Source organism: Pyrus communis, chromosome 1, assembly GCF_963583255.1.
Source record: "Pyrus communis chromosome 1, drPyrComm1.1, whole genome shotgun sequence".
Classification (NCBI taxonomy): domain Eukaryota; kingdom Viridiplantae; phylum Streptophyta; class Magnoliopsida; order Rosales; family Rosaceae; genus Pyrus; species Pyrus communis.
Genome location: NC_084803.1, coordinates 21,503,039 through 21,575,127, shown reverse-complemented (window position 1 = coordinate 21,575,127; position 72,089 = coordinate 21,503,039). Strand labels below are relative to the sequence as shown.

The window sequence follows — 72,089 nt, the reverse complement described above, 5'->3', positions numbered from 1 at the left end:
ACTTTCTAATTGCTACATGTCAACGAGGGGTAGCAACATTTTATTCTTGTCACATGCCATCGAAATGGCTATTACTTGGACTTCGCATAATAAGATGAAGAAGGCTAATCTAAATTATGAATGAATTCGAAATTCATATTAAACAACACAAATTAAAGAGGCTGCTTACCCCCAATATCTTATTTTCTCATTTATATTATAAAGTTTTGTTCTCCTAAGGTCCTCAATTTTGAGCACAAGATTATATGGCTGTTACCTGGACTTCGCATACTAAGATGAAGAAGGCTAATCTAAATTATGAATTAATCCGAAATTTATATTAAACAACACAAATTAAGGAGGCTTCTCACCCTAATGTCTTATTTCCTATTTACGTATTTATAGAGTTTTGTTCTCCTAAGGTCTTAATTTTGAGCACATGTGAGGATTAAACGCATATTAGCCACAAAATTATATATATATATATATATCTAAAGGCTTAAAATATTTGATAGCTTAATAAAGCAAAACAAGAAAATAAGTTTTCTATTTGTTCATGAGTTTTAAGTTGGTTTTGCTTTATTAGACCATCTCCAATGGTTGGGCTAAAAGCCAAATTTTTTAGCCCGAAAAATTTAGCTTTTAGCCTAGAAACAGCTTTTCTGCTCCAACCGTTCTAACCTAAAATTTTAGCCCGGGATTATTAAAGAATGAACTTAAGCTATTTTTTTGTTAAATTAGATTTAAAAATAAATAAATAAATATGTAGACTATCGTAAATTAATTTTATGAACATTTTAATTTAAAAAAATTTAAATTTCGATAAATATTGGGTGGAGTCCACTCCGATTTCTGGGCTAAATTTTGGGGGGAATTTGGCATTGGTTTAGCATTTAGCATTTAGCATTTAGCCCAAAATTTCCCCTTGGGTTGGAGTGGGTTTGGGGGCAAATTTTAGGGGGTAATTTGGCTTTTAACCCACCATTGGAGTTGGTCTTGAGGTGTCAAATATTTTAATCCTTTGAATCTATACTAATATGATCTTGTGGATCCTTAGGAGAGCAAAACTATTACATTATGATCTCACCCACAATATAAAAAAAATTGAAATGCTATTTCCCACCCACTTTATTCCATAATAAACTCTAATATATATATATATATATATATATATATATTCTTTTGTAATATTTAGAAGAATAAATATTAGAGTGCTAATAAAGTCAGCTGAGCCTCCATTCACCAAGCTTCCATTCCCGATTTTTATTCCAGTTAGAATTCCAAAATCTGATCACTTCCTAGATCTTCAGCCAATTGCAACTCTCTTTCCCCTTCTCTCCGGACACCCCTCCACCAACGCAACCCTCTTCCAAAATCTTGCGTAGTGCTGACGATCCACAACAGTTCCAACCTTAGGTTCATTTTTCATTCTAGTACTCCTTTTCAGTTCAACATGCATTGTCATGCAAAAAGTCGTGACCCTCAATGGCTTTAAAATTATTAATGATTACTAAACCAAAAACTTTCACTTTTTTTTAGTAGAGCGATAGTGTTAATGAGTTAGATATTTATTTATTAGGGAGAGAAAAATCGGTGGAAGTTAAACACACACCAGAGTGCATAGATATGATTGCTTTCCGTCAATGCGGCAAACCATTTTATTTTTAGTTTGACAAAGAAAAAGTTATTTTATTTATAGGCATTTGATAAATGATGGGAAAACATTTTACCCTTTCAAATTTTGATACTATAAGAGCATATTTTGTACAAAATGACAAAAATAAACATTAATGAGACATATCTTGCATAGGCTAAAATAGCTCAAGGCTCTTCAAATGGTCAGTTTAGAGCATCTCCACCTATTGATGGAAGGCAAAGGCAACGACAAAGACAACAATGTTATTCTCAAGCCCAAAAACACTTCCACGTAATCCAATAAGGCAAAGGCAAGTGGCGCGCCAACCACTGCCCACCCAAAAGCCGAGCAGGAGAAGCCCAGCCTTATGCTGGAGGGCAAGCCGACGTCAATATGACGTCAAACCGATGCCAACGCATATTTTATTTTATTTTTCTTGCTAAGGGAGTGTGTTCTTAGAAGGAGAATGGCCCGGTAAAAATTGAAAAGGTGGACCCCGCTGCAAGGCAAGAAAGGCAAGACAGGAAGGTTAGGGTGATCATGTCTCGACACCTCAACAATGAGTTCAAAATGTTTTTGGAGAAGTAAAAAAAAATCGTGTCATGAGAAGAAGGCTTCCCGCGAAAGATAAGGAAGTTCCATACACCCGAAGGGAAGATGGACCAAGTCAGAATGACTTTATCCGCTAGGTTGAATGCTATTAAGAATATAATTGTTTCAATTCCGCAGTTGGTTAAATTATTAAGGGATTTTAATTTTTTTTTTTTTGGCCTTTTTTTTACATTAATTATATTTGTGTAATACTATGTTTTTGCCTTGTATTTGAAATAATTTAATATAATTAAACATTTTCAAAAAAAAAAAAATATTGAATAGTACTTGCCCTTGCCATTTCAAATGATTGTGTGGAGCCATGAGTTTTCAGGGCCAGAGTAAGGTTGATTTGCATACAGTTAGCTCATAACATTAGTGCAAAAAACACTTTGCGCGATGCAGGTCCTTCGTTGCGCAAAGTCAAAAAACGTCGCGCAAAACTTAGCACAACAAACCTTCGTCACGCGCCAACCGTCATGCCAAGGCAATGACAGTAAGGTTTGCGCAACGAAGAAGTAACCTACATCGCGCAAAGTGGTTTTGCGTGACGTAAGTTACTTCTTCGTAGCGCAAACCTTTTTTTTTGGTAAAAATATTTTTTATTTAATTTTTAATAAATATTGTAGTTAAATTATAAACAATAATTAGTAGACCAATGGAAATTGAGGCAAGAAATATATGTTTTTTGGTAAAATTTCCACTAAGCATTGTTTAATGAATATTTTGTATTATCATTAATAAAAACAAATGCATATAAGATCGATGTGGTAAAGTCAATACATTCATTACAAACCTAAGACATGTGTTTGAATATATTAACACATGTCCTCAAACTTCAAAAATACAAACTTGAATTCTCTCGAAGACGTGCAGATAAAAGCATATTCCCTTTGAAGCTCCTTCATCACTCCTTCATATAGCTCCTTCATGTATCTCACTACTTCATGCAGCTCGCTACAGTTTATATAGCTCCTTCATCACTCATCATATCTCACTACACCAAAACCACACAACCACAAGTTTAATTATGATACAAATATCACTACACCAAAACCACACACCCTCTTTGTTCTAAATATGAGCTGCCATGTGATAAAACGTAATAATTGAGCCATTTCTCACTTAGACTCCAATAGGTTGTAGAGAAGATATAGGAAACAAAGGCAATATACAGATTAAGGGAACAAAGGCAATACCAAAGTTCATTACATTTAATAGTTCTCAAAGCAAATTGAAAGCTTAAGTACATGGAAGATAAGGTTGGCTTGTAGCTACCATTTGAAATAAAAGTAGTAATTCAATGATTAAATTGATTGACATCATGACAATATCATCAAGTTCATAGCTAGCCAACTAAGGTAGAGAGAAAGTTCGAAAGGATAAAAGATTGTCATAGTTGGCAATATATTGGAAATCTGCCTTAATCCATTTATTAATCCTAAAAGTGTATCTTATGACATAGGTGCATTGCAAATATGAGACAAAACTCATCCTCTAATAACTCTCAAGCAAGCATGTATCTAAAGAAAGATAAACAGATAATGCATGCATCATGCAAACCCATAAACACATTTAAAACTCGAAACAAAATTAGATGATATGAAATATATCTAAAACAGAAATTAGAACAGCTTGCACAACCATTCAACTTCTACAAAGCCTTAACTGGTGTATTCGAGCCCTACATTGTGTCTGAATCCCACAAAGCAAAACAAATACATGTCAATACAAACAAGGATTTCATAATGCTAAGTCCTCATACAAGTGATTCAAGTAAAAAACTTACAGGAGTTTCGCCTTTTTGGACAGGTGGATTATACTTAGGATCTCCAGGCTTCGTAAACTTACAAATTGTGCTACCCCTTCATCCAAATCAACATCCCGTACAAATTACATCCAGAACTTCACGGTATTTACAAAATTCACTAATAAATGACTTGAAAAGTTCATGCACAGTAACCTAGTTAAATACGATGTTCAGAAAATAACTAAACCTGTTTAATTAGAGCAATGATATTTCAATACAAGATTAGTTAAAAAACCAATGGTTCAAGAAATTACAGAGAAAACATTGAATAGGGACAAAGAGAGGGAGAGAAATTGAGTACCTGAGTAAAAATAAGAGTGTAGAGACTAGATTTCCTTTTAGCTACCTTATGATACCCTGAAATTCGATTTGTCAATTGCAAGGCATATTGCTGTCCACCACATCACTAATGTGCAAAATTCCCACTATATCCAACACAGCAGTAAGTGTAATAAAATAGTGATCATTTTGAATAGCGGTGGGATGAACATAATTTATACTCTAATATCCACATCATTGTAAACCAATAAGACTTAAGAAAATGTAAAGTTCCTAATGATATTTTGAACTAAAAACAAATGACCAGAAGTTCAGAACTTACAAACTAGTAGAGAAAAAAAAAAGTAGCAGGACCCCAAGACATGAGTAGAGTATTAGTAGCTTGCACCGATGCAGATAAACAAGAAACAAGCATATTGCCAATGTAACCATCGGCCAGACAAATGAAAGAAGTGTTTGCCAGAGAGGCCTTCGTTTTACAAAAGTCCATGCAAAGAAAGCATCATTCTTAGAAAATACTTGGTGTTACAAATAACAATAAACCATTTACCAGATGTAGTGTGTGGTGGTTAGAAAATACATGAAGAGAAGAAAGCATACAGAAAGAAAATATTTAAACATAAGTAAACCTACTAAAGGGGCATTTCAAAACACTTTTGAGTAAGTTCACCCATTTCCTCCATAGTTTTCAATGTTCTATAAATATAAAATCAAAACATTGCAATCTAAAGTAAAAAGTTCAAAAGGGTATGATAATATCACCACATGTAAACAGTACACAAATACAAAGTAAACATAAAAAGCGTAGTATGATCATAAAGAGTAGGAGTACATAGGCAATGCAGATATGCTGAAACAAAAAAGCCGGATTTAGTCACCTTAAGTGGTTCCCAAGATGAAACGAAAAAACTAAAAGGCAGAGCCTGCAATTGCAAGGGCAGCAAGCTACTTGTACAAGAACAATTAAGAGGTTAGCTCCCCTGAAATATTCCACGCGTGTCTCCTGTAGAACAGCCCACCAAGACACCAAATCCTTATTGTCTCTCACCTTCTCAGCAAACAACTGGAACACACCTTTCTGGGTAGCTTGTTTCTGAATGGAAATCATGTGGCAATCAGCACACAATGAAAATATAGGCAGGCTATAGCAATGGAAACCAATTGGCCAAAACCTATCTTTCCTTGAAAAAAAAATTCCAAAATTAAAATTGGACAAATATAATAATCAAGCCGAGGAGCTATATCCAAAAGAAACAATAACTTTCTCGTCACTGAGTACTAATTACCTAAGGTTGAGATAATCAAGCGATAAAGAGAAGGACATTATAAGCAGTCGTGCACACTAACAAATTAAATTCATTTTAAGTATCACCATGTAGGCAACACCATCTAATTGTACAATGCAGAATATTCCAAAATCTCAGTATCTGAGCTATGTATGGATTTGTTTTGGAATTGGTGTGAGGCTGCCAACTCCGGAATTGAAGTTTTGCATGCTACAGAGAAGACTAAAATCATGCAAGAAAACTTAAATTCAGAACAGAACATAATAGAATCACAAAGTTATCATCTGGTTGGAGGAATTTAGTACTATCACAGATTTACAGTCTCCAATATTTACAGTATCGGAGAAAATATAAGGAATCCCAAAGTCCAAAAATTTGTTATCCTCGACTTAAAATACAATCCAATGATAAGACATAGTCCGCCCACCACCCTAAAATTCGATTTAACACTAAAACCCTAAAATTCGGTTTAACACTAAAACCCCCAATTTCTAATTTAATTTTTCAAATTGAATCTAATTACAATACCAAAATCTTGAAATTAAGGCATTAAAACTTGATTTTGACCTTAGAAAGAAGAAAAAAAAAATTAAGAAAAATAAAGAATTAAGCTTGATTCTGACCTGGGTCTATAACTGATGGCTACAAGAAAAGAATTAAGCTTGATTCTCACCTAGTGCAGTCGGGAGAGGATGAGGAGGAAGGCGATACAAGCGAGAGGGAAGAGAGAGACCGAGTGAGAGAGAGGGCGATGTGAGAGCGAGAGGGAATAGAGAGACCGAGTGAGAGACCAAGGGAAGAGAGTTTGGGTATCAGTAGTGAAAATTTGAAAAAAAGCGCCTATTTTTAACAACTGCACCGCCAAAATTATGCGCAACGCAGGTATACATTTTGACGTCGCGCAAAGTGGTTTTACGCAACGATTAAAATAAGACGTCGCGCAAGGTTTTTTTTTTTTTTTTTTAATTATTATAAAAATTACTAAAAATGTGACTTTCCTGCTTTCAAATTCAATTTTTTTTTACATAAACCCCACAATAATATATTTTTCTAACAAAAACCCACAATATTTTTTTTTACACATATATCATTCAATTTCTTAAGTGTTATAAGTACAAAATAAATAAATTAAAATCTACTTAGTAAATATATATACCATTGAACTTGATGGGAAAGGCATTGTACTAAACTAGTTTCAAAGATCCAACTGTCAAACTTGTTTGTATATGCTTCGAGATCGCATACGCCAAAAATCGCAAAAAAAAACATTCAGAGATCAAGTAATGGGATAAAACTTTTCGACCGTTATAAACGGAAAAACACGATTTAACGGTAGTTTTAACTCCGATTTTGATGATTTTTTACAGCTACACTCTTGGATCCTATATGAATACAATGAACTAATTCGATCGTCAATTTAAAATATTTACACAAGTGGATACCACAAAATCTTATGTTATACCTAATGAAAGTATAAATAAACTCTTAAATATTAGTGAATCTATCATTTTGATGGGAAACGCATTGTACGAAACTAGTTTCAACGATTCAACTGTCAAACTTGTTTGTATATGCTTCGAGATCGCATATGCCAAAAATCGAAAAAAACAAACATTCAAAAATCAAGTAACGGGACAAAACTTTTCGACGATTATAAACGAAAAATCACGCTGTAACGGTTATTTTAACTCTGATTTTGATGGTTTTTTTACAGCTACACTCCTTGATCCTATATGAATACAATGAACTAATTCGATCATCAATTTAAAATATTTACGCTAGTGGATATCACAAAATCTTATGTTATACTTAATGAAAGTATAAATAAACTCTAAGTATTAGTGAATCTATTATTTTGATGGGATATGCATTGTACAAAGCTAGTTTCAACGATCCAACCGTCAAACTTGTTTGTATATGCTTCGAGATCGCATATGCCAAAAATTGCAAAAAATAAACATTCAAGTATCAAGTAATGGGACAAACCTTTTCAACGGTTATAAACAAAAAATTATGATTTAACGGTTATTTTAACTCCGATTTTAATGATTTTTTTACAGCTACATTATTTAACCCTATATGAATACAATAAACTAATTTGATCGTCAATTTAAAACATTTACACAAGTGGATACCACAAAAGAAAAAGGCAATGCAAGAACCCCAAAAGAAAAGCAAAAGGGCAAAAAAAAAAAACTTTGCGCGACGTAGGTACACTTGCGTCGTGCAAATTTTTTTTTTCCCTTTTTGCTTATGAGTACAAAATAAATAAATTAAAATCTATGGTTAATCTCTGTTTACTACCCTGAAGTTTCGTGGTTTTCAACATTGGTACATAAAGTTTTTTTCATCCCAGAGTCATACCTCAAGTCTTAATTTTGGGACAGTTTCAAACATCCGTTAAGTTTTCCGTTACAACTTCTGTTAACTGATGATGTGGTGCCCAAATGAACAATAACTGAACACCATGTGTCAATATGGACCCACTTTAATATTAAAAAATACAAAAAAAAAAAAAAAAAAAATTTCTAGGCCTTAACCCCTAACTTCATCCTTCCATTCTCTCCAAGGCCAGATCTTCACCTCCACCACAACCATGAACACCACCACCACCAAGTTTCTGGGCCTAAACCCTCCTTCCTCATCTCAGTCCCTCTTATCGTTGCTTGGCGTCTCCATTTTCTTCTCTGTCTCTTATATTTATTGTCTTTCAACAAGCTTCAGAAAACCCTAGAGAGAGAGAATAGGAATATTTGAGCCGTTCAGAGCAATTGGCTACACAACCAGCTCCGAATCCACGCTTCAGCCCTCCGCCTCCTCTATTGCTGGCCTCCCTGCCTTCGTAGTCCCCAAGTCCCAACCCCAATCCTCTTCCTCCGACCCTCTCTGGTCCGCAATCTACAAGATCTGATTCGAATCCCCCATCTGGCAACTCTTTATCTAACCTCGGCTCCGTCTACTTGGCCGAGTTGAAGTCCCTTGGTGGGGTGCAGGGGTGCTTATTTGCAGCGAAGGTGATAAACAAGAAGGAATTCATTAGCCGGAGAAAGGAAGGGCGGGAAAGGATAGGGTGTGCAGAAGAGAGGGGGGAGGGATGGGGTCGGGGATTACGGGGGTTGTCGATGACTGAAACGATGGTGTAAAAGATGGAAGGGAAGAGATTGGGTGCGGGTTGTAGAGGGGGTTGGGTACGGGTTGCAGGGGGTTGGGGGAGGTTGAAGATGGGTGAGACTTTAAGGCCCATAAACTTTTTATTTTTTTATTTTTATATTAATTTTTTTATATTTTTTAATATTAAGTGGGCCCATATTGACACGTGGCGCTCAGTTATTGTCCACGTGGGTGCCACATCATCAGTTAACAAAATTTTTAATGGAAAACTTAACAGATGTATGAAATTGTCCCAAAATTAAGACTTGAGGTATGACTTTGGGATGAAAAAAACTTCATGTATCAAATGTTGAAAACCACGAAACTTCAGGATAGTAAACAGAGATTAACCCTAAAATCTACTTAGTAAATATATATGTCATTGAACTTGATGGGAAACGCATTGTACAAAATTAGTTTCAACGATCCAACCGTCAAACTTGTTTGTTTATATTTTGAGATCGCATACGCCAAAATCCCAAAAAAAAAAACATTCAGAGATCAAGTAACGGGACAAAACTTTTCGATGGTTATAAACGAATAATCATGATTTAATGGTGATTTTAACTCCGATTTTGATGATTTTTTACAGCTACATTCCTTGGCCCTATTTGAATACAACGAACTGATTCAATCGTCAATTTAAAATATTTACACAATACTTGATGAAAGTATAAATAAACTCTAGGTTTTAAGGAATCTATCGTTTTGATGGGATACGAATTGTACAAATTTTTTCACAACTAAAATTCTCCAAAGTTTTTCACATTTTTTGAATCATGAATAACCCTCCAACTCACATTAAGAAATTGAAACACTTGACAAGCCCCAATTTTCATAAAACAAAGAATGAACACATCTATCACTACATTAATCATGGATTTAATTTCTGCATATTTTGATCCCAACAGATAATTAGTCATTCACAAACAAACAAAAAAAATCAAAATTTTCAATAGTGGGTAATATTAACCAAAATTTCAATACAATCATATATAAAAAATGGAAGAATACCAAAATTTCAAAACAGTTTTGTGTGACGCAGGGTTCACCTACATCGCGCAAAACAGCTTTGCGTGACGCACCAAACGTCGCGCAAACGTACTTTGCACGACGACACTTTGCACAATGAGGATTGGCGTCGCGTAAAACTGCTTTGCGCGACGTAGGTGCACCTTCGTCGTGCAAAACTGTTTTGTACGACGCTAGTCTTTGTCATGCAAAGTGTCGTCGTGCAAAGTATGTTTGCGTGATGTTTGGTGTTTAGCGTCGTGCAAACATACTTTGCACGACGAAATTTGCTGCGTCGAGCAAGTTGCCGTCGCACAAACATGTTTTTGTACTAATGGAAGTCCAGTCATAGACTCACCAGTTCTGGGTAAAGTTGTATCAGACAGAGTAGCGATGCTACCATCAATCGACTTCGGGGCACTAGGCGGAGTCCTAGCGACTTTGCTGGATGACCATTCTTGATCCACAAGACACGCGATCTGAGCAGAATATGGACACAATAAAATTCTATAAGTCTTGGAGTTCTTACAATTTAGGGATTGGCGTGCGTCACAAGTAATGACAACTCCGAAGAGGATGTAATATCAACTTTTAGATATCCTCAAGGATTCTCCCGGCTTAGAAATAGGATTCTATCCTAAAAAGTATCTTTCTCCATAGAATAAATACACCCACCTAGGGTTCATCTATGGTAACGCAATCTAAAAACTTGAATTCTCTTGCCCACTGCTTGAGTCTAAAATCATTCACTAATTTGACCGTTGGAGAGCATTTGGCTGGAACATGCCCTCCCCCGGGCTCTTGGCTTGCTCACTGTTGTTTCACTGTTTTGCAGGTTGCTCCGATTTGTGCTCAACCACTGCTCATGGAGGTGCACGAATTTGGTTCCAACAGTTAGAGTTGCCCAAAGGCAAATACTATTAAGTATAAATAGCAAGGGCAACTTATGTGCCTCTACCCTTGCTTTGCCCTTGTCTTCAACTAATAGGTGGAGATCCTCTTAGCCCCTGTTCTAGCCCAAAACTTCTCAAGGGAACAATTTATGAAAAACTGGTAGCCAATGAAAACCAGTCTAGCTTTCTCGTCCAAATTAACACTAGAAAAGGACAATACTAAATCCTGCTTAGGAGTAGTTCGAGATGATCCAAGATAGTCCTAGGAGTCTAGCCCCGTGAGAATACCATTAATATGTGCTTTTTCTCGTGGGGATGTGCATTTTCTCATGGCGATGCAAGTACTCTATATATACAACCCATTCCTATAATGGTTCCTAACTCCGCTTTTGATCGAAAAGCATTTTAGCATATTTCACTCAAACTACAACAAGTGAATTTGTTTTTATTAATATAGCCTACAAATGGGATATGCAAACATGTCACTTGCGTATATTATAATACGTGAAAGGTACATCATCACCTATCAAGTCTTCGAATACACATAAGTTTATGTTCTTAACCGCATATGCATTAGCTAGAACCTCATCTCAAAAGAAGGAAAGTTATTTGAAACCCTAGCACAATATTTGGCTCTTTTCTCACAGTGTGGCCTCCAACGCACAAAAATACTTTGATTGAAGCAGATCGTAAGCTTAAATATATTAAAATTTGACTTTCCTACACACGGTTTCAAAAATGTATAGGGCATTCAAGCATTAGTGGAGATCTGCCGGCCAACGTCGGCAGCGTATATATGACATGATCATATGAGTCGGTCACCTTCTCAAGCCGCAAACTACGGTGGCGCCATTAAGTATGCTATATGGCAATTGGCAAGGACTATATGATTATGGGAGTTCACGCTATAATAGAATATACAAGATACTAATCACACTGTATAGAATTAATAATGCATCATAATCACAATGGAGTAATTTTTGTCTTCGAAGACATAAAGGAAAATTGGTGTCACACAATCACCGAAACTAGTTTTACAAATGAAGCTAAAGCCACTTCACATCCCCAAACACGGACCGAGTGCACTTCTCTACATTCGGAGAAAAAAAATAACTAAAACGAAAATAAAAATTCAACCAATTAACTTTTTGGCAGAAAAAAATGTTTGGTCTAAAATGTAATTTTACTTAGCGGTTTCTTGTGCTCAGACCAGGCTACCTTTCATCTACCGTGAATAGAACAGCGGTCATCGAAGGATAGCCGGGAAACCCACTTCGTGAGCGACTGTCCTCTCGAGTGGCTTAAATGGCTGCTTTGGCTGCGGCCATTGACCTCAGGGACGTTGTAATATTCCCCTACAAATGCCTTCAGTCTCTGCATTGCCAAGTCCAGAGTTCTCTCGGGCAAGTTGGCAAAGCAGACACGGAACCAACCAGGTTCCGTGCAATGACAAGATGATCCAGGAGAGATATTGAGGTGAACTTCGTATACAATCTTTTTCCAGAGCTCCATTTCGGCTTCAAAGGTGTTTGACCTAAGCAAGTGCCTCATATCCACCCAACAGAACAAGCCAGCATTGCCGTTGAGGCAGCTAATGCCAGCTTTCTGAAGGCCGGAGACGAGATTTTTCTGACGTTGTTTGAGTCTTTTGTGGTTCTCGGCTATGTAGTTCTTAGTGAGTTTCTTGTCGGATAGCATGGCTGAGAGAAGGTGCTGAGTTTGAGAAGAAACAAGACCAAAGCTTGACATTTTTGTAGCGGCGGCCACAACCATGTCGTCGTTGGAGTAAATGGCGCCAACCCGAAAACCCGGAAGGCCAAGATCCTTAGAGAGGCTATAGACAACGTGAACTCGCTGCCAAACTTCGGAATTCTTATCACAGTTTCTGTCTTTGAGAACTTCCATGACGCTTATAAAGGATGGGGAGCTAAAAGCCGTGCCGGAGTAAATTTCATCGCTAATGAGGTGGATGCCTTTGTCTTCAACGAAGGAAAGGAGGAGGTAGAGTTCGTTTCTGGTCATTGTGGTGCCCAATGGATTTGATGGGTTCGTGACCAAGACTCCTTTGACTCTGAGATTGCGTTTTTCGGCTTCTTGGTAGGCTTCTTCCAGAGTGGTTTCAGTAATTTGGAAGCCATTGGAGCTTGTGCAGTGAATGGGTACAATCTCGACTCCAGTTCGCCACTTGAGGTCTCTATCAAATCTGTAAGACACGTAAGAAAATACTCGGCTATTAGGGATGAAATTACTGTTTAGTTATTTCTTATCCTGAAATGGAGTTCATGCCGCACGTCAGAATACTAAAAAAGTAGTAGGTCCTACATTTCAAATTGTTTGTAAAAAACAAAGAAAAAAAATGAAGTGAAGATTAAGACACGTACCCTGGGTAGTATGGGGTAGGAATAAGAACGGCTTCGCCGGGGTCAGCAAGGCAGAAAATAAAGGTCTCATTGGCTGAAGTTGCACCGGCGGTGAGCACTAAGTGGTTGGGATCAAGGGTCACTTTGTTCCCTCGGATTTCCGCCATGAAATCTACCATTGCCTGTAAGAAAAATAATCAAGAGCTGAGTTAGACATGCAACTGGCTTCTAGTAGTAGCTTTTAATTACATTAACGAAAAGTGTGCTTATACTATAAATTATTATAATTTATACGTTTACCTTTTTGAATGCGGGAAGGCCATGATAATCTTGGAAGAGAGCAAGCTCTGCAAATATGGATTCTCCATTTTTTTTAAATGCAGCTGCTTCTGGGTTCTTAGCCAGCCATGACTCGAGAAGATCAAAGCAGAGCTGGAAAAAAAAAATTTGAAAAGCGCACCAAGTTTATATACTGAATATAACTACATATAGTAACATATATGCATGGTAGTAATAAAAAATTAAGCTCGTAAATTATAATAATTAATTACCTGATTTTCTGCGAGACCCATCTGAATAATCCCGTTTGTGTTGTGGACCTCATGGTAGGGGTTCTTCTCATACTCTTGCCAACCTAAGAAGTAGGAGGAGTCTTGGCCGTGAGAGTTGAACGTAGCGTTTCTGGATAACATGCGCATTTTGGTTAATTTTCTTCTGTATGGATACAAGCTGTAAGACAGAAGTGTGGAAAGGAAGAGAAAGCAATAGAGAGAGAGTTCGAGGTTTTGGTTTTGGATTACAAGTTTGAAATGGGATATTGGATGTTGTTGGACTGGAGGGGTCTATATATAGCAAAAAAGTAATCATATAAATTTAAATATACAGAAATTATTTGTCCAACAAAGGAATGCCACGTCACATTGAGTAGTTATATTTTTGAGAAATGATAAGAATATTATCTCAAAATGACATTTTTTATGACTTCTCTGTTATCTTACATTGTAACGTTAATTTATGCGTTTACATTATAAATATTGTATCAAAAATATGATAAATAAATTATGAAGAATCTCATTTTAAAAAAGGTCTCTTTAGCATTTCTCTGGTTCTTTTTCTTAACATTATGATCCCGGTATTTTGATTCAATAAAAATCCAAAAACAACATGATAATTGTACGCGCTTTTGCTCCACCGTCCAAAGCGAAGACATTGATCAAGAAGGACCTTCACACATTCCCAAATCCCAAAGCAATGAAGTTTTAGTGTTTACTAATCAACATTAAATAATTAATTAAGGGTAATACTAGAGAGATTAAATTTGTAAACAAAGTTTTGGAAACTAAATCATATGGAAGTTGATGATTGATTTATTACTTAAAGGTTGATAAACGTGCTAATTCCTATTGATAACATATCATTTAGTTTGCAAATTTTATCTCTAAATTTAATTTCTCTCACATTATCCATTAATTTATTTTCTCACTATTTGCTTGGACTGGGAAGTGGGTAGGGCGTTCACCATTACCTGGCATTACCTACAAACTTGCGTGGGGTAAGGTATCATTTGATATGCAGACAGGACGGGACGGAATAGAACGAAGCGGGAGGAAAGATGCCCTCGGATGGAAATAAGGAGGAAGAAGAAGGAGACAGAGAAGTTATAATTTTGTGTTCCACGGATGTGGAACGAGTCGTTCCAGGGGAGTGAGGTGGAACGAAAATTCACCCAAAACTCATCCCGTGGAACAGCTCGTTCCACCCATTTTAGGCGCACCAAACGTGGGACAGAACGTTTTATCCCACTCTGTTCCGTCCCGTTCCACATACCAAACGGTACCTAAGTGTACATAGAAGCATTAATCGGCTTGTAATTGGAAAAAAAAACAAAGAAACAAGAATTAATACTCGGGTCTAGTTTTGTTTACAAAACCTTACCGACAACAAGTATCATAGAAAATGCCTAAGGGACCCACCCTGGTTCATATGCTTCTTGACTCTAGTAGCCACAACTAATTTTGTCGGGTATATTTCTCACTTTTTTTTTTTTTATGAAAAATTAATGAAAAAGGTTTGAAAATTTTGAATTTTAAACAAAATGAAGAGTAAAATAAATAATATTAGGATTAACTTTTTAGTGTACAAATATAATTTTTTATTAAAATAAACAGTATTAAAAATTTTTCGTTAAAATTCTTTTTTTTTTAACCTTTAAGTTTGTACAGGTTTTTGTGTATGCTCGGTACTCCAATTACCAAACAATGTTTTGATTTGAGTCGACCTCGAAAATCCGGTACGAACAAAAATGGCCTCTCTCTTTTTTCTTCATTTAACATCATCACTCTATCTCCTTCATAATTAGGTATACAAAACAAGGAAAACACTAGAATCATTTATTATAATAAAATCATTTTTGTTAAGGAAAACTAATAAAAATGGCTTAAAATTTTTGAGTTTTAACGATAAAGACAAAATAAAGAATAAAATGAATAGTATCAGGATTGACTTTTTAGTGTAAAAATATAATTTTTTGTTAAAATGAACAATACCAGAAGTTTTTCGTTAAAATTTTATTTTTGTTAATTGTTCATTTAGAGGAGAATTTGGATTTTCCATGAGATAAATAATTAAAAAAAAGTTAAGATTCCACTAAAAATTAATTGGTAATATAAGAATAGCCTAAATTACTTATAAGTCGATGGAAGTGTTAGAAAAAGAGTTGTAAACACGAAATTCTTGCAATAAATAACCCAAGAATACATGTACAAAGTAATAATTGGTATTAATGAATTTAGGGTTACAATCTCTGCTACAACTTTGAATCCTGTGATTCGATCTTCTGGGTGAAAAAAGTGTGTGTTGTTGATCGGAAAATCACGATGACTTGATCTCGAATGAATGAATGCCTCAGGGTTTTGGCTTATGGCGACGAAGGAACCAACACGTGTAAATGTGCTTGGTGGTTCTTCACAAGTATGACAAAGAATGCAGAGAGTTTTCTGTATCTTCTAAGTGTTTGGGAGTTTGAGCGTCTGGGTGTTTTGATGAATTTCTGACCCATTTCTTTGTCTTGGAGCCTCGTATTTATAGGCTCTCCTAGTCTTGCCTACAGTTGGATTTGACCTTGATTGTGGACTTTATTCATCGATGAAAGAACCAGAACTTGATTCGAAACTTGGTTTGCGATTTGACTCCATCAATTAATCAATCACATTTTAAATTTAAATCAATTAATTAATTTGATTTAAGTTAAAATTAATCAAAGAATTAATAAGGATAAATTCTTAATTAATTTTTGCCAAGTGTCGACACGTGTCACTCTTGATGACTCTTCCAGTTTTGATGAGCCACGTGCTATATGTACGATTTGTGAAACTCATGATGCATGCCACGTAAGTCCTGGCACATCAAGATTTTATTGTGTCAGTGAACATTTACTTCACTAAAATTTCGATGTCTACAAAAGACCCAATTTCAAGGCATGGTGTATACATGTGCCTGTCACGTGTAGAATGTGCGTTTTGAAGTCCCTCTGTATAGTGAATGTACTTTGATCACTGTGCTTTGAAGTCTTTCAACATAGATGTCGATGCAAGACCGTTGAGGCTTGATCTTTAATTGGGCTGAAAAGTTTCTTCAAGGGCCATTGAGGCTTGTCTTGTATGAAACGGGACCACGAAAGAGTTTCACATGGTGGTGGACGAATTGGTACGTGTTTTTTTTTTTTTTTTTGTGCTTGTTGAATCTCCACGAGCTTGATGAAGAACAAGAATGTTTTCTTTGGGCAGAGAGCTTTCTGGATTCCTCCAAAGGTTTGGATTTACTTCATTCCTTTGGAGCGAATTTTATTCAAGGGTGCTGTGCTCTAGATCTTGAATCAGACTTAAAATTTCTTCAGGGGTCATCGAGGCTTGATCTTGAATGAATGGGACCACCAGGAGTTTCATGTGGCAGGTAATCTTCAACTTTAATGTGGATGAACCAACACATGTATTTGTTGTGCCTGGTAATTCTCTACGAACTTGATGAAGAACATGAGTGTGAGCTATGAAACATGGTTCACAAACTTATGGTTTAAAGCCTCTCAAAGTGAATGATTTCGTGCTTATTTAGGCTACCACCGTTAATATGAAATGAATTGAGAGGCATATGAGAACCCTATGAGACGGACTTGTAATTTAATTTGAAGCCTCTCCTCTTCTTCTAGACTTGTGATTTGAAGCTTTCTATTTTCCTTTGGCTGAGATGCACACTTACTTTACCTATTTAGCTTCATAAAGCTTTAATAGACTTAGTTCTTCCCTCGGGAATGTGGTGAATTATAAAGTGTAATGACTCAAAACTACTCCGCGAACATAGGGGGGCCCTAGGGAAGGTAATGAAAGTGAATCGGACAAAAATGAAAAGTTTGTAAATTTTCTAAAATGCAGTTTTGGGGGACTAAGGCCATCTTCAACTAAAGCGTCTAGAGGGCTAAAGGGCCGAAAATAGCCCAAAAACCGTCTCCAACCGAGGGCTAGGCCAAAGGGCTCGTGAGCCCTACTGGACAAAAAAGGGCCAACTGGTTGGCCCAACCTAGCCAGCCAGCCAGCCCCGGGCCAGGCCACATGCTGACATCATATTTGATTTTTATTTTTTTTTTACAAATTTTTTTTTAAATTTAAAAATTCTATTTTTTTTCCTATAATTTCCTAAGTCATTAAACAACATTAAATAACATTAAGTAACATGAAATAACATTAAACAATATTAAACAACATTAAATAACATTTGTTTGTACCATACTTGACCAATCCCGAAACTACTAAGTACCGGTCAATAGCATACCATCAAGGACCCACAAGACTTTTCCTCCAACCAGGAGGCCAATCACAACACGACACATGTCGGTATCAGAAGCCAATCACAGCGCGACACGTGTCGATATCAGAGGCCAATCACAACACGACACGTGTCAATGTCAGAACAAAGCTAGAAACTCTCTTCTATAAAAGGGGATCATTCTCCCACAATAATCCCTAATGTCATTTGTACTAAACTATTCACTAGAACTCACTAAAAGAGAGCTTGAACCTATGTATTTGTGTAAACCCTTCACAACTAATGAGAACTCCTCTACTCTGTGGACGTAGCCAATCTGGGTGAACCACGTACATCTTGTGTTGTTTGCTTCCCTGTCTCTATTCATTTACATAATTATCCACACTAATGACCAGAGCAACCTAGCGAAGGTCACAAACTTGACACTTTCTGTTGTACCAAAATCCTCGCCGATTTTGTGCATCAACAACATTAGACAACATAAAAAACAAAATTTAACAACATGAAACTTAAACAACATTTTTAAAAACATTCAATAACATGAAAATTATTGGCAATCCATAACATAAAATTATTGAGGTAATTTAATTTAAGTAACCATAGTAATTCAATTAAAATAATAAATTATGTTTGGCCCTATGACTCTTTAGCCCTCGATTGGATATGATTTTTTTTCCATAGGGCTATGTTTGGCCTATGGCCCTCTGGCCCCTCAATTGGATACGGTAAGAAATATAGCCCTGCACTATTTAGTAAAATATTAATTTCTTGGAGGGCCAAAGGGCTAAAACGAGCCCTCTAGCCCTCATTCGGTTGGATATGGCCTAAATGACCTCGGATGGCCGAAATCCATCTTATGTCACGTTAATGTTCACATTGCTTGTTGCCTCACTCGCTAATGTTCGCACTGCCAGTTGCGTTTCTGCCACTGTTGTACATTGCACTACTCATTGTTGCGCCGCTGCTGCCTTGCTGCACTACGAATTGCACTACTTTCTACGCATTGCGCTGTCATGGCTACTTCTTCGTGCTGCATTGCCATGGCATTGACTGCTGCACATTGCTACCGGCTACAAGGGTTGCTATTGGTTGTGAGGACTGTTGCACGGTGTTGTTCACTGTTGCACACGGGACAACTTGCTATGATATCATGAAAAATTTGAGGATCCACCATAAAATCAATCAATAATATGGGGAATAACCCAACTTATAATTTGATGCCAGTTCGATTCTCCCGTCAATGTATTCATTCTAAATACTTCTGTTAATTATGATTCCATGAAATTATATACACTATATTCATTCAAAGGATTTAACATTAGATTATTTATAAATTAATCAAAAAGGTACTATAAATTGCCTTCTATTATGAGTTCGTTTGGAAGTATTTTTAAAATGTCTGAAAGTGCTTTTAGTGAAAATGTTTTTGAAACCAATATTCAATAAAAATTCAAGTGCTTCATGGAAAAGCACTTAAAGTGCTTTCTGCAAAAAGTACAGAAGCACATACCTAATGCTTCTTCTAAAAAGCACGCTTTTGGAACCAAAATCAATTTCACCAAAAGCGCTTTCAGTCATTTTAAAAGTACTTCCAACCAAGCATTGTGACAAACTATTATCAGATAAATTAAAAAGAAGACTTTCAAAAGATGATTCAATTATATCATCAACTTACCCATTGCAACTAAAATACTAGTTTCATATCTTCAAAACTAGAATATGCATGCAACTACAAAGTTTTCAAGCAATTAGCAGTTTAGCATTATAAAGAAAGCACACAAACTAGTTAGTAAAATCTAGAGATACTAATTACAAATAAATTTTTGAAAAAATAAAATTACATTTAACAAAAATAAATGAAGAATAATTATATACAAATTAAACAACTAATCTCCATACACTGAAAACCAAATAACTAATATCTATCACCGAACTAATAATTATGTTGAAAATATAATAACAAAAAGAAAGAGATATTATATCTAGAATCCAAATACTTTATTTAGGGGGTCCTTTATTTTTTAGAAATCAAATATTTTATTTAACGAGCTCAATGTATAATGAGTATATGGTATATAGACGCAATTCAAAATCAAAATGGTGTGGTTGTTTATAAATGATTTTATTACCAAATACCTTAAATCTGGTTTTCTTTTCTGTTATTCCAACTAACTTAGTATTATTGTTTGCATAAAAAAAAGGGATAACTAGCTATAGATTCAATTTTGTGAGCCACTAGTAGAATTAGTCCACTTCGTTGAAATAGGTCCAATAATTAAGATTCCATGTATACTTATTTGTGGTTTGTACCATATTTACCCATTAGGCTTATGAATTGTTATATATACACAAAATTCCTTAATTATGAGATTATTTGTCGTTTAACTAAGTCCTTAATTGTAGGATTAGTTATAGCCATATAATCACCTCAACCCCTAGTCCGTTTCATCCCACCTTTTTTCCTTCTTCCAAACAATTCCCTCTATCAATCCTCCTCTTTTTTGTCTCTTCCTTTCATGGGTGATATTTTTATGTTCTTCCCTCCAAATTCGTTCCATTAATGGAGGTATATTATATAATATTTATATTTTTATGTTCCGCCATGTAGGTTCCTAGCATTTTTCTTCCAATACAATAGGTAGTTTATTTTTGTTTTGCAGGTAGATTATATTTGCTTTGTAGGTATAAAGCATTTTTCTTCCTATACAATAGGTAGGTAGTTACTAGATTATATCGGTTTTGTTTTCTTCATAAATAGCAGGTAGTTACTAGATAATATTTTAGTTTGAGTATTTAAATATTCAAAATTTAAAAACTGAATAAATGATAAAAAAATTAAAGAATTTAAATATTTTTATCTGAAGGGGCACAATTGATATCAAAATATGTAATTGGATAACTGGACTCAGTCCCAAAAACTACCTATGTTTTTGGACCTAGATCCAAAAGCCCCTAAAAAAAAACTATATTATTGCCAAAATCTAAACCATCTTTCAAATCGTTTATTAATATTTTATTTTCTTTCCTAATACGGTGCCCATTGGTTGGACTTTCAAAAATTGAGCTGCAAATCGTGATTGAACAACCGAAAATTGATCAATTTTTATAATTCATGAGTGGGGCATCCTAATTGGACTACCAAACTTGAGCACCAAATCTTTGGTAGTCGTATTTTCATGATAATGTCTTGCCTCTTGGACGGCGGTGATCGGGTTTGCTTTTCAAACTTTGAAATGCATTGTTAAAGCTATAACATAAAAATAAAAAATAAATAAAAATACTTAATTAGGTTGAAAATATAAAGTGATGGTTGGATTACGATTTTATAAAAGCAAACAACAATTATTATTCTAAACAACTTCTAACCCATAGTCCGCCCTTTGTTTCTGCTACCTGATTTCTCAGCTTTACTTCACATTGTAATTCGCATAGATTAAAAGTCTTAATAGTTGTCGCGACAGGAAGTAATAAAGTTCAAAACCCACTTAACAAATAAATTTCTTTGGTTAATTAAAGTGATTAAGAGAGACAGTTGATCTCTTTTTTAATTTGTATTTGATTGAAGCAATTAATTAGTACGTAACAAGGCTGAGTAAGTAGGCGATGGTGATGGGCCGCTTCATTCACTGGCTCCCAGATTTGAATCAAGAGAAGTTAGTGACACCTCACTGTGGCATATAGCTGCACCGATCCTCTCTGGGGTTGATGTCTTCCTATTGGAAGCCTAGGTGGGTCGGTCAATATCAAAGAAACAACAGTATTTTACGGGGTAATTTTCGTTGTATTACTTCATTGAAATATATACATATACAATCCTTGTTTCCATAAGGAAACAAATAAAGGACACAAACAATATCCTACCTAATAAGGATTCCTAATATTTACAATATTTTACATTCCCTTTTTTCCCTAAATACCGACTTACGTTTAAACTTCCCCTCAAGTTGGTACATAGATATCACACATGCCCAACTTAACTAGTGAGTCATCAAACTTCCGACTACACACCGCATGAGTAGGAATATCTACAAGTTGCTCCTCCGAGTTCACAAACGGTATTGACACAATCTTCTTCTCGAGCTTCTCTTTAATAAAATGTCGATCAACCTCTACATGTTTTGTCCTATCATGCTGCACTGTATTATCAGCTATATCTCTTGCGGACTTGTTATCACATAGTCTCATTTGGCTTAAACCCAAGACCCCAAAGAAGTTTCCGAAGCCAAAGAATCTCACAAATGTTGTGAGCCATGCCCCTTTTGTTTCTTACTTCGCCATGTAACTAGATTTCCTCTTACAAAGGTAAAATACCCAGAAGTAGACTGCTTATCACCTGTCCAATCAGCATCTATGAGCCCCTCAATCTTCAAATGCTCGTGTTTCTCATACAAAACTCCTTTCCTTGGTGCAAACTTCAAATATGCTAGGATACGCATAACAGCAGCCATATGATCTACGCTCGGTGAATGCATAAACTGACTCACTACACTCACAGCATAGGCGATATTCAGACGTGTATGATCTAAATAAATTAGTCTTCCTACAAGTCTCTGATATCTACCCTTACCAAATGATTTCTGAATCAGATCTAAACATAAATGATTCTTTTCAACAATTGGAGTGTCTACCGGCTTACACCCTAGCATACCAGTTTCTTTTAATAAATCCAAAACATATTTATGCTGAGACAAGAAGATACCTTTAGAAGAGCGAGCAACTTCAACCCCAAGAAAGTTCTTCAAATCTCCTAGGTTCTTCATTTCAAACTTGACTGCAAGATTTTCCTGCAACTTTGAAATTTCATCAAAATCATCCTTGGTTATAATCATGTCATCTATATAGATGATTAAGGCTATTACCTTATTTTGTCTCCATTTCACAAACAATGTGTGATTAAAATGACTCTGACAATGCCCATTCTTTTTCATAACCTAAGTAAACCTATCAAACCACGCACGAGGCAATTGCTTAAGTCCATAAAGAGATTTACGCAATAGACATACTCTGGTATTCCCATTAGCATTATACCCAGGAGGAAAATCCATATATACTTCTTCCTCCAAATTCCCATGAAGAAAAGCATTCTTTACATCGAACTATTTTAATGGCCAATCCATATTGGCAGCTAAAGAAATCAGAACACGTACTGTATTCATCTTGGTAACTGGAGAGAACGTTTCCTGGTAATCTACACCATATGTCTGGGTGTATCCTTTAGTTACCAACCTTGCTTTGTACCTGTCAATTGATCCATCAACTTTGTATTTAACTGTAAACACCCACAGGCATCCAACCATCTTTTTTTCTTTGGGTAACACGGTCACCTCCCATGTATTATTTTTCTGCAGCGCCAACATTTCCTCATCTATTGCCTTTTCCCACTTTGGATTCTTTAAAGTTTCCTCCACATGAGTTGGTACTCGAATTGACTCCATATTGTCCACCAAAGTTCGGCGCTCCGGTTCAAGACCATTGCATGAGACATAGTTGGCTATTGGATACTTCACCTTCCCTTCCGGAGAAAACCTGTCAAGTGGCACACCTCAATTGTGTCTCGGTGGCAACTGATATGCACTTACATCATTATTTGGATTAGTTACATAATCATCCACAACACTTACCTCAGGTATATTTAGAGAAGACATATTGGGCGACACTAGGGAACTAGAGAGAGGTTATATCCATGGTGAGATACATATGTCGGGTCTCATGGTGATAACATTTATATCCTTTTAGTTGAGGCCAAAAACCCACAAACACACACATCGTAGGGCACACAGATCCAACTTAGTGCGATGAATTTTCTGAATGTGCACATAAGCCACACACCCAAATACTCGAGGAGTGAGAGTATTAGTAGACAACACTAGAGCATTCTGAGTAAGGACTTGGATAGGTGTTCGAAATTCGAGAACCCGAGATGACATACAGTTAATCACAAATATTGCATAAGTGATAGCTTCAGGCCAAAACACCTTAGGAACAGAGGCTCCAAGAAGTAGAGCACATGTCATTTCTAAGATATAGCGGTTTTTCCTCTCAGCAACCCCATTTTGTTGTGAGGTATGGGGACATGTCGTTTCATGGAGAATGCCTTAATCACGAAGAAACTTTGACAATGACAAATTAATATACTCACCACCATTATCTGAGCATAAAACTTTAATCATAGACGAATATTGTGTCTAAATCATCTGAGAGAAAGATCTAAATACCATACCAACATCACTTTTATTTTTTAACACATATAGCCAGGTCATACAGTGCAATCATCAACAAACAACAAACCATTAAATGCTAGAAGAAGTAACAACTGGAGAAGGCCCCCAAACATCCGAGTGTACAAGTTCAAATGGCAAAGACCTTTTATGTAAACTAGGAGGAAACGAAGCATAATGGCTTTTAGCCAGAAAACATACTTCACAATGTAAGTCTGATTCATTTATTCCACTAAATAGACTAGGCAAAATATGTCGTAAATACCCAAAAGATGCATGCCCTAACCGACGATGCAATAACCATACTTCTTGTAAATTACTCGCACGAAACACTCGAACCACATTAGCTCTATTAGGAACGACGTCATCCACATAGTACAACCCTTCTCTCTTAGTGCCACGCCCAATTATCTCCTTGGTCTGAATATCCTGAAGTAGACAAAAGGACATTTACATGAGAACAACACAATCTAATTGTTCAGTAACTTGTGGTATTGATAATAAATGATGGGATAAAGAGGGAACAAGCAAGCAACAATGCAAAAGGAGAGATGAAGTGAGATGCACGGTGCTAGCACCACACATAGGTGCAAGGGTACCATTGGCAGTTGCTATGATTTTCCTATGAGCTGTGGTCATATATTGAAACATATTTTTATCATATGTTATGCGATATGTTGCACCAGAATCCAACTTCTATGTTGCTCAGTTTCAAAGGCTAAAAGAACATGTCTCGTAGTACTTGTGTTGGAAGACAAGTCACGCTAAGTAGTACGAGTCAACAAAGTTTGACTAGGATCACTAGAACTAGGCTCAGCCCCTTTGGCTGTCGATGTAGCAGCGGCAAGAGAGGCACGACCTTCACTGGTTCCTGCTGTTCCATGTTCCTTAACACGCAACTTCTTCTTAGATTCTGGAAACCACTCAGGCACCCTATGCTTGGTGAAACATGTTTATTCAATTTGACGAGTTTGACCATAGAAGGTACACTTTAAATCATCTTTATTTTCTCAGGAAAAATGATGAGAATTTAAAGATTGATTAGAAGCATTAGTAGGATGGATGGGTGCAGGTGGCCGAGAGACCATGGCCACGGATGGCAGTCCTCCTTGGTTGTTACTCCCACCCATCATAGTGGCATGTCGTTGTGCTTCACGCCTAACAACAGAAAACACCTCCTCGAAAGATGGTAAAGGTTGAGTACGTAAAATATCACTACATACTTTATCAAATATTTCATCCAAACCCGCCAAAAAAGCATACACACGATCGATTTGAAACTCTTCCTGAAGTGTCTTAAAATCTGTAGCACATTCCATCTTAATTGGTCTCCTTTGATCTAACTCTTGCCATACGGACTTGAGGTCAGCGTAATACACACCAACTGGTCGGCCCTCTTGACGAAGTTTGAATGATTTGACCTTTAATTCTTAAATTTGAGAAATATCTGAACCATCATAATAGGTCAAAGCCACCTCTTCCCAAACTTCTTTAACTATACGTAGGTGAATAAAAAAATCCCATGATAACAGGTTCCATGAAATTGATCAGCCAGCCTTTCATTATTGTATTCCCTGTCTCCCATGTCTCATATTTAACAATATCCTTAGCAAGTTCCTTGGTGCTCCCTGTCACAAAGCCCTTTCTACCACGTCCAGCAATGTGTATCTCCAATACCTTGGACAAAGAGGATAATTTGATCCATTCAACTTCGCGGTGCCTGGTACGGCCGATGCATCGTTCTGAATCACAATGGGACTCATTACCGGGTCGTTGGTTGGTATGTGGGAACCACCTTCCAACTTCAAGGTTAAGTCATCTCCTATATTTGTCATCACGACTTACATAGAAGAAGGAAAGAATCACAACACCTAAGTTGTGCAATAAAACCTTCACGGCAGCAGCAAGACACTGCGCTACAATAATAAGATACACAGCCTGATCAATTTTTGCAACAACAACGCAGGAACCAAGTCGACCGAACACAGCAGCGAAAGAAAAATATTGTTTTACAGTTTCTAGGATTACGGCAGCTTGGCTTTGATGCCAAATAGAATTTTACGGGGTACTTTTCATTTTATTACTTCATTGAAATATATACATATACAATCCTTGTTCCATAAGGAAACAAATAAAGGACACAAACAATATCCTACCTAATAAAGACACCTAATATTGACAATATTTTACATTCCTTTTTTTTCCCTAAATACCGACTCACGTTTACAGAAACAACTATGAAGTAACCCTAATATTGGCTATTATATATGAAGGTTTAGCACCCTTATAAGCATTTATGGTCTTGGTTGTATATAGGTATGTATAGTATATACAAATTTCCTTTCTGCTGGAAAATTTTTCAGTAAGCAAGTTTAAATGATGTAAATTAACCATCTAGATTGGAAGATGTAAAAAAATGTAAAGCTTATAAATTTAAATTTATATCTATCAGTTAGACCCAAAATTACATCATTTCCTGAAAATAAACAGAATAATGTCTTTTTTAGTTTTCAAATTTGCAATTTTCATTAAGATCTTCCCAACGGGTGAAGACCTAGTTGGACAAATATGTTGTAATGGTTCCACTACATTTCACCATAAAAGAAAACAAAAAGTCCATTTCAATCGCATGAAGAACTGTAGACTTTGATTCTTTTATACGTATAAATATATTGTGGGATCAATTTCAGATTTTATTTTAATAAACCCAACTGTGTACATATATATATATATATATATATATAGTTATATTGTTAATCTTTATTTAAAGATCATTCTTACAAAAAAAAAGAAGAAGAAGAAAACAAATTAAAACTATTAAACCATTTAGTTATAGCCAAAAAAAAAAAGAAAGAAAAGACAAACATGGAATATCTAAAAAAAAGAGAAAACTTGATGTGAGTCCAACTTTTTAAGGCATAATTAAGAATAATCTACTTCATTTAAATAAGTCCATTCTCTTAAGTTTTAGATTATTTCTTTAATGATAAGAATTATAATATCCCTAACGAGACTTGGGATGAGCAGGATAGGGAGGCTCGGGAGGAACTTGGAGTCAGGGAGCTCTCGAAGCAGGAGGTGTTTCAGGATGGAGGTGGCGAGGGGGATAATGCAGGGTCCCGAATGTTGTTGGGTGGTGTTTTTCCACTGGAGGATCCCATTCCGATGGTTTCGGCCTTTCTCAAATGATGTGAGGGTTGTGCATTACTTGGGGAAGTTCTAACCCCAGAGGGCTCGTTACCTTGGAGTTAGGAGAATGGTTGGTAGCGGGCAATAAAAGGTGCAGAGATAGGGATTCTCATTCTAGAGACGAGGTTCCTATTGGTTCTAAGAAGAGGCGCTCTAGTTCATCGGTGGGGTTTGTCGGTTAACAACCCCACCGTTCACAGTGAATTGCCTAAGTTGGAACTGCTAGGGGTTGGGGGGACTTTTGTGCAGTTCAAGCGTTGTTGGAAATTATCCAGCGAGAACATCCCGTTTTGGTCTTCCTTTGTGAAACCAAATGCAGTTCTCAAGCTATGGAGATTAAAAGAAGTGGATTGGGGTTCTAAAATTCAGTTACAATGGCTAGTAACGGAAGGTCAGAGAGTCTTTGCTTGCTTTGGAAGGAGGAAGTCGAGTTAGTGGTTCGGTATTTATCCCCAAATCATATTGATGCTGAATGTAGGTTTGGAGGGGCCTTGGGTTAGTGGCGGTTCACGGGGTTCTACGAGTATCTGAACACTGCTAATCGCCATCTATCCTGGGTGTTATTAGCTACATTAAGTCAACAATACTCACTTCTATGGTTGTGTGTGGGAGATTTTAATGAGGTGTTTAGTGGTTCGGAGCAGCTTGGAGGGGCAGGATGGAGGAAGAGTCAAATGCATGGTTTTCCTAAAATGGTGCACGAGTGCCAATTGGTGGATCTAGGGTTTGTTGGTAGTGATTACACGTGGATGGTTAATAGAGAGGATGAGGTGCATTGTCGTCTAGATCGTGAGCTTGCCACAAAATCTTGGATCAGTTTGTTTCCGTGCTTTCGGGTTTGTCACCTTAATCTATCCAAATCAGATCATTTACCTATTGTGGTGGAGATTTGAGACTCGGTGGGTGGTGTTTCTCGGAAGCCTCGTCAATTCCACTTTAAGGAGATGTGGTTGCTTCAAGCTAGTTGTGAAGAAACTATAGCGACTGTGTGGAATGTGCAATGAAGGGGAGACATACTTAGTGCGAGTTTGTGACAAGATTAGAGCCACTGGGGTGGCTTTGCTCGAATGTCAGCGCTCTATTTTTAGGAATACTAAATTGAAGATTGCGAAGGTAAGGGACAAACTGGGCGTGCTATTCAAACATCTCCCATCGCTGGACCTTATTGAACATCGAGGAGTGTTAATGCATGAGCTTGATACTTTGCTTGGCTGAGAAGAAATGTATTGGAGACAGAAGGCGCAGACCAGTGGCTCAAGGAAGGGGATTGAAATACGAAGTTTTTCCATACTCGTGCTTCGAATAGACAGAGGAAGAATACAATAAAGAGGTTACAAGGGGAGGATGAGGTGTGGTATGATTCACAAGAAGGGATAAAGGACATGGTGGTGAGCTACTTTTAGAGGATTTTTAAGACACAATGAGTTCTTAATAATGTGTTACAGGAGGTACTGGGGGCAGTTTCACGTCGTGTTACCCCAGAGATGAATAATTTATTGTTACAGCCGTATTCCGCTGAGGAGATTAAAATGGTTGTCTTCCAAAGGCACCCATCCAAATCTGCAGGGCCAGATGGTATGTCCCCATTCTGTTATCAACAATTTTGGCATGTGGTTGGGTCGGATGTTGTCGAGGCGGTTCGATATTTCTTGCAGTGTGGGTATTTTGGCAAGGAAATGTGTTTTACCCATGTGGTGTTGGTCCCTAAAGTTAATGAGCCATATGATATGTCTTAGCTACGCCCTATTAGTTTGTGTAACGTGCTTTATAAAATTGGACTAAAGTGACTGCAAATCGCCTTAAGGGTATAATGGTAATGATTATCTCGCCAAATTAGAGTGCTTTTGTGCCAAGGAGGCTTATCTCTGGTAATTCTTGGTGATGGCGGAAATTGGGCATTTTTTTTCAAAATAAGAGAAGTGGTCATGATGCCTTCTTTGCTCTTAAACTTGATCTTAGTAAAACATATGATCGGGTTGAATGGAGATTCCTGGAGGTTATGATGGAGAAGTTGAGATTTGTTGGCGAATGGATTAAGATGGTGATGGCTTGTGTTACATCCCTGTCGTACTCCTTCTTGGCCAATGGTCAGCCATGTGGTTATATATTGCCGACCCAGGGACTCCGGCAAGGAAATCCATTGTCATCATATTTATTCCTATTGTGTGTTAAAATTTTATCGGCGTTTACTGCGAAAGAGAAGCAAGAGGGGGCTTTGAGTGGCATTTGATTGTGTGGTGATGCTCTTACAATTCATAACCTTCTGTTTGCGGATGATAGTTTCTTTTTTGGAAAAGCAAATGTGGATGAATGTGTGGTGATTCAACGGATCCTTGATATCTGTTAGTGCAAATGTGGATGAATGTGTGGTGATGCTCTTACAATTTTATCTCTTAGGAATCGCTGCAATTGGTAAAATTTGGCAAGAGTAGTGTTCCTTTTAGTGCACATGTGAGTTCATATGATCAAGGAATGTTAGCATGTTTTTTGGGGGTTCAGTTGGTGGAGCGGCATAAGAGATACCTGGGCTTACCGACTTGTGTGGGGAAGAATAAAAAGCAAACGTTTTCGTATATCAAGGAAAGAGTGGCGCAACAATTGAATGAGTGGAAGATCAAGCTTCTAAGCCATGCAGGGAAAGAACTTCTTATAAAGGTGTTGCCTAATCTCTTCCTACTTATGCCATGAATTGTTTTCTGCTCCTAAAGACTTTTTGTGATGAGTTGCATCAACTTATGGCACGGTTTTGGTGGGGGAATGGATCAGAAGATAGGAAAATTCATTGGCATTCTTGGGATAAGATGTGTAAACCTAAAAGTGAAGGTAGGTTAGGCTTCCATGACCTCTATGTGTTTAATATGGTGGTGTTGGCAAAACAAGGGTGAAGGGTCATTCACCATCCCTCATCACTAATAGCACAAATCTTTAAGGCAAGGTATTTCCTAATTTCTTCATTTTGGGAAGTAGAGGCTCCCCCATCGTCATTGTATTGTTGGCAAACCATTGTTAGGGCTCGAGAATTGTTGGTAAGGGGTCGAGGTGGGTGGTAGGAGACGGGCGGCAGATTCAGGTTTGGACGGATAGTTGGTTGCCGAGACCTAACACTTTCAAGGTCATCTCAGTGCCTCATCCAGAGTAGGTTCATATGAAATTTGAGGAGTTGATTGATACTTCCACAAGGGCGTGGCGTACCAATTTGCTATCGGAATTATTTAGCCCAAAAAATGTATCTCTCATTCTTTCTCTCTTGCTTAGCTTTCGTGCTCCGAAGGTCAAGTTGGTTTGGCACTATGATGAACATGGTTGTTTGGCAGCGGGTGTTATCATGGTTGTTGGCGTTTTAGGAGGCTAATACGAAAAACAACTAGGACAGAGGGTCTCTCTCTTCCCCATAGTGGACTCGCCCTTCCCAATGGTGGGTCAAGCTCAACATTGACGGGGTGCTAAGAGATCGAGATAAGCTCGGTGAGGTGGGGGTGGTGATTTGGGACTAGAGGGGAGGACACTTGATGGTAGGGGTGCAACAGTACCCAAGCATTGTCTTGGTTCTGATCCTTGAGATGTAGTCAATTAGGTTTGGTTTGCAGTTGGCTCAGAAGCAGGGTTTCCAACAGGTGGTGGTGGAGAGTGACTGTTTGAAGGTCATTACAACACTCAATCATACTCTTTCTGACGTCTCAGTGCTTGGTATGATTACAAAGGACGTCCTGCAGCTGGCGTCCAATTTCCCTATGGTGAGATTTATCCATGCTAACCGCTTATGTAATGGTGTTGCACACTGTCTTGCCAAGTTTGCTTTGTCTAGTGGCAATAACTTAGTTTGGTTTGAGCAGCCTCTTATCATTATTCAGAAGCTTCTCTTCCAAGATTTATGTACTCTTCATGAGTGTGATTAATGAATATATCGCTTTCTATTAAAAAAAACAAAAACAAAAAAAACAAAAAAAAAGGACTTATAATAAAAATTGAATTTTTTTCTTAATTATCTCTTTAATTTTTTTCTTTTTTTTCCTTTTTTGTTATTTCTTGTTCTTCTTGCTCTAAACCTATTCATAGATTTAATTTTTATAATCAACCTATATTATATGTTAATCGTATTTATGTATGCATATATGCTAGATTTTGTTTTATAATCAACATGCATCACATATTAATGTCTAGTTTGTAGGTATATTATGTTTTTGGAAAATTAGGTTCACATCCTTCTTTTTGTTACTCCATTGATTAAAATCCTATTCATTTTCAATTTTTGATCAAGGTCCTTGGGTATTAATAACATCATTAATTATTTGAATAATAAAATATTTTTATTTTTAAATATATTCCTTTAGTGTTAAAAATGTTAAAATTAGTATATTTATATTTATGGCTAAATTTTTTATCATATATTTTTATTTTTAGTTTGTACCTATTTTTAATTTGCAAATATTTTTTAATTTGTACCAATTTTCTTTTCATTTTTAATTTGTACCCATATATTAGTTTCTTTTTGTGCCCATATTTTTTAAAGTTTTATTTGTGTTTGTACTTATGTGTATACCGTCATGTAACATTATATATTTAATCAATGATAGAAAAATTACATATGGTATATTTATGTTTTATGCATAAACTTTATATCATATATTTATATTTTTTTAGTTTGTACCCACTTTTAATTTGCAACATTTTTTTTTTAAATTTGTAGTTTTTTTTTTTTACCCATGTATTAATTTCTTTTAGCGCCTATATTTTTAAAAATTCATTTGTACTCATAATTTTTAATCTTTTATTTATACCCTAATTTATTTATAATGTACCCATTCTTCTTTATTAATGTACCACTTTGTTATATGTGAAATGTACCAATTTTTTTAACACTATGGATACATTCTTTTGCCATTTATTATTTCTTATTTTTACATAGTTTTTATCCATTTATTCAATCAAAATGTTAAAATTTTTTATTGTAACCGTTTCTAATAGTATTATAATGAGGGATTTTAAATTTATAGGATTATAAATCTCATAAAATATCAAACAATTAATGTCAAAACTATAAAAATATAAATATTAATAGTAACATAATGAGGTGTACAAAGTCAAAGGAACTTGATCAAACTTTGAATATTATTAAGGTTTTAATCAAAGAATGTTAAGAATTAGGGACCGCATCCAAAGTATCCCATATGTTTTTATTCCTTTTAGTTAATTATTAGATTATATCAATTTTGTAGGTAGACATCTTTTCTCTTCATATATAGTAGGTAGTTACCAGATAATACTTTAATTTGAATATTTAAATATTCAAAAGCTGAATAAATGATACAAAAATTAAAATATTAAAACATTTTTAATTGAAAGGACAAAATTGGTATCAAGGCATGTAATTGAATAATTGGACTCAATCTAAAAACAACCTATGTTTCTGGACCTAAATCCAAAATACCCAAAAATATGACAAAAAAAAATTAAATCGCAAGCCTTTGAATTTTAGAAAAAAATTGCAATATCGTTAGGGAAGACCAAAAGACTACCAAACAGTCCGGGAATCCAAAAGTACATTCTATAGGATAAATTTTTCATTGTGATAGGAACACAAGTAGTATACCACATGTTTTAATAGAAGTGAAAATTTTTATTTTTTAAGTTATTAACATTTTAGCATACATATCCCATCATTTGTATAATGACACGTAATGTACCATGCCGTATATTGGTTAAACTAAAAAAATCTCCCGCAGAGTGGTCCGAGTGGGCATAAAGAGATTCCCTCGTATCAACTTATTTGAGGAACCCTTAAAAGATCATCACACACACCCACCCCGCCCCCGCCCCAACGCATTCACCTTTCACAGACGATGAATATCTTGGCATAATGGATCTGAGGATATGACTATCACCTTCTTTCACTAAAGCTCGCTCTTTTTTTAAATAAAGTTTAAATTTACATATGTTGACAATGTTTGTTGGATTCTAATAACAATGTGCTGAGATTTAATTTTTTTTTTTTTCATTAGCGTCCAGTGTAATGCTTTGAAATTGATCATGTATGTAATCAATAATCCTTGCATTATTGTCCAAGCTAATTAAGATTATTACCCATGCATTTAAAACCATACGTGAAGTCTGGTCTCTCATTTGGCTAGAATGATCTGATTGATGCAAATATGTGAAAACTAATTAAGGTTGGGCCACTTTGCTGGATTGAAGCATGGTTATGGGACGACAATTAAGATATGACCAGATACTTCAATTCCCAAATAATCTAATCAACTATTAGTGTTTTAAACGATCAAATCAATTTACTTAATCTCGTATTAGCCATTGCTGGCTAGCTAGCAAAAAACGCATGATGAAAAGGACTGTTGTTAAACATGAACACAGATAGAATACGATGAAGAGGGAAATAATTAAAGAACATGTGATAGTAGCCACGTGGTTTGTAGTAGAGAGGGGGTTATTAGGGCACGTGAAACTCTCGTTTAAGTCCCCCCCAACCACACGCAGCGAGCTCTCTGTAAACAAGATATACATTTACAGTTGGGGGACCATGAGAGACGTAGTCCATGCTGACAACTAACATGATGCTCACGTTAGACCATTCCAGGAGACATTGCCATGGACCATTTGCCCCCTTTTCTTCAATTACGTAGGTCCCTTAATTAATTCATAATTCCTCGTTCATATATTGATTAGGAGTCCCTGTTCTCGTTAACTCTAATGTCCAAAAAAACCATGGTCATTCACTGTTTAATATTAACCTAACCGCAGAAAAAAAAAGTACAACAAAAAAGTTGAATGGTACTACCGTTGAATTAAGATCAAATGGTGAGTGACTAGAACATGTTTAGTGTATTGGTTAGTTACACTCCAATCCAATTTACATTTGTTAATTTGTATATATGCATACATTTTGTTATATATTCTAATTTTATAATATTAACCATTTCAAGGTCAACGAAAGCTATGGATACCGGCCATTTGACTACAAGAAGCAGAATGTAAATTCAACCCTATTGCGTGCGAGTGGAGATCACATTCACGTCCACACATTCATGAATAACCCTCGTCGTATATATCTTACTTACAGCGTATTCAGATATAGATTCAGAGACTCATAGATTCATGAATCCTCCATATATATCTTAATTATAACATATATATAGTTAGTTAATTACGTCGGATTTAAATTAAGCTATATATATGGTTCTCTTCTCCCATACACGGACGTACGTGTTCATACTCTTCCCCTGCATACACGCTTGCAATTTGACATATAGAATGCGACAAGACAATTAATTAATTACGGTATGTGTGTCGCTATATTTTGCTTCCCCATTTTCATGCATGATTCTCATTCTTTTCATCTGCATGTCAACCTATATATGCTAGAACCTCAACCACGTATATATGTTCACAATTACTGATTGCATATTGAACTACCCAATTTTTAGCATCTTGAGGATAATCATGTTCAGAGTATATCTCACTTACGTTGAAGAATATTCGATGTGCACTTTTCGACAAAGGATAATACTTTGTTCCCCACATTGGAAATGCACATATTCTACCATTCTCAAATAACGTATTTTTATCATACATGATTTACAATTAGAATTGTTCAGCTTATAAATCTTCATTTGAAGATCATTCTTATAAGAATTATTCGAATCGGAGATTGTTTAGTCATTCAAATATATCAAATAAAATGACGTTCATATGTTACTTGGTACTCATACCGTTCTATTTGTTCTATAAATTTGGATGACTAAACAATCTCTAATTCGAATGACTTTTGTAGAAACACTACAGGAAAAAACATTTTGCCAGACGGAAAACCGTCATTGGCTAAATGGCAATTTGTCACCATAATACTAAACTAATAGAGGTTCGTCGGATAAAAATAGTCGGGCAAAATCTGTCGCGTGGAGTTTTATAGGACGGATTAAAAAGGCAATTGGGAGAAGAAGCCATACCTTCATTATTTTAGTTATCGACTTTTATCTTACCACGTTGAGGAATAGCAGACGAGTGGTTTGCATTTCCTGGAAGTGGAGGTTTGGGGGAGACGCCTGCCAATTATGGTAACCAGATTGCGGACGACATTTTTGTAAGTATTTCGTTTTACGTTTTAAGTTTAAATTTTATTATAATAAAAATGGTTGAAATTATGATCGGTAATCTTAATTGGTTTCTCTCTTTTTTGTTGCAGACTTCTATGACATAGAAGAAGGACGAGTTCCTCGCCAACCTCTCCTAGCAGCTAGGGGGGTTCGGTTTTTTGCCAAAACCGAACCAAATCAAAATTTTGGTTCAATTCGATTCAGTTCGTTTTTTTTTTTTGCTTCGGTTTTTTTTTTTTTTTTTTTTTTTGGTTTTGTTTTGATTCGGTTTTCTTTTTTTATTTTATAAAACCTGATTTTTTTTTTTTTTAAAAAAATATGGATTTGGAAACGAGGCTTGCATTGGCACATTAATAATAAGAAAATGAGAAATCACAAAAACAAAACCACATATGACGTGCTTGGTCTATCCTCAGGTACTCTTTGCACACGTAACAGCCCCAAATGAAAACACCTTACCACTTTAGATATGTTGCACGAATTACAAAACGTCTCACCGATCAGTTCTATTCGTTTATCTTGAATTTGTAGTGTCCATGCATTAAAACAAATTGAAACATGTATGATATGTTAGTAGGTGTTGACTCTAAAAATTACAAAAACCTACGTGGCGCGCAGGCCGAGTAACTAATAAGTTAACTATGTCCTTCGGTCGGATGCGGGGCGTGCCAACTCGTCGGCCGAGCTTGGCCGAGGAGTAAAATTTGCTGATGTCGCTTTAGGCGCGTCGTTGACTTCTCTATCTTGCGATTGCGACCGAGGAAGGAACGCTCTCGGTCTCTGGGTTCCACAGCCTGAAGACAAGGCTGCTAATTCTGCGGAGTTCACAAATCGTCGGAGCCCGATTCGGTCACTGTGATTATATTCGTAAGAGTATAAGCACGTCGAATCGAGACCAAACTATATGGGCACAGGTACTCAAACGTGATGTATGTCTTGATGGTGAACGTAGTTCGGCCGTCGGAATGCCGAACCCTGAAACTCACTTGCGAGTATCCAATCATAAAACCACTCGGGGTCCAGTACGCCGAGTAATGCAATTCGTAACACCTAACTATGCCGAGAAGGCTAGTAAGGTGACCTCTGCCAACAAAGGTTCGAAAACCCTTCTCGACCGACACTTAGATAGATAACCGGTCGACCTCGACGCAGTGCTGTTTATCTAAACTGAAGGTGCTTCTTGGTCGGCTGATTCTGTGGCAGCAGTGTTGTTTATCCAAACTGAAGATGCTCGCCGGGTGCTTCCACAGTGCTGTTTATCCAAACTGAAGGTGTGTCGGCAGGAAAAGAAAAGGAAAAATCTCAAGGTGTTTAAGAGGTTTTGCGCAAGGCAATTGTATGCTGATTTGAAGGGGTTTTTCTGTTGTATGATTTCTTGTATTTATAGTGCCCCATTCCTTGAAACCAATTCTGATTTGGATTGGGAGTCCTTGTCCCATTTCGCCTCCTACTCCTAGTGGGATTCTGAATTTTCCTTCTTTTCGGGACTCCATTCCTTGCCGGTCGAGAATCCTGGTCACACCAGGACTTCCTCGACCTTTTCTATTCATCCGGACTACTTAGGATAGGATTTGGCCGACCCTGCCAGCTGGCCCGGGATTTATTATTCGGCCCATAGTATTTATCATTACCTTGGGCCGAGCACATCCTGCTGCTCGGCCCAACAATAATATTTTGGGCCCAAACATTGCCCCCTCGCTTCTGAGGTCGCCGACTGTTAACTCTTGGTCGGGCCTCGGCCTTGAAAAAGCGAAAACATTTATTGCCTTTTTGGACTTTACTTCCTTAATGACCATTATTCCTGCCCATTTATGAGACATGATTGCACTTTCCTCGTTGCCCCCGACGCGTGGCCACGTGTCGATTCTCTGTCGCTCTTAAAAGCTTTCAATCATGGGCCTCGAAACCGTGCATTAACTGAAACGCCTTATCCTCATTAATGCATTAAAACTGACGCCGCACGCAATCGTGCGTCCTGGATTTTCGACTCCTCGATTTCATCTTCGCAGGTTCCCAAAATATCCGAAATGATTGGAGACTTTCCCGGTTAAATTTCCCCCCAATTTGAACCAGTGCTTTTCGAATTTCATTGCTTTTTCGAATTCCAGACGTTTGATCTGCACTCTGAAAAGCGTATAAATACCCACACTTTTGTCATTTGCATCTTACACTTTCAGAAATCCCAAAATCTCAAATTCATCATCCTTGTTCGTTCAAACCAAACCTTCTAGTTCTTCCTTCTGCAATATTTTCTCCAGTTCTTCCCTCTGCAATATCCTCTTCTTCCAAATTATCTCCTATCATCTCTACTAATGGCCTCCTTTATCTCGAAACTCTCCGATGAAGTCAACAAGTGTAAAGATTTCATCGATCGGAGCGCCGTCAAGACGCTGCGATTCGAAAATGACATGGCCACCACCCACCAGATTCTGGGTCCTCTCTTCAGAGACGCAGTGTCGTCGTCTGTCACTAACATGCTCAAGGAGCAGTGTTTAACACCCCTGTTGTAGGGGTTTGATTGGTCAAAGTGGAGTCTGGCGCGGCCTCAGGGAGCCTGGCCCTCGACCACCACGGCTTGGGCTGCCTGGGTTGATCGAATGAGCGCAATGGAAGGCTCTCGGCATCTATGATGCCATCATTCTATCGACCATGGAGATTGCCATGGATAAGGAGTTGCTTATGGCGGCCCTGAGCTTATGGTGTTCGGCCACCAACACCATGATCCTGCCCTTCGGCCCTCTCGGCCCCACAGTCCTCGACGTCTCGGCCATCCTTGGGACTTCCCCGACCGGCCTTCCTATTGACGCCGCCCCTTCCGGATACCCTTCTCCTCTCGACCTGAAGGCACTATTCGACGAAAGGGCCGTCGAAACGCTAAGCCGGGGCGATCGGGAGCCCTCAAGGGAAGAAGTTCAGAAGCTCCAATAGAACTTCTTCAACTACAACACTCTCATCCTTCATTTCGCCGGCCGAGGCGAGGAAGGCCTTAGGAAGGGAGAGCACGAAGCCTTCCTCTTCTACTGGTACAACAAATTCATTTGTTGTACCAGGTCGAACAAATGCCTGGTGGAGAATATGCCGGTGGCCCAGGCACTGGCTAATGGTCGCTCGCTGGCGCTCAGTCCAGCCATACTCGCCAACCTCTACCGTTGCTTGGCCGAGGCGACCATTGGCAAGATTGACCCGCACCAGAACGGACCCCTCTGGGTGTTCCAACTTTGGTTGCAGGTTTACTTCTCCACCCTTCGACCAGAGGTTCCTGCCTTCCAGCGAACGGCCGCCCTCGGCCTTCAACTGGCCTCTCGACCGGCGCCACCTCACCGAGCCGACGAGGTCTTCAAACACTTCCTCAGTCTCGGCGTCCTCTCGGATGACGAGTTCCTGGTATGCCGGCGCCAGGAGTACCCTTCCTCGCTCAGGCTCCCTACGGCAGCATGGGCCGAGTCCGAGGATGCGGGCATCCGTCAGTGCTGGGGGTCGTTCGTTCTGGCTCGCGACCTTCCTCTTGGTTGCAATGCCCGCCGAGCCAGCTGGGAGGTCTACCACCCCCATTTTGTCACCCGGCAGCTCGGCTATCTTCAAGGCTGCCCCGTCCACCTGCTTGCTTCTCGGTCTCTCCTGAGTCGAGGGCGTCTTACCGGTTCCTCTGAAAGGGAATGCAAGACGTCGGACCAGGAGTTCCAAGAGAAGTGCAGGAAGTTTCGGCTTCGGCCGACAGTTCCTGAATCGCTGGGAACCGACACCTTCAGGGACTGGTGGGAGGAGTACACCGGCGACTTCTTCGGCGCCCCGGCCGAAGATCTGGTGAGGAAGATCTTCGGCGACCGTCCCAGGTTAACGTCCTCGGCTCAACCTAAGAAGTCGGCCCAAGGTAGTCTTTCCGTTTTTTCTTGAATTCCTTTTTCTTTTTTGTTTTTATCATTTTTGTTATTAATTACCTTGCTCTTCAGGGGGCCGTGGGTCGAGGACGGTCGAAGTGGTCACCGCGGTGGCAAGGGCAAAGAAGGTGCCCACGAAGAGGACCCTTGTCACCGAGCGGCCTGTCCCTACCAAACGCCCCCACCGAGGGGCCGAGCCGGCGGAGGAGGCCCCTAGCCCTTCTAAACACGTCAAGAAATTGGCGAAGAAGGGCGACCGGGAAATTCATGTCGTCCCTAGTGACACTACTGGGACGCCAGCTCCTGCCGGCTCTCCATCTGTGCCGGCTGCCCCGGCATCTCCAACCCCGATTCCTCCAGCCGTCTCCCTGGCCGATCCAATCGTCGCACCCGCTCCAGCTTTGGAACCAGTCGTGGCGTTGGCTGTGCCTGCCGAAGCACCCTCGACTCCAACGGTCGTTTTGGAGGTATAATTCTGCTTCCACTTGTTTCTTTAGGTTTCTGGTCGTAATGCTAAAAGTTCTCTTTTTGTTCAGGATGTCAAGAGCGAGAGTGACGAAGTCCCGCTGCAACGCCGTCGTCGACCAATCAACTCTCCTCCCGTCCATCCTCCTCCGGTCGTCGAGGCGACCGCTCGACCGCGTTCTCCTGCGGCGGATCGTGGCAAGAGGCCTATGGCCGATCCTGAGGCCACGGCCGAAACGTCGATCCATCCGCAGGATGAAGACCCTCCCATTCCTCCACAGGAAGTCTCTTCGGCCTTTGTAAGTCTCGTTTCTTTTGTATTGAATTTTATTTTTTTTTTCGTGACACATGTTTTTTTTTAAAAAAAACTATTAAATGTCAGGTGCCCGAACATTCATTTCACCGGCAATTTTATGCGCCGAGGGGCGTTGTCTATATTTCCTGGCCGCCGTCGTGGCCATCAAATGTAGATGACCTTCATTGGCCGCGTGAATTGCGTAGCGGTCTAAGGCACTGGGCTCGGCCATTAAGTTCCCTGGGTTCGAGCAATGACCCAGAGGGCATGGCCGAAGTCTCCTCTCGGCAGGTCTAAAACAATCCCCTTTTTTCTTTATGCATTATGTCACGACGTCTTACTTTCCTTCACAAAGTTCTCCTTTCATGTGCAGCCATCGTGGGAAGTGGAGCTCGACGCTCTTCTTCAGAGCACGACCGGGGAGGCCAGTTCTTCTGCTGCTCCTGCCGAACCAGCGGGCGCCGTGCCCGAGGCCGAAGTCTTCGTGAAGCTGCACGAAGTCTTGTCTCTGACTGCCTCCCAAGCTCTTCTATGCAAGGGCCTTGACTCCGTTGGAGAGTGTCTCAATGACCTTGCCAGCGGTGGTGACCTGAGCACGGAGAATATCTCTTTTCTTACCGACCTCCTTGAGCGGACTCGGCAACACTTCTACATCTTCGAGCGAGCCCTTCAAGCCGAGGATGACTTGAAGGCTGCCAAGGTCGCGCAAGAGGCCGGCCGAGCTGAGATGGAGGCAATCAAAGCTAAGAAGGCGAAGCTAACCGAGTTTGATCGCCAGATTTCTGACCTCCAGCGTCAAATTTCTGACCTTCAACGGCAAAGGTCTGCTGTTGCTGCCGAGCTTGAGAAGGACTTCGAGGCCAACAAGGCTCGGCTAACGGCCTTCGCTGCTGGTGCACGGCATGTCCAGCAGTTGCAGTTCAACAAGAAGACCAGGCAGGCTGAGATCATCCTAGGTGAAGCGAAGTGGTTGGAGCTAAAAGCTGCCCTTGAGACTTTCCTCCCCTCGACCCCTTAGGAATTTAATCATTGTATTTGTTCTCTTGTAATGATTCTTTTGTTATCAATACAATGGTCTTACTCTTGGATTTCCCATGTAATTGGATAGTACTTCTTTAAAAACTTTCCATTAATCGGCAATTTGTGAACTGAACCCGTCCGATCTCTTAAATGATATGCCCCCTTGCCGAGGACTTTGTGAACGATGAATGGCCCTTCCCAATTCGGCGACCACTTACCAAATCTGGGGTCCTTAATTCCAACAGGCAACACAGTTTGCCAAACCAATTCTCCTTCGCCGAACGTTTTTTGTCTTACACGCTGATTATACGCTCGCTCGGCAATTTTCTTTTGTGCTACCAATAAGTTACCCGCGTCGATTCGACTTTCTTCTAAGTCTTCTAACTCTTGTCACATCGCTTGACTATATTCAATACTGCACACATCACTCTGCTCGATTACTCGCAACGAGCTTATACTCAATTCGACCTGTAACATAGCGTCGTGTCCATAAGTTAACGCGTAAGGAGTAGTTCCAGTGGCCGACCGGGGTGAAGTTCGGTATGCCCATAATGCTTCATTTAACTTCAAATGCCACAACCCAGGTTTCTCTTTTACCATTTTTTCAAGGATGCCGATCAACACTTTATTGCTTGCCTCGGCCTGCCCGTTTGCCTGTGGGTAGTACGGCGTAGATTGCTCGAGTCGGATATTCAATCTTGCCGCATATTCCTTAAACCTATCGGCCGTAAATATAGTGCCATTATCAGTTATGATCGTTTCTGGCACGCCGAATCTGGTCACAATATTCTCATCTACGAAGTTGCATACCTCTTTAGCAGTTAATTCGGCGTATGACCTTGCCTCGACCCACTTAGTGAAATAGTCAGTTGCTACAATTATCCACGCGTGTTTCACTGCCCCTGATGATGGCGTGATTTTGCCAATTACATCCATTGCCCAACCCCTGAACGGCCATGGTTTAGTAACCGAGTGTAGTAATTCGGCCGGGGCTCTCTGCACAGGTCCATGAATTTGGCATGATACGCATCTCCGTGCATATTCGATGCAATCCTTTAATATATTGGGCCAAAAATAACCGTGTCGTCGGAGCAACCAGCGCATCTTTCGTCCAGACTGGTGTGCCCCGCAAATTCCTTCATGTACCTCGGCCATTGCTTGGGCAGCCTCGTGTGGGCCGAGGCACAATAGTAGTAAACCATCCTCGCCCTTGCGATATAATTCATTTTGATACAACACGTAATTCATGGCGAGCACATTCGTTCTTCGGTCGTGTTTCCCATTGGGGTTATCGAGGTACCGTAACATCGTCTTTTTCCAATCATCTGGTTTTACTTCGACGACACATACTTCTATGGGATCTCCTCGTTCTAGTAGGGATGGGAGCGACATTACCCTTGTACGTATTACGTGCGCGCGTTGAAGAGTTTGCTGATTGATCAAGGCGGGGTACGAGCGTTGACCCATGTTTACAATTCCCACAATTCGACCTAGTTTGCCCCCGTGAGTTGTGCTCTGGAGGCGATCTGGGCAAGTTCGTCGGCGTCTGTGTTGTGGATACGTGAAATGTGTTCAAATGTAATCCGTTCGAACGACTCGGCCAGTTAGGTAGCGACCATGTGATAGGGAGCTAAAGTACAACTCATGCAACGAAACACGCCGTTCAGTTGGTTAATCACCAAGGACGAGAACGCGGGGTGCCCGCAGATCATGTAAAACATGGAGGCCGATAATGAAAGCTTCATATTCGGCTTGATTATTGGTACAGCTGAAGTCTAACTTGAGAGATAAATACCATCGGCAGTGGTCAGGTGACTGAATGGCGATACCGATACCCGCCGAGGCCGAAGTACTGGAACCATCAAAATGCATAGTCCAATGGCTATCGCGTGTGGTGACTAAACCGATGTCGACGTCGCCTCCCTCATAACTATAAGGGGAAGGGTGTTGGGCCAAGAAATCGGCGAGAGCTTGCCCCTTGACGGCCTTTTGGGGTACATACTGAAGGCTGAACTCGGATAAAGCGAGCGTCCATTTCCCTATTCGGCCTTTGACAATGGGCCGAGTGAGCATGTATCGAATTACGTCCGTTTGGGCGATGACCTGCGTGACTGATGGGAGCATGTAATGCCGAAGCTTGGATGCAGCAAAAAACAAAGCTAAACAAAGTTTTTCGACAGGGGAGTAATTGACCTCTGGCGGATTCAGATTTCGGCTAAGATAAAAGATCGCTTGCTCACGCCCGACATTGTTATCTTGCGCGAGGAGACAACCAATGGATTCAGCGGCTGCCGAAATGTATAATTTAAGGGGTTTGTTGCGACAGGGTGGAACTAGCACGGGTGGGGTGGAAAGGGCCACCTTGATTTGCGTAAATGCAGTTTGATGCTCTTCGCGCCATTCAAATTTGTCGGTATCCTTAAGTTTTAGGAGCGTAGAGAATGCCTTCATCTTACCGGCCGAATTGGCGATGAAACGACGGAGGAAATTAATCTGTCCGAGTAACGACTGGAGCTGTTTCTTTGTCGTCGGAGGTGGAGCGCTAATGATGGCGCGGGCTTTATTTTCGTCGACCTCGATGCCGCGGTGGTGCACCAAAAATCCTAGGAAATTACCGGCCGAAACACCGAAAGCACACTTGGCCGGGTTCATTTTGAGGTTGTTCCGGCGCATGCGAAGGAACGCTCGCCGCAGATCGTCCAGGTGCGTTTGACGGCGTTTAGATTTTACGACCACATCATCGATATAAACTTCGACGATTGTACCGATTAAGTCGTGGAATATCATATTCATGGCTCGTTGGTATGTGGCGCCGGCATTCTTGAGGCCGAATGGCATGACTACCCATTCGTAAGTACCAAGTGCCCCAGGGCAACGGAAAGCCGTCTTGTGGACGTCGGCTTCGGCGATGAAAATTTGGTTGTAACCCGCATGGCCGTCCATAAAAGATAGCAGCTCATGATTAGCTGCGGCATCAATTAATAAATCTGAGATAGGCATTGTATATTCGTCCTTAGGAGTAGCCAGATTTAGATTACAGAAATCGATGCAAATGCGAAGTGCACCGTTTTTCTTCAAAACTGGGACGATATTGGCCAACCATTCGACGTACCGGGCGGTCCTAATAAACCCAGCCTTTAGAAGCCGAACTAATTCGTCTTTAATGCCGAGTTGTACTTCGGTCGAAAATCGGCGAGGGGGTTGTCGCAAAGGCTTACATCTTTCCTTGATGCGTAGCTCATGTTCCACAAGGTTTCGGTCGAGGCCTGGCATTTCATGATAGCTCCACGCGAAGCAATCTTTAAATTTGTGGAGTAACTTCCGAAGTTCGACTTTCATAGACGGTGGGAGTAACGCGCTAATAAACAATGTTCGAGGATCATCGGCTGTGCCTACGTTAACTTCTTCTAGCGGGTCCTTAACTTGAGGCCGATGGTCTTTGAGTTCGGCCGGCGCAGCCTGAACTTTATCGAAAGATAGAACGGGGCCGTTATCCGCTTCGGCCAGAAATTCGATTAAATTGATGCCAGAATGTGGTTGCTTGGTAATGGCGTACCAATGGGCCAGCAGACGTTCTATTGTAGATGAAACCGCGGCCTGACGCCGTTCTTGCGTGGTGTGCTCAATCATCGGCATTGATGACTAAATCTGCCAAGCCAAATCTCGCCGAATCCTGTTGGACAATCTCGGCGCCGACCTCAATCACTTTCTGTACTGAAATTCTCGTCGGCCGCCCATCCTCGTTAAGGTCTTGGAGGGTGATGTAGCCGACGTGATCATCGTAATAGCGAGCCTGAATCATGTTGGTTTCAAATGGTTGGTTATCGGCTGGGTGGACTACGACCGATTTGCCATCCCAAAAGATGAGGACTTGGTATAGTGATGAAGGAATGCAACTGGTCTGGTGGATCCAATCGCGGCCAAGTAATGCGTTATAGTCGGTCTTGGAATCAATTATAAAAAATGTCGTCATGTGTTGACGCCCGGCAATGCTCACTTCCAACGGGAGCACTCCTTTGGTCTGAGATTTGTCACCAACGAAGTTGCTCATAGTGATCCTTGACGGAATGAGTTCATTATCAGAACGGCGTAAAGCCTTCATGACGGATATTGGCATAATGTTAACTGTGGCTCCACAGTCGACAAACACCTTCGAAATGGGAAACCCTTCGATGTGAGCCGTGACATATAACGGCTTCAGGTGTTGGAGATTAACCAAGGGGGAGCGGGGAAATAGCTCGGCCAAAGCTGCCTTAAGATTGTCCCCGCTTCGATTTTCTTTGTCGTCGTCGTTTGCGACGAAGTCTACTTGTGTTGCTTCCTCGGCAACTACGTCCCCGTCCAAGAAATTCGACTGGTGGGTACCTGGCTGGAATTCAGCTGGTAGGACGTAGACCATACTGATCTCCATATGTTCGAGGACCGAGGGACCCATTGGATCGTGGTCGTCGTCTTCTGCAGAACATCCTCGATTAAACTTTTGAGTTCCTTGGTAAGAACCGGTATCTGAGACGTGGGAACCAAATCGAGTGCGGGTGGGCTACTTCCCTCGATGATGTTGACTGCCGAAGATTTACGTTGGTCCTTGGCTACACAAGCTCGTTCTTCATAGGCAATACGGGCGTTCCTCGTGTCTAGATATGTATCCAACCGTGCTATCCGTTGTTCCTCGTCGGTCGTGAGGCCGAAAAGCGATACAGCCGAGAAAACTTCGAAATGATAGCGTAAATGCTGGAGGTTTTCAAGCGAAAAGGGTAATTCGGCGGTGTCGATGTCTGTATAGGGATCGACCTCAAAACCAAGGACCCGAGCCTCCCGTATATGTTGGAACCTAGCTTTAATTGCTGGGTCGGTAGTTTTCTGGATAATTTGCTCGGCATCAGGGCAAGTTAAAGCTAAGTCGAGGGCTTCCTGACACGCCTTGGGTAATCCGTACAAGTCATTGGCGGAGTATTTCTTATGAAACTCTCGCATGTATTCCAGGGATTCATCGAGGAATGGAGGGTGTAAGTTGCGCCGTATTTTAATAAACGGCTCGCGCGGTGGTAACGAAGAAAGTCTCTTTTCGGCCTCTTGTCTAAAGTACTCTAGACGAGCTCTCGTTTCCCCAGGCCGGAGAAGGATCTTAATACGTTTCTCAGATTCCTCAATGGTGGTTTCGAAACCGGTAGCTGCTACTTTCTTCCCTTCGGCTAACTCGGTCATGATAGTCGGGGTTGGCCGTTCGCTAATGTCTTTCACGGCCTTCTTTGGTTGCCACTGGTTGGCCGGGCTGGCCTGCGCTTCTCGTCGCCGAGCCATGCAATCTATCCGTTGACGACGATGTTTTTGGGATTTGGACAGCGCCGTATATAAGCCAGTCGGAGAATTGTAACTGTACCAGCGTTGATCCGATGTCCTGGGTGGTTTGAAAGTTTTGCGATCGGCTGGTGAGCCCGAACTGTTGGTATTGCGTGAGTAATAATCCTCATTGTAGAAAGGTGCGTCGAAATCCAGACGCCGCCTGACCGAGGTCTGGTCTTTCGGCCGTACTTGTGGGCCGAGTCGATCAAAAACTTGACGTCGTGGACCGTTACCAAGTCCATTCGGTGATGTTACAGGGGCCGTGGGGGGGTGTTGAAGATGTCTTCTTCCCAGGTTCAACTAGTGTTTTACAATGATCACATAAAACTGTTGATTCATGAGTTCCATCGGGACTTGATCTCGTCATAGGATCATCGGCAGGTGGCCCTGATTGTTCCACAGGTGGTGCATTTGAAAACAAATCAAGCTTTAGTCTTGTTCGGCCATTCCGTTGATGGATATGCTGCACCGGGACGTATTCGGCCTTCCCTTTGTTTTTAGGGATATGAGCATCCACCATACCAATCGTTGTTGAAGGGAAGGGATTGACGTCGACCGCCATCTACTTTTCCGGAAATTTCAACTTTCCTTTCTCGATCCAACTTTGAATTGTGTCTCGGAACACAACACAATTATTGGTTGCATGCTTATTAGAATTATGATACTTGCAGTATATCTTTCCCTTTAATTCATCGGCCTTAGGGATAGTATGTCCCGGCCGAAGCTTGATGATTTTTGCTGCCAATAATTTATCGAAAATTGCATCAGCTTTGGTGATATCAAAAGTGTATACTTTCGATGACTTACTCATGTCCTCGGCGGCCAAACGGGTTTTGGTGTCTTTGGAATTTACTTGCGCCAAAGCCTTGCAAACATAGGGTTTGTCTATTATTATCTCGGCCGCATCCACACTAGCATACTGAGGGTCTTCACTTTCGGTCGATGCATAACTAACTGTGGGATTCTTATACAACGTCCCCCGGGATGGTGACTTTAATATCTTTTCTTCTCGGAGCGGATAATCATATTGTTCAACGTGTTGAGCAAGTTCGTACATATCTCGGATATTTGCCCCCAGGAATTTCTTTTTGTACCCCACGTCTAATCCGTTGAGGGCGATCCTGACGAATTCCACTTTGGGTAGTGGTACTCGGCACCAATTCCTGGCCGACTTAAACCTTGTTAGGTATTCCATTGGAGATTCGTCGGATGCTTGAGCCATCCTGGCCAGCGACGATACGGACATCTCCATCCCTGGCCGATAAAATTGTTCATGGAATTTTTCGACTAACTCTTCCCAACTCTGCACAGAGTTGGGTGGGAGATTAATGTACCAGGCGAAAGCTGAGCCTGTCAGTGAAAAATTAAACAGCCGTAACTTGTAGAAATCGCTATTGACGTCTCCACACTGCGCTGTGAACCGAGCCACATGTTCTAGTGAGGATAAAGATGATTCCCCGGCGAAGAGGCTGAAATCAGGGATCTTAAATCCTCGAGGGTATTCAAACCTTTCTACAAAAGCCGGGTATGGATGGATGAATTTTGGAAACTTTGGCCCTTTCTTCAGGGCCGAATCAATCATTCTCTGGACTTCGGTCATGTTTACGGAAGCGGCTTCTTCTCCCTGACTTGGTCCCTCGGATCTATTTTCTGGTTCACCTCTTCTTTCTAAGGTGATTGGTTGCGGCCGGGCAGACCCTCTCTCGGCTGGTATTGGCACATTCGTCGAAAGCTGCCGAGGTGGGCCGACCTGGCCATCTTCGAAGGCTTTACAAACCAATAGTTCAAGCATTCTGGTATGTGTATCGTTATTACTTCGTATTGCTTCTAGCAAATCATTCATCTTTTGACCAATCGACTGCTCGACCTGACGATATTTTTCATCCAGTCGTTTCCAAAGGAATGTCCTAGTTGGTGGATCAGAACCTTCCCCACCATCGTCGTCGCAATCTTCCACGATCCCTTCTACAAACATGCCCGCCGTTTGATTCGGGATCGCTGAGTTGTGAGGTTGTCTGCCGAGACAAATTTCATTTTCTCGCCGTGTCACACTTGTGGCCTCGGGTGGCGCAACAATGATCGGATTTTTTGTAGGGTGCAAATCCTGTCCAAGGCCTTGCACTGGTAAGTCAGTTGTTGACTTTCCCATGGTTGTTTTCTTCTTTGTAGACCGTGTTTCAACGGTCATGAACTCCGAAGGTTTAGCACAAAGGTCCCACTGGGCGTGCCAAAATGTTGACTCTAAAAATTACAAAAACCTACGTGGCGCGCAGGCCGAGTAACTAATAAGTTAACTATGTCCTTCGGTCGGATGCGGGGCGTGCCAACTCGTCGGTCGAGCTTGGCCGAGGAGTAAAATTTGCTGATGTCGCTTTGGGCGCGTCGTTGACTTCTCTATCTTGCGATTGCGACCGAGGAAGGAACGCTCTCGGTCTCTGGGTTCTACAGCCTGAAGACAAGGCTGCTAATTCTGCGGAGTTCACAAATCGTCGGAGCCCGATTCGGTCACTGTGATTATATTCGTAAGAGTATAAGCACGTCGAATCGAGACCAAACTATATGGGCACAAGTACTCAAACGTGATGTATGTCTTGATGGTGAACGTAGTTCGGCCGTCGGAATGCCGAACCCTGAAACTCACTTGCGAGTATCCAATCATAAAACCACTCGGCGTCCAGTACGCTGAGTAATGCAATTCGTAACACCTAACTATGTCGAGAAGGCTAGTAAGGTGACATCTGCCAACAAAGGTTCGAAAACCCTTCTCGACCGAGACTTAGATAGATAACCGGTCGACCTCGACGCAGTGCTGTTTATCCAAACTGAAGGTGCTTCTTGGTCGGCTGATTCTGCGGCAGCAGTGCTGTTTATCCAAACTGAAGATGCTCGCCGGGTGCTTCCACAGTGCTGTTTATCCAAACTGAAGGTGTGTCGGCAAGAAAAGAAAAGGAAAAATCTCAAGGTGTTTGAGAGGTTTTGCGCAAGGCAATTGTATGCTGATTTGAAGGGGTTTTTCTGTTGTATGATTTCTTGTATTTATAGTGCCCCATTCCTTGAAACCAATTCTGATTTGGATTGGGAGTCCTTGTCCCATTTCGCCTCCTACTCCTAGTGGGATTCTGAATTTTCCTTCTTTTCGGGACTCCATTCCTTGCCTGTCGAGAATCCTGGTCGCACCAGGACTTCCTCGACCTTTTCTATTCATCCGGACTACTTAGGATAGGATTTGGCCGACCCTGCCAGCTGGCCCGGGATTTATTATTCGGCCCATAGTATTTATCATTACCTTGGGCCGAGCACATCCTGCTGCTCGGCCCAACAATAATATTTTGGGCCCAAAAAGTAGGATATCATGTAAAAGGGGCTTTGCTGCAGACCTTCTATAATGTTAAATGGCATGTCATTATTAAAGGGGGTGCTTCGAAGTTTACACCGTCTAATTCACTTGTTTTATTAAAGTAAAATATCAGCACCTTGTTTGTTATACTTACATGTCCAAGAAGGTTAAGGTGGTGTTAAGGATGACTAAATCCCATCTTCTTCTTCCTACTCTAAAAGGATTCCTTAAGTGTAAAAGGATTTGATTCGGTTTGGTTTTCGAACCTTCAAACCGAAACCGAACCAATACAGTTCGGTTCAATTTAGTTTTCTTTTTTTTCCCTTATTTTTTTTTTTTTTTTTTTTACAGTTTTTCAGTTTTGGTTCGGTGTTTGGTCCGATTTTTTTCGGTTTTTAGTTTTTTGGACCCACCCTTACTAGGAGCAACATACGTGCCTATGGAGGAGCTAACACCTGATCAAGGTGTCTCTACAGTTGTTGATGGACGATTTTGGGCGATGGAAAGGCAAGAAACTCAGCTGCCTAGGAGCGAGTCAGGTTTGGGACATTAGTGGGGTTTTTTGTTCAGCAAGCTCTCATCCTTCGACCGAATCGTCTTCTAGACTGTAGCAGGTGGAGGTGGAACTAGCGCGCTAAAGAGAATAAGATGGAGGTAACACTCCAAAGAGAAGAAGCGGGGCCCGATTGGGAGAAAAAGATGCTTGCGAGCAAGAAATTACTACGCGTGACTGAGAATCAGTGTGCCTCTACATTGCTGGGATAGCCCAATCCTTGTCTGTTTCTAGCATTCGCATTCTTGAATCCCTGAGCGACCTTTAGGCGCCATTCCCCTAGCCACCTCAGCACCCACGTACCCAAGTTGCTTAGGTTTATTAGTTTAGTTTTTGTAACATAATTGTACGAAGAATTTTATTTTGAATGTAATTAAATAAATTTAAAAATTGTCATTGATTTTAGCATTTTAAGTTACTATAATTAGAACTAAATAGTTATTTCCTATTAATATTGTTTCGAAAACGATTTTTTTTAAAACAAATGAACAAAATTAGCCTGATGAATAATTTCGTTGAGCAAACTTTATATATTTTTTATTTTGGTTTTAAACATATGCCCGACGACATGTTTGTCGAGCAAACTTTATATTGAGGTAATTAGACGCGAAGGATACTTCTCAATTTTATAAATGATTGGAATGAATGAGTATTCTTCTTGAATAATTCCTCTCCGATCGTCACTTAGTACTACAATCTAGTGATGTTCCTCTTTACTTGTAAATGAGAGGTCTTAGGTTTGATTTTCACCAAAGGTGAATTTGAACCACATTATTGCTAGCCCATTGTGAAACTTAGCATACTCTCTTACCCCTTTAGTGTAAATAATGTTGTTTGTTAATTAAAATAAATAAAAAATTCTTCTCCTACCTCCAAGTTGGCCATAATTTTCATTACTGCATTTTAAGTTTTACCTTAAAACTACTGACTTATCCATTTCAATACAATCATCTATACCAAACGAGGCCTTATGTTTTTCTAAGTTCAATATACACGTTTCCCACTTTGATGGTGTGTTAACGTTAGAGTTACGGTATTAACAAAAACTTTAGAGTTATGGCTTCAATGCTAAGGCATTTAGCTCACACATTAGGACTGTCATGAGTGTGGGATAGAGTTATAATTCCTTAATTATTGGACATAATTTGGTCATATTAGCTAATCTAATATCTATATATCCCACCTTAATGTCTTATCTTCCCATTCATCTTTGAATGAATTTTTCAATTACATATTTGTCCATTTTTAAAATGGCTACTTACCCTCTTTTGTGTTATTTTTTTTAAAGAAAGGTTTGGGCATGATAACTCTCACACTCTGTTTTGACAATTTATCTACCTTAAACCCTAACTCATCTTCCCATCTCTTTTCATTCGTAGAAAGCAAAAAGAATGAACTTAGAAGATGACGTTTTTATTGAAGATGTAGAAGGTGATGTTTTATGGACGAAGTAGAATCTTATGTTTTCACTGAAGAGGTAGAAGATTAATTTTATGTGTTAGTCATTTGAATTTGTCGAAACCGTATAATTGAATTTATCGCTATCGAACTTTTCATTTAAATTTGCATAGCTCTGTGGTTTTTCATTTGAATTCGCATACCTCTCTGGCTATGATTTAATATTTAACTGGGAATTTATGTAAATCGATTCCCATTTTTTTTTTTAAAATGGGAATTAGGTGTGAGGCTCACTCCACACTTCAACGATCCGAACAATCTATTTTGTAAGTCTCGATTCATAGATCATCCTTACAAAAATTCAATTCAATCCGAAACCATTTTCTTATTTAATTATCAGGATAAAATTACATTGTTTCTTATATAACAAGTATTCGTTAATTTCTTTAAACCTAATTGGATGTCTTAAACATTTTCGATTTGGCTAATATTTTGCAAGGATGATCTATGCTTCATATCGTTAAAGTTCAATGTAGTGTGGACCCCACAACTAATCCCCATTTTTATAAAAATTTGGGGATCACTTCGATTTCCTCTGTGCGTGTATATATATTGAGGGTTATTTTAGGAATAATAGTGGGTAGGAAATAACATTTCAATTTTTTAACTTTTTATGGTGGGTGAGATTATAAAATGGGTGGGGAAATAAGATAATGGACTAGGTCTAGCAGCTCTATATATAAAGTGAACATTCAAAAATTACATTTGAATAATTCACCACATTTTAAATTTGAAGAATTTAAAATTTAAAATATAGAAAAGAAAAAAAAAACTCTCACATTTGTGGGTGGTTTCATATTTTTGCTTAATTTTTTTTTATAATAAAATATAAATTAGTTATTTAAATAAAAATATATATAAAAAAGGCCAATTCTAACGGTTTGTGCGGCAACGTGCTAGTATATATAAAGGGAGCACCCTAAAATGGTAAAACATTTAAAATACCATAAATTGCCCCTCAAGAGTTTTAAATTTACAATTGAATTAAAAGGAGTTAAAATAATTCAACAAATAACAAAACTCCATGTTAGTGGGTGGTTTATGTTTAACTTCTAATTTATTTTCAAAAATATCTTTAATAATATATATATATATATATATAGAAAAAACTTAAAAATTTTAATTTATTTTGTAAAAAAATATTTTAAAAAAATAAAACTTTAATTTAACGTACAAAGGCCAATTGTCACACGACTACGTGACAAGAGGGTAGTGAATAACAAAACTAGATAAATAGTATTTTTGTAATTCTCAATCCTCATGTATATGTATTCCTCTACGTGAATATTGGCTGATTTATCATATATACACGGTTGACAAAAAAACAAATTAATCAGTAAGCATAACAGGTGTCCCTTCATCCGTTCTATATAATCGAATCAAATCAAGTTGTTCGAAGTCACACCTCCACTAGCTATAACCTATATCTACCAATAAGCGACTTATGATTTATATACAGAGGACCATTTCATTTTCGTTATGTAGTCTCTGTCGTGCACGGTTCTTTCGCACCAGGTCAAATTTTGGCTTGTTATTGGCCAAGTGGGTCACTGAAGGAGCAGTCAAGCATGGAGTGTGCCAAATTTCCTCGTCAAGGAGTCACATTTTATGAACAAGTTTTTGTAATTATTTGCAAGCTGCAGGAATCCAAAGCATCCAAATCAACAGTAATCCCAGCGGCCCAGCCGAGTCATGCATGCAGTTTTCTCCTTATTGCGGACTCTTCCAGCCAATCTTTGAGAGTGAGAGTTGCTTGCTTTGTTTTATTCCTTCAGTGTTTTTTATTGCGTGGCTAGATAGTACGCGTATATTCGCTGTTTTAAATTTTAATTTCTCTGACCTTTGAAATCGGACTATTGCATGTTCGCTTTGTTGGCATAAGCCATTTGGTCTAGTGATATACTAAATTTAAAAATCATGAACAACATTTGTTTTTTCTTAGTTAGATGAAATACTAAATTTAAACATCATGAACAAGGATAGTTTGAATAACTAAAAACAATGTTGAATGAGTTGACATCAGCTATTATAATATGTAATTTCGACATAAGAGAAGCTAATTTCATGACATGCTTTGAATTCACTGGGGCATCCAACAGAATCGAATCAAACTTTGGAGCATTGACTTATGCTTGCATTTGTTTCAGCTTTTTGATAAAATCATATTTTATATTAAAGGCTGAAGAATTTACGCTAAGTCACCCAATTGACAAGTCATAATAATGTGTTGTGAAACTTGTTATTCTTGAAAATTGAACTAAAACCTAACTTGTAAGTTAAAACAAAAAAGAAACCACTAGACCATAGTTGTAGTGACATGATGCAGGCTTAACGTTGATGGTACCATCTCCTGAGTAGTCTTTCCCCATAGACAAAAAAAAAAAAAAAAGAGTTTAAAAGAAAAACTTTGGACTAATGAGAATATGTTTGACTAATAATTTAAGACACTCTGGATTGCCGACAAGAGGACACTATTACATGGGAGCAGGACAAGTAAACCCTGAAATATATTCATAGGCCCAGACCCACAAAGACCAATACTGGACACACAAACACTGGACCCAGTTCATTTGAGCTCCATTCTTTCCATTTCCTGCACCTCAGGTGGTATGTTGAGGACAGTTCCAAACTTGAAAGACGTTAAAGTGTGATGGCAAGATTAAATTTCTTTTATATCCACCCATTTAATTTTCTGTACAAAGTAAAACCAGTGGAATCGAAACATCAAATTTGTTTAATGAGTAGATTCCAGGAGCCTCAAGCGGCAAACTATCTTGAAACCTACAGCACAAAAGCATGGTTGATGCTGCAGAGATAAGTACAAAGGTATGGTTGATGCTGCAGAGTCTAAGTTTGGGTTGGATCAGCTTCTTCTGGACCTTGTTCGGATAGGAGACAGCATCATTTTCTAAATCTTCATCCTTAGACTTACTCTCAATGGCAGCACGCATGTCTTTGTCTCCAAGGGAACAAACTCAGCAGTTGCAGGATCTTGAAAAGGTGCGTCTTTCGTAGGCACATGATATCAATATCAATCAAAATAATGGTCATTTGTACCTTCAACAATCTTAACAATTTGCATAGCACCAACACAAATCCATTTCACCCATAGTTCAAATTTATAATTCAGATAACCCTAATTGAAACAATTCTTCGTTAATTAACAATAACTCTAAACCGGATAATAATCATGAAAAAAATTTCATAAAACATAGCTCTATAAAATTCAAACCTGCGTTGCTGAAGTATGAATCAAAAGACTTGTTCCAAATGGTTAATAGGTCGAATAGTTAATAGGTTTTGGTGCAAAACTTAAAAATTATCACATATACTTAATTTTTTTTTTTTTTTTTTTTTTTTTTTTTTTTACATTCACAATCAATTTCAACATGTTAAATAAACCTTATACTTATTTGAGACTTCTGAGAAGCCTATTCATTTGTAAGGCGCTGCTTTTGGTATGTCCCCATTGATGAAAATCATCGTGGAAACATTGTTGTCCAGAACAATTTTTCCTAAGTGTTTAAAGATGAAAAATCATATTAGCATTTTTGCAATAGAACATGAATACTGGGAACTAGTAAAGACAGACTAAAGCCTAAAGTGACGATGTCGAATCGACTGCTTCGTTGAAGCAGCTCGCCCAGCCGCCCGTCCTATGGCAAAGTCTTACAAATTATCTCAAGTAGGCAAGGCTCTTGAGGCATCAAAGCCAAGACTAAAGCCTAAAGTGATGATGTGGGATCAATTGCTTTGTCGAAGCAGCTTGCCCAGCCACCCGTCTTATGGCAAAGTTTTGCAAATCGCCCCAAGCAAGCAAGGCTCTTGAAGCCCTCAAGCCAAAACTAAAACCTAAAGTGGTTGCGTGGGATCGATTGCTTCATCGAAGCAGCTCGCCCACCCACCCGTCCTACGGTAAAGTTTTGCAAAAACATAGCGAAATTGCAAGAATTAAGTAAAGCAAAGAAACTAGTTTATTAAATTTCTAGCAAATTGATAAACTAGCTCAAATGCCAACAAAGTTCAAACAAAGCAGAGCAAAAGGAAAGAAACAAGAAAATTCCTAAGTCTGAGCAGGAAGACTACTCATTGACAACCTGCACGATCATTGGATCCTCGATTGTCATGCCTTCAGCAACCACATCGCTCTCAGTAGCCAAAGCTTCCATCATTTCATCCTTAGTCACCTCTACCTGGACAGTCTCGCCCTCAATTGCTCCACCAAAGGTAGCCTCAATGAGAGTTAGGCAGATTCACTGGAAAAATGGAGTGAGTCCCGAATTCTTTCTTGGAAAATTCATAATTCAACGGCCTACCCTAGAAATAGTCTACATAGCCAAGCTTGTAGAAATCAGTCTGACAAGAAGCAAGTGCAACTTCGTGACTGACCCTCTCATTTTTTCAGCTGCTCATTCTCTTTAACAAGACCAGTGTGACAATCCTACAACTTATCTAATTCATGATTCAGGTTCTCGCTAGCAGACAACGTACCTTGCAATTCCACTTCCTTGGATTCAAGCTTATTGGCAACATCCTTGAGACAAGACACTTCATTATTGTGGAGCCAAAAATAATCGAGAAAAATATGGAGGCGACACGTGGATTATAGGGTGAAAAGGACAAAATTACCCTCGATGAATACTGAAACTCCTACGCGCGAGCAATGGACAATCATAATTCAATCAAGGTCAAAAATGCCAAAATAGATAATTATTCAAAACCTATTTTATCCATCCTCATTAAATCCTCTCCACAAGGTAACCCCTAAATCATTCCTTTCAAATTATGTTAATTAGCTAATTAATTGATTTATTACTCAATTAATTTATTAATTAGCTAATAAATTGTGAATCACACCCAAAAAACCACATAAGTGGCCGGTCCCTATCTCTCCCAAAGCGGCCGACCACATCCCTATAAATATCACCCCATTTTCTCCAAAAACCCAAGTTGAATCCTCTTGCTAAATTCTCTAAATTCTCCAAACACTTTTTTCTCAAAATTCTAACTTTGGCATCGGAGGTTCTTTGGCCAAAGCCCCCCCCCCTAAATTCATCGTGGGCGCGTAAGGCTCTTGTTATTTGTTTTATAGGTGCAATTTTGTCCAAGAACAAGAAGGAGGAAATTTGCATCCACAATTAGGCGAGAAGATAAATTCTCGTCCTTGGCATAACATGCAAACCAAAGCTCCGAGTCGACACACTCAAAGTCCTGAACCATTGGTGCAAACCAATCAACTTCCTTTTTTGCAGCTTCCAACATCGCCCCAATCGCATTAAGCTTAGCTTTCAAACTGCCAACTTCTTGGTGAATGTTTTCCAACTGAACAAAAGTGGGGGTAGAGACATCATACCCTTTCAAAATAGCGAGTTCATATTTGAGTTTTTCAATCTTTTCAGCAGCTGAGCTAAGTTGAGCCATCAACACCACCTTGACCTCCTTGGCAACTTTAGTAGCATCCAGATCAACCGCATGGACTCAACTACCAAGATCAAAATACTCTGCATAGTAGTAAGCAGGGAAGACATTCTTGAATAGGCAGGATGCTCCGTAAAATAGTTTGAGCGAAATACCTTCACAACATTATTAACAAACTTGGCGTATACATTAACGTCCTCAAACAAGTCAACTTTCAGCAGTGCACAAATCTCGGGAAATTCCTCATAAACAGATTTGGTGGACTTTTCATAACTATCCACATGAGTAGACTTCTCCTTCTCAACAAACGAATCAGTTATATATGTAGGATAAACAGGCCCTAGTGCCATCTTAGCAGCATAATCCACATTTCCACTCTTCATAGTGGCGAGTTTCTCAGAAGCCAAACCAGACTTGGCTCCAAATGGTCGTTTCGATACAAACCTAGACATTAGGGGCACCATAGAACCCTTACGTTGAGCAATCCTCTCGGCAATGGACGTGGCCACCTTCAGAGCAACAAACTTTGCAAGGTTAGACTCAACAGTGTTTTTCTCCCCTTTGGGATAAGTCAGATCAATGAAAAGCTTTTTAGTAGCAAATAGGCCCTCACAAGCAGCAGAAAAAGTCTTCGGCTTTTTCTCAATCGACGACTCTCAAGGAGGTGACGAAGATCTCTTCTTTACACTTTCATTGGCAGCAAGCTCCACGGCGGCGATCGGACGAGCAAACGCTTCCTCCTTGATCTGCTTAATCTCTTCCCTTAGAGGCATTTCACATTTCTCCAGATGAAGAGGACTGAACATCCAACACCGCTCATAGTACTCAGGAGGAATACCCAAGGTAATGTGCACTTTCTTCATATCCGACAAAGTTCTTGGAGTTGAGCCAAATTTTGAATCTAGACAAAGTAAGAAGGATGATCAATAAATTAAAGTCAAGGGCAGCTCAACAAAAATTCCAAGCAGACCAAGAATGAAGCAATTTACTTACCATTGATAATTTCAATCAGAATGCGTAGCTCAGGTGAGGAGTTGAACTCTGACTCCTCGCTAACCTCTAAGGTATCTCTCACCTACTCGTGATCACCTTTGTAGGAAGCATTAAACAACCTCTAGTGAGACTTCAGTTGCCCCACACTTTCCTTATGGCCAATCTTGAAAAAGTACCATAACTCATTAATGGTCAAGCCTAGATCAAAGAACTTGTTTAAGTTTGCGAACACCACCATTATGCAAGCATTTGGGGAACATTGAGCAGGCCCGCACTTCATGTAACATATCACCTCTTGGAAAAGCACGACGTGGGAAAAGTGAATCCCCACACAAAGTAGTATGGATGGAATTTGATAGCTCTATTCCAAGCCTTGGCAACTTCACTACATGGTTTATGGCTACTATCATCCTTCACCCACTTGACGCGAACCCCTTATGGAATGGCATGTTTGTATGTCTCGATGAAAGCCCAAAACAATTCATCGCAATTGATCTTGACATAAGCAGCCTTGAAGTAACCTACTTTGCCGAAGGAACCACCTTGACGATACAAGGGCAGAGGATATTCGTCACTCATGCTATTAGAGGAAGAAATCTAAAAAATTCTGAAGTATGAAAATAAATATTTACAAGGCAGCTTGGGAAAAAGAAAACAAAAAGAATATATATGAAGAATCGCAGAAGCGCAGCATCCGCACGCCAAACCCCAACCAATTCTCAGCAGCCCAAAAGGTTAGCTTTTCCTCCATCACGGGCCAAATAATAGGAGCCCAGCAACATGCCAGGCCCTATGACATGGTCCATTTTTTCTCTTTCTCGTGCTTAGCCAAGCCCAAGGTTCTCTCGACCTAGTTTGTTAGAGGGGAGCGAGTGCCCATAGCCTCTCTCCCTCTCCTTAACCTCCAACGAGCCCAAGCCCAGCTCAGCGCCCCCGTGCATTCGGCCCATACACCGAGTCGTCACCTGGCCCATGCTAACGCACGTTGAGCCCTAGCTCGCACCACCAGCACCTCAGAGAAACTAACTTAGGCATTGAAGATCCATTAGCCTAACCCCACATTCCCTCCAAAACCCACCTCGTGGGCGCTTGAGGTTTAGGTCTTTGATCAAAGGTCTTGATTGTTTTGTACGTACATTTCATCAAGATTGAAGACGACGGAAATTTGCTACCACACACGTGTCCTTTAATGAGTATGAAAGATAAATTCACGAAGGTAAGAGACATAAGCGAATCCATCATGGACTTGGTTGGTCCCAGAAGTTCGAAGAAACGCGTGTGAGGATTTTTGAGGATCACCCAACGGTCTTGGTAGGTGGTGGAAGAAAGAAGACCACCATGGCTGTGCATGTTGTGCAACACAAGCTTTAAACCAATAACAAATATATATATATATATATATATATATATTTTAGGCGAAGAGGAACACATAGAAGATTATCATGGCCTTGTTGTTCTTAGACCTTTGTTCCAACGAAGAAAAACTTTCTCTCTCCATTTCTAAAGTGACTAACTCCCCATTTTTCTTTTTCTTTTTTAATTGTTGTCTAATCATGTTATGCCACCTAACATTTAATTAATAAATTAATGGTGTATTACTAAACAAATACTTTTTATACAATATCTTTGACACCGATATTTTTTTTTTAATTCACTATAAATTTATACGATATCTGAACAATATTTCGTAAAGTGCTACGAACATGTAATCACTTGAACTTTCATCTCATAACATCAAATTCACTAAAATGTTAAAGCAAATTTTTTGATATTTTGATATGTTATATGTTAAACAATAAACCTAAAATAATAAATTTAAATTCTCAACACAAGTATAGCTTTTATTTTTATTTTTTTATGTGTAAACATATACTATTTATATGATATAATAAATTAAATTAAATTTTCCTATTCTGCTTAGATCCGTCTAGGTGGATAGGTGCTAGGCCACAATCTGCCGCTCGACTAGCACCTAACGTACCTTGATTAGGACTACCCGATGTTAGAATCTTGGATCTCACCACTGGTTGAAGGTCAATGTAATTCCTCTAAAATCTTACTCTTAGTCCTTACTCTTTCCACTAGACTTGCACTGAAGCCATCTCCAACCGAAATGACTAGACATGGCCTCCCCATGGAGAATTATAGGCTTGCAAAATAAAATCTTTAAACAAACACTATCAAGTCATACTCATATACTATCTTCAACCGAAAAGGCTAAACATAGTCCTCTCAATAATTTATTAGTTTTAAGTTTGTACCTTAAATTTGTTGGTTAATTTAATTAAACTACTGTTGAACGTTTTCAAATCTAGCCGTTGAATTTTAATTAATTATTGCAATTGGGGTGGCTACATTTGGCTAGCCTGATACCCTATTGGCCAAATAATGACTTGATAAATTCCATAAAATTATAGATCAGCCATCGATTGGGAATTAATTTTTAGGCTAAGGTCATTTTTTGGCTTTTGATTTTTTAGCTCTCTTTATTAGACATAGGGCTGGTTCAGTATGGGATACCGAACCGAAAACCATGTCCCGATTCCCAAACCAAAGTTTTCGAGAATAAAAAATTTCATGACCGATCCCAAACCAAATTTTCGGAAATTCCAAATTTCGGAAATCCCGAAATAGTTTATGGATTTCGGGACAAATCGAGAATCCCAAAATAGTGACCAATGCATAAATTGCCTTAAGATCTGCTAAACTAAAGTAACAAAACGACAAAGCTATACAGATTACAAACCAGATACAAAGCTATACCTTATGCCAAATCCTTCGTCTTTTTCAATTAGACGCAATAACTATATAAAACCTGAATTGGTAGCAAATGATGCAATAACTTCCAGACTAAATATTATGAAAATAACTTACCAACAAGAAAAGCTCTTTAGCCCCATTAAAAAGAAAAATAACAGGTCGACGAGGAATCCATCCAGAATCCACCCTTAGCTTGCTATTTCTAGCATTGATGCTGCAAAAGAATAGAAAAATAAAGAAAATGACGAACTTGCAAGAAATGGTTAAAATGCCCCAACTTTCAAAAATTGAAAACCTCCAAATCCAAAACCCTAGAATTCAAATGCCCAACTTAAAAACGAATTGAAGTCGCAAACAGACTTCACCACATCAAGATTACCAGATGAAGACAAGAATATTACCTTAATGAAGAGAGAAGTAGAAGGAAGTAGAGGTGGCTGTATTGATTATCAAAGGTAGAGGAAGTTGTCAAATACAAAAGGAAAATGGAAGACTGGAGTTTATATGTAGTATGAAGGTAAAGGGGAGAGAGTGAAAGAGTGGAGGGAGAGAGAGATTTGTGGATCTGACCAGAAAGGAGTACATGAGTAGGGAGGGAAGGAAGTGAAGGTGAGGTGAGGTCAAAGAGTTTGGCAGAGAAGTTAGTGAAGGTGAGGTTAGGTTTCATTTTGAATAAATGGCTGATATTAATTCTCAACCAATCCAACGGTTTATAATATCTAAAACTATATATATTTTAATTTTGATTCGGTTTGGGAATATCGAAAAAGTCAGATTGTGAGACCGATTCCCGTACCGAATAGTTCGGGATCGGTATCAAAATTTTCAAGATTTTTGGTTTGGAATTTTTTCGGTCCGGCTTCGGGAATTTGTCGGGATGTTTTTTTTCCACCCCTAAAATTTGGACATAGCATTAGGAATCAGGATGGGTTTGGAATGAAGATGGGTCCAAAGACTTCAAAGCAGGAAGAAGGTGCGTCATTTGAAGCAAAGTAGCACACGTCGTCTGGCTTGTCTCCAACTCCAAGCGATATTTACTCACTCTCACAGCTTCTGAATTCTGTTCTATCGGCCCAGGTCAGTTGGCTACTGTTTTTCCCTTTCAATTTTGATGTGAAATCTTACCATGTTTGGAACCAATGTTAGGTTAATTTCAGAATTGGAATTTTGAGTTTTGGTTTTTTTGTTTTACGAAGTTGAGCTGTTTTTTCTCTGTTGTGGATTGCTTTTATGGCATTCCATGATTTGATGACAGAGAGTAGAGACTACTGCTGGATAGGAACAACCTGAAAATTGAACTGCAACTGCATCCCAAGAGAGTTGAAGGCGCTACTCCAACAGTCCAACTACCGCAGCCGGCTTCTCTCTCTGCTCTGCAAATTGCAGAACTTGAGACGATGAGGCATTGGGACCAGTGGGCCGAAGAGGCTCTTCACAAGCTTGATCGTCTGCAGCTTCTTCGTTCTCTCAGACCCATTTACCTCCATAATGGATCGATCCAAGAAGCACAGAAATCTGCCGAAGATGAATTCAACGTGTTCGATGAAATGCAGACATGGGACCGCTCGTCTGTGGAGGTTCACATTCCCGAACCCACATTCGAAAAATGGCTCCATGACATTCCCAGTTCCGGTACAGTTCAATACAACCATTTTCCATTATATTATTTTCTTGGAATTTGGTCTAAATTACATTTGTGGAGTTTTTAGGAGATGAGGAAGGTACCCAGAAGTTTAAAAAGCTGCTACTTTTCTCTGGAAATGACTATTTAGGCTTGAGTTCACATCCTACTATTGGAAAAGCTGCTGCTAAGGTTCTCTTTTGGACACCACTTCTCAAAAGATATCTTTAATTAACCATGTTCTAAAACCATGTAATGAGAATTTATATTCAACCAGGCAGCGCTAGAACATGGAATGGGCCCGAGGGGTTCTGCTTTAATTTGTGGATACACTGATTACCATAGGCGATTGGAGTCATGCTTAGCAGACTTAAAGAAGAAAGAGGTATAAGCTGCTCTGTATAGATAATATACACTACTAATTTGCCCTCTTTATTTGGATTTTGTCATTCCCTTTTGTGCTGTTAAGTAACAATGGTGACAAGGGACCGTAACCTCAGACTTACTTTTAGACTGTATCCCCTTTTACTAATGGATTCCCCATACAATGAATATCATTACCTTTTCCATTTCTAGATGAAGATTACAGTTTTGATTTGCATGATTTACTCAACTGAGTATGACCGTCTGAATTATGATTACAAAGTTAAGTTTTTGGGCGAAGTCCTTTGACATAATTGCTTGATTTATTGGCAGTCCAAGGTGTTGGGTAATATTGTTTTGAACTTTTTTTATTTACTCAATTACTTTTTCGTGTTTTAGCTGAAAACTGATGAAATCTTGTTTAAACTTTATCCACTAGGATTGCCTTCTTTGTCCCACAGGGTTTGCAGCCAATATGGCCTTGATGGTAGCTTTGGGAAATGTTGGCTCTCTTTTGTCCGCTGGAAAAATGCCTTTAACTAATGAAAAGATTGCAATTTTTTCTGACGCACTGAACCATGCATCAATAATCGATGGTATTCGTCTTGCTGAACGACAAAAATCTGTAGAGATATTCATCTATAGACATTGTGACATGACACACCTTAATGCGTTGTTGTAGGTCTTAAACTTTTGGTTTAAATCTTTGTGTCCCTCTTCTTATTGGATATCTACTTCACTATCTCCGTTGGCTAAAAATGCAATTGTTGTTTGACAGATCAAGTTGCACAATGAGGAAGAAAGTCGTTGTGACTGATAGGTAAATGTTGCTATTTTTAGATTCTACTTTCTATATCCTCATTTCAGTCGGATTCAGTTTCATCTTCATACAATGTTCTATTTTGTTTTGTTTGTTATCTATCTCATGACTTGCATTTGTCTCTCACTGCAGCTTGTTTAGTATGGACGGAGACTTTGCACCAATCACTGAGCTTGTGAAGCTACGCAGGGAGCATGACTTTCTGTTAGTTATTGATGATGTAAGTCCTAGTAAAAAAACTTGTCAAATCTTGTACACATGGTACACATCAAATTGTAATAGTTGTGTTACGGTTGAGTTGTCTAGTTACACTCGCAATTCAACTAGTCCTCAAGTAACTATGTCCATATTGCAGGAAAAGTTTTCTTTCATTTTTTATTTATGTGGTCTAAGGTATTAATGATAAAAAGAAAATATACTCCTCTACTCAGGCTCATGGAACATTTGTTTGTGGAAAAAATGGTGGTGGAGTGGCTGAGGAATACAATTGTGAAGGTGATGTTGACATATGCGTTGGGACTTTAAGTAAGGCTGCAGGTTGCCATGGCGGATTCATCGCATGCAGGCAATTATTCATTCTAGCTTTTTCTTAGTAAATAATACATATTGTAAATGTTTGGTGTACAGTAGTTGTAGCAAATATGAAATGGAAATGATGTGCTTTATTCGTGATTTACTAAATTCCTTTAAAATGATAAATATAGAGGAAAAAACTGTCGCAATTTGTGTCAAAACTTCATACTTTAGGTGCCAATGTCAAAACTTCAGACTTTAGGTGTCGATGTATTGGATTCTTGTGTGTTTCATCTCAGTTTGTGGAAAGTTATGAAATGTAATTACTCATTTTCTTTATTGTCATATAAACAGCAAAAGGTGGAAGCAATTCATACAATCAAGGGGTCGTTCTTTTATATTTTCAACTGCTACGCCAATACCAATTGCTGCTGCTGCTCATGGTAATTTATATAATTTTGTTTGGTTAGGGTGCTTTACTTGAATATAATTGCTTTCAAACATGTGCAACTTATTGCCACATTAGCTTTGGCCAACTTGCAAACCGGCTTGAGCATGGATCAAGCTTGGGTTGCAGACTTGTGGAAACCCTGTGTTATTGTTTAGAAGGATGATGCAATAATATTGTCATGTTGAGTAGTCTTTCTACGGGTGGTGTGTGTGTGAGAAATAAGGGAAGTATATGGGGAAAGGACGGATGAAGAAGGGTGATGGGATAGTTTTTGGCGTTTGGTTTTTAGTTTTCATTTTGTCTCTTTCCCTATACATCTCTCTCATAATTCGTCGTCCACTCTTCTTCATCCTTCATTTCTACTATGCATTTCCCCTTTCTCACTAACACAAAAGGTGAAAACCAAAAACAAAAAAACCAAATGGTTATCAAACAGGCCGGCGCTCCATTACTTTATCAGTAATTTATCATCAATTGTTCACTTGGTGTGATTGTAGCATTTCCCCCCTCTTTTGTTGTACTTCCTGTGGTTAATAATACAAATTGAACTTTGCAGCTGCTGTTTTTGTGGCAAGAAAGGAAACATGGCGTAGAAGGGAAATTTGGAATCGGGTGAAAGACTTTCGTGCTCTCACTGGAATTCCCATAAACAGTCCCATAATATCGCTCATAGTAGGGAGCGAAGAGAAGGCTCTGCAAGCCAGCCAGTTCGATTTCCCACTCTATCTGTTTGTCTGTGATTTGTAGATCATTCAACAACTGCATCTAACTTTGTTATCATCAACGAACAGGAGTTTGCTAAAATCTGGCTTCCATGTGACTGCAATCAGACCCCCAACAGTGCCACCCAACTCATGCAGGTCTGACAAATCTTCTTTACACTTTCCGTTCTGCTACAGTGCATTTACAAGTTCGGGTTATACTCATCTTGTTCGTTTCGTTTTATGATGGTTTGCTATTTGACCTCATAAGTACTATGTTGTTTCTCTTTGTCCTTTACATCTTCATTTATTTTTTCTGACCAGGTTACGTGTGACATTGAGCGCAACGCACACGAGGAACGATGTCGAGAGGTTCACAGCTGCACTCTCCCGTTGCGTCAATTTCCAAGAAATTGGCATCCATGGCTCAAATGGATATGCAAGGCTTTAGGAATTTCATTCGCTAGATTCCAATAGTTAGAACATCACAGCTGCACTCTATTGGTCGCAGACTTGAGCATAACCAAGTTGGTTAAAATAGTGTTTCTTTCTTTTCCACTTAAGTTTGAATTGACAAATCCCCCTCCATGTAGTTTGTAAGAGTAGAATCTCGCTTTGTTAACAAAAACTAATTTCAAAATCTGCCATGCAGATTTTGAAGTCCCTTTGAAATTAATTTCAGTTTTTGTTTTCATTTTTTTCTCACCCTTTTTCATTCACCAATTTTGTGTCACAGAACATGTCACATCCCAGCCCGGGACGGATCACTTCCCGGGCCCGCTCCACCACCGTAGCACGATATTGTCCGCTTTGGGCTTATCATTCCCTCACGGTTTTGTTTTTGGGAACTCACGAGCAACTTCCCAATGGGTCACCCATCATGGGATTATTCTAGCTCCCTTCTCGCTTAACTTCGGAGTTCCCACGGAACCCGAAGCCAGTGAGCTCCCAAAAGGCCTCGTGCTAAGTAGAGATGGGAATATACATATAAGAATCACATGGGTCACCCATCATGGGATTATTCTAGCTCCCTTCTCGCTTAACTTCGGAGTTCCCACGGAACCCGAAGCCAGTGAGCTCCCAAAAGGCCTCGTGCTAAGTAGAGATGGGAATATACATATAAGAATCACTCCCTTGGGTGATGTGGGATGTCACAATCCACCCCCCTTAGGGGCCCGAAGTCCTCGTCGGCACACACGCGACCAGGGTTAGGTTCTGATACCAAATTGTCACATCCCGGCCCGAGGCGGACCACTTCCCGGCCCGCTCCACCACCGTAGCACGATATTGTCCACTTTGGGCTTACCATTCCCTCACGGTTTTGTTTTTGGGAACTCACGAGCAACTTCCCAGTGGGTCACCCATCATGGGATTGCTCTAGCCCTCTTCTCGCTTAACTTTGGAGTTCCTATGGAACCCGAAGCCAGTGACCTCCCAAAAGGCCTCGTGCTAGGTAAGGATGAGAATATACATTTAAGGATCACTTCCCTGGATGATATGGGATGTCACAGAACAGACATCATCCAAGTGTCATCAAAAGTAATAAAAAAGAATAATGATAGGAAGCAAATTTTTTAAATCAAATTTGCAAACCAAATGATGTGGTTATTGATGATTAAATTATTACTTAAATGTTGATTAACATGTTTATTTCTTATTGGTGACAAATCATTTGATTTACAAATTTATTTTAAAAAAATTTGGTCTCTCTAGCATTACCATTAAATTATGTAGCTTTCCACATAAGCTGCCACATAAAATAGTAAAAAAAAAAAAAATGTGGTACAAGCCACTTAGTACTACGGTTTAATGGTATTCCTCTTTTTGTAAGTGAGAGGTCATAGATTTGATTATTGTTAAAGGCGAATTTGAACTACATTATTGTTAGCCCATTATGAGGCTTAGTCCACCCTCATCCCCCTTTAGTATAGATAATACCATTTGTTAAAAAAATAAGAAAAATAAAAAAATAATAATTGTGGTACAAAATTATGGTAAGAATAACATTTTTGTTATTAAGGAGACTCTTATTTACAACTCATATCATAATAGACACTTACAAGATTTGCACTTGTGCATTCGTTTCTTTTAAAATTTAGTTTTTCCATATTTCATTATCCAATTTGTAAAAATAATAAAAACTAAATTATAAAAAAACAACTTCCTCATCAACTCATTAAGGTCTTAGATTCGTTTCTCTTATTGTAAAGTAAAACTTAGACGTAACGTATGCACTTTATCTCTCTCTTCACGTGAAATAATGCGTATAACATGTTTTTCTTGATGGATAGCCCCTACATTCTTGTACACGAAAGGCATGCAATGGTGCCAAGATAGCTAGAGTGACGCGGAAGACATGCAATGGTGACAAATAGCAAAAAGTGACGTGGAAACTGGAAAGCACGAAAACCATGCGATTCTAGGTTGTTTCGTCAAACTTATGTACCCTTGAGGCTTCCCTATAAATTAAAGGAGCTAATAGTAGTCATGTGACTATAACATACTATCAAAGAATTGGTAGAGCCGAAATGAGAGATAGGCCTCTCAGAAGCCAATGGAAATGGGTAGCTGGGAGCGGCCTCATAATTTCTTTTCATCTCCTTCATGAAAATTATGGAGATTACCTCCCTCCCTTGCCACCCATTTCTATTGCTTTTGGGAGTCTCTCCCTTTTCCCTTCATGCCATCCACTCCCCATGTTGACGATCTCTCTCTCTCTCTCTCTCTCTCTCTCTCTCTCTCTCTCTCTCTCTCTCTCTCTCTCTCTCTCTCTATATATATATATATATATATATATATATATATGTTATTTCTGATTTCTTCTACTTGAAATTATGAAGGCATGTGATAATCACTAAGGGATCATTTGGTATGCTTCTTGAATCTAGTTATAAAATTAATAAATATTATATTCATTATTTTTGAAAATAAAAATTGGTTCTAAGAAGAATACTAAACATGGCCAACTATCTTAGAAAAATTTCCTTTCCAATTTCTTGAGGTCTTCAACAAGATTCAAGACTAATGCAATTGTGGTAAATGCTTGCAACGTTTTTTTTTTTTTTTTTTTTTTTTTTTACAGGTGATGATTAAGCAGCTAATTACAGATGTATGTGCACCAAGTTGGCCCTTCAACTAGCATTGCAATTAGAAATTGTTCTATGAAAAAAAAAAATTGAAAGAAAGATAGCATGAAACAAATAAATTAGTTTTGAGCACTTACTTGATAACTATTAGTAATTATATATACAGCATATGCTGGGATTTTTTTTTTTATTTGTCAAATATATATTCTGGGATTTTAGTCAAGCAAAGCTAGCACACTTGGGAACTCCTCCTTTGCCAAATCAAAAGCATATATAGATTTATTTTTATTATTTTTTTTAGATTAAGAGCATACGACTTCTTCAGTCAACTAAATACAAGTATGCATCGGCTGGAACAAAAACCAATTTACTTGTGCTGCATCAAACAAATAAAGATAAAAGGAAATGAACACAAAAACCAACTTTAAGGAAGATTATTATTAAGAAAATTACTGCAGCGACTATATGATTATCATATTCACTAGCACATCAAAATATACAGGCAGGAATACAAGGAGAAGGATTGAAGCATATCTGAAAATTCAGTATTTAATTTCATTTTTCAGCAGAATAATAGCGAAAAGGCAGACGAAAAATGAATAGAAATTGACCAAAAAAATAAAAAAAAAAGAAAAAGAAAAATACATAGAAAATTGAGAGTACAGTCCACAGACCTACCAGTAGTAGACATTGTCTTTCGATGTTCATGCTGCTTATCTATCATCTTTCTTCAATGGGATTTGAGTCTTTTTTCCCTTCCATTCGAGCCCATCATAATCGTTGGGCCAGATTAGTCTCGTTGTATGCAATCATGTCATGAATCTCACAACACCCCTGTAATGTATATTGGCCACTACGAACCACACCCTAGTCATAGTCATTGTTGCCATTATCCTTCTTGATAAGTTAATATTATATTATATATTTTACCTTATTCTTAGTATAATTTGGTAATTATTTTGGTAGAATTTTGATATTGTGCTTTATATTTTCAATATAGAACATTCGACTTCCTTTGGAGAAAAACATGATCAAACGGACGAATTTTGGAGTGATTTAAATTGGAGGACGTACGTGTGTCTCTTGGCTTGTTCGTGTCAAAATTTGGGATTTTTCTACCAAGCAGTTATTTTCTGGAGATCACATAAAGAAGCAGTGCGAATTGTTGGAAATTGACGTTTTTGGGCTTAAATACACTTTTTGGAGCCCAAGGTGACCTAAGATGGGTTCATAGCCTTCTAGAGAAGTGTTTAGAATAGTCCAAGCTTTAAATCTAGCTATTTTGAATCAGTTTTGGAGCTGATTTGGGTCCAAAACGTGGCTGTACATAATTAATTAATTTGATCAAATATGATGTATGTTGTGAATTGTGATATCATGATGAGACATAATGATTTATATGTTGGATGGGAGAGAAATCATGTTTTTATGGGGGTTGGTTATGTAGCTTGAGTTCAGGAATTACATGTTGTCAGGTTATAATAAATGATTAAGAAATGCTATGCTTTTATGCTTGAACTTAGTAGAATAAACGTTTGGTTTTGTGGAAATGAACTACGAATGGCTTGATCCCTATTTGAGGGTACGTAGGCAGTCTAACGAGGAGGTTAGATGCAGCCATAAGGTAAACAAAAGATTTCTTTGCAATTTGATTCTTGAATTGTGATTGCCATATTCATGAGACGAGGTATGTGAGTTATACGAGTATTTGGGTGACGTCACGTGTCGATCCTGGACGTATGTAGGGATCGGGGCCTGACAAATTCAGTCGGAATGCCACCGGGGAATTGAGTATTGCTTCTTGTGATAGTTGTAAGTTCACCTAGGACGAATGCCACGTCTTAGGGGTTGCATGGTTTTTCAAAGGGTTTTCACAAAGCATAATGAGCCATGCATGTTTATATTTAATCTGAATGCCACAGATGGATTACATGTTTGATATACGTTCTAGCTTGAATGCCACAAGTAGAATATGCATTAGGAAAACCTAACCTTCAAAGTTGCATGGGTAATTCATAAGTAATTGGTAAATCTAAATAGGATTGTTAAGAGAACGGCGAAACCCTAGGCTTTTTACAATTTGGTTTTCAAAACGTTTTCCTTTGTTTTCTTTACTTTGCTAATTTCTTTAATCATTTTAATTAAATTCGTTTTTATTATTTTTAAATTCAAAATCAACCTTTTCCAATCTTTGTTTTCAAATAATTAGCTAAGAATTAGTTTAAATACATATTATTCATTCAATTCCTGCGAAAAACGACCTTAATTACTTGAGCCATTTATACTAGAACTACCTTATTTTCTTGCAAGTATTTTTTGTGTTTTTATCCCTACTTTTATAGGTGGTAAAATTCCTATCACTTCTCTTCTTGGTTATCGATCCTTATCAACTCCATGTCCGTTGGTGAACATTTTCCGATCGCAACTGTACCGCTTTCCTTTACCTAGATTGGAGACCATACAAGCTCAAACGTTTTGAAAATATTTAATTATAGAGCTTAATTAGTCCAAGATTCAGGCACGTTATATTCTGTCATGATCCAGAAATTAGTATTGTCACAACCATCATGCTTGCACAGGGATACACACAGGTATCCTCCAACAATCCCTAGATGTCGGAAGGACCAATCGTACTCATATTCGGTAATGAAAGGCAGAGGCACCACCCGGAACTCCTCCTTGGCCAAATCAAAAGTAAAGATATTAGGTTGTCTATAGTGTAATTTGAGCCAATGCGGTGCCTCATTGATCAACAGAGGGACTCCATGTCTAAGTGATCATTAAAGGCTTCAATCCTTTCACAAACGTTGGCTCTTAATGACTCCGGAGAGTCAGATCTTTCATAGAATTCCAACAATTTCTCCAATGGGTTAAATTTTGAAGGAAGATCAACAGTAGTGTAGTTGATGCTCAAATATGTGAAGTTCAATCTAATTAAAGCAATAAGAAATCAGGTTATAAATGAGATTTTAAAAGTGTAATACTAGTAACTTTTTTTCTTAATGAAAAGGCTTATTATATTAACACCCCACATATTGTTGAAGAAACCCCACATACTTAATACACCATACATTTGCTTTTTTAATTAAAAATTATCTTAATACATCTCATATACTTCCCCATAACACCCTCTTACCCCCACATTCTTAACATACACCTCATATTTTCTCCATACACCCCACATTTTTCAAATCTTATAACACTTATTTTTAAACATCTTATGATTTTTTTTTTTTCATTCTACTCTGTTGTTTTTCGTTCATTTTTAAATGGCTTAGTTGGCTCATTGAACTATGACTCGAGTTTATTGCTTCACCATCCGAATCACGCTCTAACATCTTAGAAATTAAACATCTTATGATTTTGTTTTTTGTTCTACTCTATTGTTCAGGTAAGGGTTTTCTTGTGTAGCCTATTAATTTTCGATGGTGATTTTGATACATGTGAACTTTTAAGTTGTGCTTTGATGTAGTATCTTACGAAGCAATATTTAGCCCGTGTAGTGAAACCAAAAGCTCTTACCAATTTGTAGGCATTTTTCATATGAAAAATTATGGTTTGCTAACAAATTTTATAGCTATTGGATATCTGTGTTCATCCAATTTATAGTATTTATGTTTCCTAAATGTTCTGTACTTTCTATTATGTTAGATAAACCTAGTTGAAAATAACCATAAAAAAAAAAATAG

At 38.9% G+C, this 72,089-nt stretch overlaps 2 protein-coding genes and 2 long non-coding RNA genes across 6 annotated transcripts; 1 reads left to right on the top strand and 3 right to left on the bottom strand.

Moving 5' to 3' along the window:
• Positions 1–2,886: 2,886 nt before the first annotated feature.
• On the bottom strand, positions 2,887–4,380 carry LOC137727184 (uncharacterized). Its single transcript, XR_011067758.1, has 3 exons — positions 4,318–4,380; positions 3,996–4,071; positions 2,887–3,203 (listed from the first exon to the last, which is right to left on the bottom strand). It is a non-coding gene; the product is annotated as an uncharacterized lncRNA (long non-coding RNA).
• Positions 4,381–11,553: 7,173 nt separating this feature from the next.
• LOC137708243 (1-aminocyclopropane-1-carboxylate synthase) lies at positions 11,554–13,793 on the bottom strand. The gene is made up of 4 exons (XM_068447282.1): positions 13,547–13,793; positions 13,296–13,427; positions 13,017–13,177; positions 11,554–12,838 (listed from the first exon to the last, which is right to left on the bottom strand). The coding sequence occupies exons 1-4, from the start codon at positions 13,691–13,693 to the stop codon at positions 11,857–11,859; spliced, it is 1,422 nt and encodes a 473-aa protein (XP_068303383.1). The 5' UTR covers positions 13,694–13,793; the 3' UTR covers positions 11,554–11,856.
• A 40,342-nt stretch (positions 13,794–54,135) lies between these two features.
• On the bottom strand, positions 54,136–61,473 carry LOC137734823 (uncharacterized). Its single transcript, XR_011068584.1, has 3 exons — positions 61,247–61,473; positions 60,960–61,059; positions 54,136–54,680 (listed from the first exon to the last, which is right to left on the bottom strand). It is a non-coding gene; the product is annotated as an uncharacterized lncRNA (long non-coding RNA).
• A 142-nt stretch (positions 61,474–61,615) lies between these two features.
• LOC137734804 (8-amino-7-oxononanoate synthase) lies at positions 61,616–65,975 on the top strand. 3 transcript variants are annotated; one of them, XM_068474089.1, is made up of 12 exons: positions 61,616–61,922; positions 62,101–62,477; positions 62,555–62,658; positions 62,744–62,851; positions 63,269–63,507; positions 63,608–63,649; positions 63,782–63,869; positions 64,081–64,214; positions 64,517–64,605; positions 65,170–65,320; positions 65,405–65,473; positions 65,639–65,975. In XM_068474089.1, the coding sequence occupies exons 2-12, from the start codon at positions 62,243–62,245 to the stop codon at positions 65,763–65,765; spliced, it is 1,386 nt and encodes a 461-aa protein (XP_068330190.1). In that variant the 5' UTR covers positions 61,616–61,922; positions 62,101–62,242; the 3' UTR covers positions 65,766–65,975. The 3 variants fall into 3 exon arrangements, with proteins under 3 accessions (XP_068330190.1, XP_068330208.1, XP_068330198.1); XM_068474107.1 differs by having other exon boundaries at positions 62,042–62,477; XM_068474097.1 differs by lacking the exon at positions 61,616–61,922 and having other exon boundaries at positions 61,938–62,477.
• The last annotated feature ends 6,114 nt before the right edge of the window (positions 65,976–72,089 follow it).

Excerpts from the sequence above, each read along its gene's own strand:
- LOC137734804 (XM_068474089.1), top strand. The coding sequence starts at position 62,243 with ATGAGGCATTGGGACCAGTGGGCCGAAGAGGCTCTTCACAAGCTTGAT. Across the intron at positions 63,508-63,607 it reads ACACACCTTAATGCGTTGTT|ATCAAGTTGCACAATGAGGA; the intron begins GTAGGTCTTAAA and ends GTTGTTTGACAG. Across the intron at positions 63,650-63,781 it reads AAAGTCGTTGTGACTGATAG|CTTGTTTAGTATGGACGGAG; the intron begins GTAAATGTTGCT and ends CTCTCACTGCAG.
- LOC137708243 (XM_068447282.1), bottom strand. The coding sequence starts at position 13,693 with ATGCGCATGTTATCCAGAAACGCTACGTTCAACTCTCACGGCCAAGAC. Across the intron at positions 13,428-13,546 it reads TGGGTCTCGCAGAAAATCAG|CTCTGCTTTGATCTTCTCGA; the intron begins GTAATTAATTAT and ends TTTTTTTTCCAG. Across the intron at positions 13,178-13,295 it reads GCCTTCCCGCATTCAAAAAG|GCAATGGTAGATTTCATGGC; the intron begins GTAAACGTATAA and ends TTTTTCTTACAG.